The 59,844-nt window shown below is 39.8% G+C and overlaps 1 protein-coding gene across 3 annotated transcripts; it reads right to left on the bottom strand.

Annotated features, from left to right (window-relative positions):
• Positions 1 to 9,790: 9,790 nt before the first annotated feature.
• LOC126278458 (DNA mismatch repair protein Mlh1-like) lies at positions 9,791 to 58,075 on the bottom strand. 3 transcript variants are annotated; one of them, XM_049978588.1, is made up of 11 exons: positions 57,850 to 58,075; positions 53,190 to 53,453; positions 52,642 to 52,941; positions 48,898 to 49,031; positions 43,063 to 43,280; positions 42,644 to 42,954; positions 36,730 to 36,903; positions 36,586 to 36,649; positions 35,934 to 36,123; positions 30,867 to 31,036; positions 9,791 to 10,889 (listed from the first exon to the last, which is right to left on the bottom strand). In XM_049978588.1, exons 1-11 carry the CDS (start codon positions 57,960 to 57,962, stop codon positions 10,731 to 10,733), a joined length of 2,097 nt encoding a protein of 698 aa, XP_049834545.1. In that variant the 5' UTR covers positions 57,963 to 58,075; the 3' UTR covers positions 9,791 to 10,730. The 3 variants fall into 3 exon arrangements, with proteins under 3 accessions (XP_049834545.1, XP_049834546.1, XP_049834547.1); XM_049978589.1 differs by lacking the exon at positions 57,850 to 58,075 and adding an exon at positions 57,459 to 57,534; XM_049978590.1 differs by lacking the exon at positions 30,867 to 31,036 and having other exon boundaries at positions 57,850 to 58,054.
• Positions 58,076 to 59,844: the final 1,769 nt, after the last annotated feature.

Here is a 59,844-nt window from a genome sequence, read left to right as displayed (position 1 = left end):
ATAGATTTTGCCTACTTGTCTAAGGTTCAAAGGGGGGGGGGGGGGGCAATATTGTGGTCGAAGCTTTCAGTGAGCTCGAGACATTGAAAGATCCCTTAAAAATCTGATTTGTTAGATGCTGGATGAAAAGTAAGAAAAATGATTTCTATAATTAACAGCGAAGAGATCATACAGCTGTTAGTGTAGCAGTAGGAGATCAGTGGCCCACTGCCACAAAAAAAGGTACATATGTTGTTCTTTAAAAAGTCTCTGACAGAAAAGTGGGGAATTTGCTGCCTCATTCTGCCTTACCAAAATTTCTGGTATGTGAACATGTTCACACAGCCTTCTAAATCCTTTTACCCATTCTCTCTCTCTCTCTCTCTCTCTCTCTCTCTCTCTCTCTCTCTCTCTCTCGCTAAGCCTTCATACTCAGCATCTCACTGCCACTGTTTCTCTCCCACTTATTTACAATATATCCCACTGCCACCACTCTCACTTACACTGTTTCCTTTTGTCTTTCTTCCTACCACCCCAGTTTGTATCATACCTTGGGAGCTTAAAAATTCTGGGGGGTCCAACTTATTTTTGCTCCTATATCCATGTGTTAAAATTTCAGTCCAAAATGCACCCTCTCATATACGTAAGTTCACTGTTTTGGGAGAGTGCAGACATGCCCAGACACCAAGTCAATGTATGGTCTCGCCTCAGTTGTATTTTTCATTTCCACAGCTTCTCTCTCTCTCTCTCTCTCTCTCTCTCTCTCTCTCTCTCTCTCTCTCTGCTATAGCAAGGTGTGCTGCTTAAATAAAACAAATTCTACAGGCCAGTGAAGTTTTAGCAGTTTATTTATATACTTCAAATTATTTATATACACTCCTGGAAATGGAAAAAAGAACACATTGACACCAGTGTGTCAGACCCACCATACTTGCTCCGGACACTATGAGAGCGCTGTACAAGCAATGATCACACGCACGGCACAGCGGACACACCAGGAACCGCGGTGTTCGCCGTTGAATGCCGCTAGCTGCGCAGCATTTGTGCACCGCCGCCGTCAGTGTCAGCCAGCGTGGACGTGAACCGTATGTGCAGTTGACGGACTTTGAGCAAGGGCGTATAGTGGGCATGCGGGAGGCCGGGTGGACGTACCGCCGAATTGCTCAACACGTGGGGCGTGAGGTCTCCACAGTACATCGATGTTGTCGCCAGTGGTCGGCGGAAGGTGCACGTGCCTGTCGACCTGGGACCGGACCACAGCGACGCACGGATGCACGCCAAGACCGTAGGATCCTACGCAGTGCCGTAGGGGACCACACCACCACTTCCCAGCAAATTAGGGACACTGTTGCTCCTGGGGTATCGGCGAGGACCATTCGCAACCGTCTCCATGAAGCTGGGCTACGGTCCCGTACGCCGTTAGGCCGTCTTCCGCTCACGCCCCAAAATCGAGCAGCCCGCCTCCAGTGGTGTCGCGACAGGCGTGCATGGAGGTCACGAATGGAGACGTGTCATCTTCAGCGATGAGAGTCGCTTCTGCCTTGGTGCCAATGATGGTCGTATGCGTGTTTGGCGCCGTGCAGGTGAGTGCCACAATCAGGACTGTGTACGACCGAGGCACACAGAGTCAACACCCGGCATCATGGTGTGGGGAGCGATCTCCTACACTGGCCGTACACCTCTGGTGATCGTCGAGGGGACACTGAATTGTGCACGGTACATCCAAACCGTCATCGAACCCATCGTTCTACCATTCCTAGACCGGCAAGGGAACTTGCTGTTCCAACAGGATAATGCACGTCCGCATGTATCCCGTGCCAACCAACGTGCTCTAGAAGGTGTAAGTCAACTACCCTGGCCAGCAACATCTCCGTCTCTGTCCCCCATTGAGCATGTTTGGGACTGGATGAAGCATCGTCTCACGCGGTCTGCACATCCAGCACGAACGCTGGTCCAACTGAGGCGCCAGGTGGAAATGGCATGGCAAGCAGTTCCACAGGACTACATCTAGCATCTCTACAATCGTCTCCATGGGAGAATAGCAGCCTGCATTGCTACGAAAGGTGGATATACACTGTACTAGTGCCGACATTGTGCATGCTCTGTTGCCTGTGTCTATGTGCCTGTGGTGCTGTCAGTGTGATCATGTGATGTATCTGACCCCAGGTATGTGTCAATAAAGTTTCCCCTTCCTGGGACAATGAAATCACAGTGTTCTTATTTCAATTTTCAGGAGTGTATTTTGACAAATATAAACAACAACGAAGTATGTGTAATATAAGGGTAACACAAAATTGTTTGCTTTACATTTTTCTGTGTACTTTGCTCATCGATTGCAATTCATCGAACATGCCTGAATTACAATTCATTTCTTAAGAGTTAAAATATTATTAGAAATATTTTACTGCAGTAAATCCAGTTTTACATAATTTCTGGCAGACATCTTAAGTTCTTTTCAGGCATGTTAAGCCCCATTTTTTGTCACGGCAGTACCATTTTGCACACATTTGTACAGCCGTGAAGTGACCCTTATATACTGACAACTCGTCAAAGTTTTAATGGTGATAAATGCTGACTAAAAACATTTTGGTGACATTAGAACCCTTGCCATGTGTTACATGATGTCAGTTAAAACTGAATTTATGCCTCTGATGATATTATGTGCATAAATGCGGTAACTTTGAACCTCAGTAACAGATAACGATACCCAAAAAAGTTTCTAAGTGCCCACAGATCATTATCTTAATAACATTTGGTAAAAATTGTGAACAATCTGCTATAAACATAAGTTAAAGATGTGGACATCCCCACATTTGGTACTTTTCATAAAAATCATGGTTTTTCAGGATTTTCTCAGGAAGTGCCCAGGAACAAACAGTGCTTTTATAAACCGCCTAAGGTCCATCCTAAACCACACTTGATGCAAAAGAACCAACCAATTTGCCAGGGCTAGGGTATGTGTGTAATGTTTAAATTTTGATGTTGTGCTATAAGATAGCTGCAGTAATCCTGTTCTTCTGATAGGTATAAAATATTCACTAGGCCAAGGGGTATCTAGAAAAAATTGTCCCCTTATCTCTGTGGTCAATAAAACCATAGATATGAACTGCTGAAAAATCACATTTTCATGTGCATCTTTTTGGATTGTATTGGTATCAAGCACTGTTGTGCACAGAATGATAAATAACAATAGATTAACTAAAGTAATAGCACTGTTCTTGCTAATTTTCCTGCAGTAAACTTAGTAAATGATAGTCATAACATTATCATCGTGGAAAAAAAATTATGTAGTAGTGTGATTTTCCAGATACATCTGCAGTCCTGGCACACATTGAAATCTCTGCACCACAGCATGATGCTACAAGAGTCAAAACAAAATGGTATAGCTCATTGATGAAGTGACGTATTTTGCAGTATTTTATTTTCTGCATCTGAAGGAGAACAATACCAGAACAATATGTGGTGACTTATCAGAAATGTATGGTGTCAATGCAGCATCATATGACAGTGTTCGAGTAAGAGGCAGAAGGCGTAAAATGGAAATGAATATGATACAGATCCAAGAACATTGGTCTAGTTTTGATCAGTGGAAATGAATACATATCAGAGAATTGAGGAGCGAGAATGGAGGTCAGTTCTTAAGAACGAAAACTCCTTGGAACTGGTGCTGTTTGTGTCACATTTGTACTGTTTATTCATATTAGTGAGTGGAAGTGGGGGACAGTAGTTCTATTTTTTCAGTTTTGTATAGGAGTTAATTTTTATTGTTTCTGTTAATCTTACTTTCTGGAACATTACAAAAAAAAAAAAAGGCACTTCAGTTTCACAGAACCTTTTCAGTCTCCACACACTTCCAAGGTTCTATGGGGCACAGATAAAGAAATGGTGCCTTAGACTATTGCTTCCTGCCCATAAAACAGAAAGCACCAAAGAAATAAAAAAATATTTATTCTACGGAAAGAGACCTCAGGATTCCTACATGTATTTGCCAAGACATTTACTCCACAAAACTGAGAGTAAATTTTGTATGAACTGCAAATTTAACATTCATAATATTTGAAGTAAAAATAATTTTCATACAGACTATGCTTTCCTATTCAAGATTCAGAAGGGAGTTTATACTGTGATCCAAAAGCCTTTTACATTGCCAGCAGATATCGTGCAGGAAACTGGAAATTTTTCACACATTCTAAAGTAAAGCAAGGGAAAAGAAAGGATTAGCTTATTAATAGCTCATATAATTTACCACAAAACTTTGAGTCAAGCTCGCAAAATTCTAGTTAACCGGCTACAACTTAAGAACTATATACACTTCATCTATTTGCAGTTGCCTAAAATACTTAATTTGGAGCATTAGATACGAAAACAACTGCCGAGTAGTGTAAGAGGAAAAGCAGTGCCTCACTCCCTCAAGTAGTTTCTTTTCTCCTAAAATATAAATCTACAGATAAAATATTTGCCCCCCCCCCCCCTTTCTCCTACATAAGTTCACAGATAAAATAGTCACCCCCCAAAATCCCTATTAACACACTGGTCAACTTTAAGTGCTGTAAATGGCGTAGAACCGTACCAGGCAGCCATGTGGCACTCCAGCACTGATCTACATCTACGGGACTACTCTGCTGTTCACAATAGAGTGCCTCGCAGAGGGTTCAATGAACCACCCTCAAGCTGTCTCTCTACCATTCCACTCTCGGGCGCGTGGGAAAAACGAGCACTTAAATTATTCTGTGTGAGCCTTGATTTCTCTTATGATATTGTGATGATCATTCCTCACTATGTATGTGGATGCCAACAGAATGTTTTTGTAATCGGGGGAGAAAATTGGTGATTGAAATTTCATGAAAAGATCCCATTGCAACGAAAAATGCCTTTGTTTTAATGATAGCCACTCCAATTCATGTCTTATGGCACTTTTTACCCTACTTCGCGATAATACAAAGTGAGCTGACCTTTGTACCTTGATTTCATCCATCAGTCCCATCTGATGCAGATCCCACACCACACAGCAATACTCCAGAATAGGGCAGACAAGTGTGGTGTAAGCAACCTCTTTAGCAGACCTGTTGTACGTTCTAAGTGTTCTGCCAATAAATCGCAATCTTTGGTTGGCTCTACCCACAGCATTAGCTATGTAATCATTCCAATTTAGGATATTTGTAATTTTAATCCTTAAGTATTTAGTTCAGATTTGTGTGACTTATCGCATAATCGAAATTTAGCAGATTTCTTTTAGTAATCATGTGAATAACTTCACACTTTTCTTTATTCAGGATCAATTCTACATCTACGTGATTACTCTGCTTTCCACAATAAAGTGCCAGGAAGAGGGTTCAATGAACCACTCTTCGCACCATACAGTCATCTTATCTAAATCATTTTGAAATTCGTTTTGGTCATCTGATGACTTTACAAAACAGTAAATCACAGCACCATCTGCAAACAAGCTAAGATGACTACTGAGATTGTCTCCTATGTTGTTAATATAGATCAGAAATAATGGAGGGCCTGTAACACTTCCTTGGGGAACGCCAGATATTATTTCTGTTTTACTCAATGACTTTCCATCTATTACTACAAACTGTGACCTTTCTGACAGGAAATCATGAATCCAGTCGCACAACTGAGGCGGTATTCCATAGGCACGCAGTCTGGTTAGAAGACGCTTGTGAGGAACAGTGTCGAAAGCCTTCTGGAAATATAAAAATATGGAATCAATTTGACATCCCCCACAATATCACTCATTATTTCATGAGTATAGAGGGCTAGTTGTGTTTCGCAAGAATGATATTTTCTGAATAAGTGCTGACTATGTGTCAATAAATCGTTCTCTTCGAGATGCTTCATAATGTTCGAATACAATATATGTTCCAAAACCCTTCTGCAAATCGACGTTAGTGATATGGGCCTGTACTTCAACGGATTACTCCTATTTCCTTTTTTGGGTATTGGTGTGACTTGAGCAATTTTCCAGTCATTAGGTACAAATCTTTCTGTGAGCAAGCAGCTGTATATAACTGCTAACTATGGAGCTATTGTATCACCATACTCTGAGAGGAACCTGACCTGTATACAATCTGGACTGGAAGCCTTGTTTTTATTAAGTGATTTTATTAAGCTGCTTTGTGACACTGAGGATATCTATTTTAATGCTTCTCACCTTGGCAGTTGTTCTTGATTGGAATTCAGGAATATTTACTTAGTCTTTTTTGGGGAAGGAGTTTCGGAAAATCGTGTTTAATAACTCTGCTTTAGTGGCCCTGTCATTAGTGCAGTCAAGAGGTGTGTGGGGGCAAGTTGTTTGTATGAAATCGGCACAATCACATGGGCTGGCATGGCAGAATGGAGCTACTGTATTTTGACATGTTCACAGCAAGACTGTGCTTGTGGTTGTTCAGCTTGTTGGTGTATTAACATGATTTGTCAAACATGCCCACAGGGAATGGTTTATCACTTGGGTCCACATAACAGTGTGAAAGAACAGTAGTCATACAAAGATCCTATCTGACAAGAACTCTACACTAGGGGCCAAGCCTTCAGTGACAACTGGGTTCAAACCCAACAAGTAATTGATGCTGTCACTAAAAGCAGGTCCATCTCTACCAGTTAAAAAAAAAATTTAAAAAACCTATTTCTCACAGCCGCACAAAGTTGCAAATCTTCAATGGGTCAAGCATGTTGATTCAAAATTCTATTAAAAGTCTACTAATGAAAGAATTTATTATTAATCAAGACATAACAGCATGCTATCAGCTCTCTACGTGCCCAGTAGATAAACATACACTGACCTCACTGACTGTTTCATGAACTGTTATTCTACCGGGTTCTTCACAATATCCTTATTACTGTTGATCACAAAGTAACATTACAAAAACTCACATATTATAGTGTTAATAACACTGCTTTTGTGAGATGTAAAGTCTTCTTTGCATAACAATGAGAATTACTGCAACAGGTTTTACTACTGCAACAAAACTGTTCACGGAATGGAAGATCATGAAATATTGTGTTACATTGGAGTACTACTTGAAACTTCTGTTTCATTCTTGCTGAAAAATACACAAAATCTCGTGTCAACTAGATCTAGACAAAAATTGTAATTAAATTCATTTGCAGTTGTCTTAGAGGACAATTATTTGAGTGCAATGCAACTACAGTTAATAAAGAGTTGCAGACAGGCACAACAAAAATACTTTGCACATATGAGCTTTTGGCCAAAAGGCTTTCCTCTGAAATGGAAAAAACAAAAACATTCCTGCGAGCACAATAACACACACGACAAGTCTCTGGCTACTGAGACCAGACTGCAAGCAAGTGCGCCTGATGGGAGGCAAACGGTGGGTGGCGGGCTGAGGAGGAGGCTGGGGTAAGGAGAGGGAGGACAGCAGAGTAGGGTTTGGGGAGGGTGTGGTGCTGCTTGTGGAAGCATGCACTGATGTGATGGGGACAGGGTCGGGCTGCTAGGTGCAGTCGGGAGGATTGGGTGTGTGGGGGGCAGAAAAAGAGAATTAAAAAACTAGTGGGTGCATTGGTGGAATAGAAGGCTGTGTAGTGCTGGAATGGGAGCAGGGAAGGAGAGGAACCACGGAATGCTGAAGCCAGAGGGTTTACAGGAAGGATACATTGTAGGGAAATTTCCCACCCATGTAACTCAGAAAAGCTGGTGTTGGTAAGAGGCATCAGATTGCACAGGCTATCAAGCAGTCACTGATATAAAGCACATTGTGTTAAGCTTCTTGTTTAGCAGCTAGGTGATCCAACTGGCTCTTTGCCACAATTTGTTGGGGCCATTTGAGGTAACAGATAACTTGTTGGTTGTAGCTTAATTTCAGATCACACAACCGCTTTCATAGATAGTAATCCTGATCTTGATGGGATAGGATATGCATGTGACCCCCCCCCCCCCTGCCCCTCCCCTCCCCAATAGGAGAAGCTGATGGTGGGAGGATGTATGGGATAGGTCTTGCACCCAAGTTAATTGCAGGGATATGAGCCACCAGGCAACCAGTCGTGCCCTGAAATGAGAAATCGTTTTCATTATCCTTCCCACTCCTTCCACAGTGGTACTCTGTTGCCCCCAAATCTAAGCTATATCTTTGTTCATCCCCACCCCCAACCTTTGCCTCATGGCTCCTATCCTGCAACAGACCTACATGCAAGATCTTTCTCATACATCCTCCCATCACAACCTACTCCTTTATAGTCACAAGCATCAACCTATACCATCAGACACTGGGCTACCTGATAAAGCAGTCATGTGATCCATAAACCAAACTGCAAAAACTGTGCTGCTTCCTATGAGGACAAACAATCAGCAATCTGCCTGTTCACATAAGTGAGAACCGAAAAACTGTGGCCAAGAGACACATGAACCACCTTGCACCTTGTTGCTGAACATGCTGCCCTACACGCCTTTCACTTCATTGACTGCCAGTACCATCTGGATCCTAGCAAACAAAATCAGCTTTTACAAGATATGCAGCTGGGAACTCTCTCAGCAATATATCCTATGCTCCCGTAACTCCCCTGGCCTCAAGCTTTGCTAGGCCCTGACCTTCAACCACATGTCGTCCCCCCCCCTCCCCTCACTACTTTTCTCATTTCTGTTCCCCTCTCCTCCCCTGCCCTCCCAACTGCACCTAGCAGCCCTATCCTGCTTCCACCATGTTGCTGCAGGCTGCCTCAAACAGCACTACAACCCCCCCGTCCTCCTCCTCCTCGTCACCATCTACACAGACTGACTGCTTCTCCGGTCAGGTGCAGTTGCCTCAGCAGCCAGAGACAGTGGTGGTGTACTTGGGCAAATGTGTAATCCATTTTAGAAGAAAGTCTTTTGCCCAAAAGTCAAATGTATAGCAGTCTCTTTGTTGTGCCCACCTCTGACTCAATGTCTTCTCTATATGGCAAGAGGCAACCTATCCTTTCATAATTTTATCATCATTCCATTCTGGCTTTTCCATTGTCTGAACATGACAAAGTACTTATTCACATTGACTTCTTGCCATTTGTGACCAATAATGAAGTTTGCACTTATTTCTCCACTTTAATGTTGCAATACACATGATTGATCATCACAGTAGCTTTGTATTCCAGTCCAAATCTTGGAAAGAAATCCACCTGACTGGTACAAAAGTAACAGGTCTCATTATCTGAGACACAAAATCGAGAACCAATATGACCGAAAATGTATCCTATGAGCCAATATTCACACAAATTTGGTTTCTGGGACATGGAGTTGCAAGTATGTCAGTGACCTCAAAACAGTGCACAAAATAAATCAAAACAATGAAATTCTTTTGGGTGTGCAACCACATCATGATATGATAAACCTAGTGATATGTTGGCTATTGCTGCTGGCAGCCTTCGTCAGAGTGAGTGCATGGTACCCAAAATGGCAACAGTTTAATCATGTAAACAATGAGAATTTTATTGCAATGGCCTCTGGCCACAAAAGCCTATATTTGAAGTTGAACCTCCTAACAACTTGCTGAATTTCACTTCACAAGCAGTCATACATGTTGAATTACCACAGCTGGTAAATAGTAACTGGCAGACTGTATTGATTTTTGAAAAGCAAGGAAGGCATATATGTCCACAGAATGCAATATTCATTGACCATTATTTACAAGCATAAACGTACAAAGTAGGCGTTAAGATTCTTGTGACACAATCGACATTAACATGAAATGCATACTCGTAGTTAATGCAGCACGTTAGTGGCTTGTTTCACATTGTTGAATGTTTTCCTGTTGAAGCTGAAGGAAGAGAAGTAGGTCTTTTTTAAATTTTTATGATTACAAATGTAGGTGACTCGAAGGCTAAAACAGCCAAGTCTTATTTGAGCAATGCAACATTTATTCAAGTATACACTTTATTTACACATTATTGCCACAGAGCAAGAAGATAAGATTTTGTAATAATGAACCACTCAAAACAATAAAAAGATAAAATCTGATTCAGGTACTTAACAGGCCATTACATGCAGGGCAAACACACTGCATGGACATTATGAAATTAATGATAAAAAAGGAATAGTGTTTTTAAACAATGTGTTTAACAAATAAACAGATTCTGGAGTTGACCTTATCTGGTAAGTCATGATAGTGGTTTATCACATTTTTAATGCTGCTCTTAATTCCATTACTGAGCCTTTTACAAAATGAAATTGGTAAAGACAAAAAGTACACACAAACACTAATTTCTTCAAATTAATGAAAGAAAAAGTGAATCACAATGAAAATGGAATTGTATCAATTTAACAGAAAATGCCTTGCCCAGTATGTTCCTCAGAATCTATTTCCAATTCAGTATTGTGAGCTGTAAACATGACAGGTTGATGCTCACTATGTGTCAATGATATTTTACAAGATGGAAATGATGTATAGTAACAAGAGCATATTTTTAGACAATAATGATAAGACAGAAAAGACAAAAATAATGACTGCGAAGTATAAATAATAGAAAATATGAAGTAACTGGGAAGCAAATAACAGCAAAAACTTATACAACTATTAGTACAACATGTATGCGCTTACGAGTACTCAGTGTTACAGAAAGTCTAAGGAACAAAAGAAAACACAAGAAGTATACAGTTTAAACGGACAGGCACTGAACTGCAAGTTAAAATGATCGGTATGAACAAATGGTTTTGTTTTTTCTTTCTTTTTTCAGAAGCATTGTCTTTAAAAATTGTCTGTTTGGAATATTTCAATCTTTAAAAGAGGAATTTTTTATACTACCAATTATAAAATTCAGCATCGTTCAAATATGCTATAAAGACCTGTCAAACACGTTAGGTTATTTATAACATTTTTTGAACATAGCTCTTCTGGTGGATAAAAATCTTCTCGCATATTTCGATAAAGAACATGCTGTATTGTCCACTTTAGTTGAGCACTTTTGGAATCATCCTGCAAAACAAGATAATGTATCTATTAAATTTGGAATACAATTAACAACACATATATACACACATTAATAATGTTACTTGCTGTCAAAAAAAATTCAAAACATTCATACAAAACGGATTTTTGTGGTATCAGTGCATGGAACAGTACATACTCTGTAATATTTTTTTGCAAAACACAGTTTGCTCTTTGTTCAGGATAAGTTGTAGTCATCACCATCACCCTGTACAATTTCCCACAAGCAATTTCTGCTTGGAAAACATGCTTCTCCATCTGCTCTGGCTTTCCCACCCTTCTCTGTCACTGCTCTGCCCCTGTCTTCTCCTGTTTAATGCTGTCTTCCACTCCTTTGAGCCACTTGTCCCTTGGTCTCCTGCCCCTCATCTTCATTTTGTGCATATTTCTATGCATCATTATCTAATCCTTTTTCTTCACATGACAATATCATATTTTTTTCCCCTTTATCTTCTCTTGTAGGAGTTCCTCTTGTCCTATCTCTACAACACTTTCATTTCTCATTTTTTCAATTTTTGTTACACCTATTCGGCTTCTCAAAAACATTTCTCTGGTTCACACCTTATTCTTTCCCCATTCCTTTCTGCAGCACACAACAGAAACAGCACACAGATTGTGTAAATGACAGGTATACCTCTGTGATATGTTGTAAACAATTGTATTGTAGAGAAGTATAGAGAAGTAGAGATGAACAAGCTGGTAGAGTAAAATTGTGGTCTGTTATATGCCATGAAACAACTTAACATTTAATCCTCACCTGCGCAGTGGATCACCACAAGTTCTGCCTTACATGCTACTAAACTCCACTACAAATAGCAAGGCAAACAGAGAATTTCCAGTAATCACACAAACAGCAAGTCTCTGTTATGTTCTAGTAGCTCTAGTCATGTATTGTTCATTTTGAGTTCACCTCTGCAGTTACAGACTGTGTGTAAAAAGACTGCAGCATCAAAATGAATTGGTCCAAATTCAATGAATTAGCAAACACACATTTGTGCTTCAGTCTTGCACAAGCAACCAGGTGGGATTATGCCAGGTGGTTTGCTCGGTGACTTTTAGCCAGCCATGTTTTCTTTTATACAGTTGGTCATATACTTTGAGAAATAAGTTCTCTGCAAGTAAACAAACATCTGAGGTGTTGGTTCAAAACACTGCTTTTGACATTTAAGATGAAAATAGCTTTAATGAAATTATTTTAGGTTAATCAAGATCGTTCGGTGCATCGTCTTGTTCAAAATGCGGAGATGTCTTTTTTTAATTTTTTTTATTTTTAATTCCCCCCCCCCCCCCCCCCCCAGCGAGTTGAAGAAAACAGTAGTGCTAGTACCAGACAAGTCACCAGTGAGCTTAGTATCTCTCACACAACAGTGTGGAAAGTTTGAAATGAAAATCGATGCAACAAAATTTCAGAACTCTACTCATGATTACCCAGTACATTTTTTGTTTAGCCACTGTTTTGCCTCATTAACATTGCAGACTGGTGCAGTGACATTTAATAATATGGCAGTTTTAATTCCAAAAACAATATCTTCTGGGCTGTTGAAAACACTTAAGCTTCATATGAATGCGGATGACGAGAAAAATTTAAAGTCAAATATGGCAGACATTGCCAGGTAGGACTTGATAGGGCCATTACCAGAACTGCTCGATGAAGCTCATTTCAAGTTTTTCAAAACATTTTGCTACAGCAAGACAGTGTTCCATCAGATGGTGTCATCTTATAATAAATTACCTAAATGAAGCCCAGAAGAAATATTGAATAGGGAATTTGCTCCATTTCCCTGGTCTGCAAAATCACTGGACCTAAATCCGCTTGACTTCTTTTCTTCTGCGCTTCCATGAAGATAAACAAGATCTACTTACTTCTGCTGAATTACTCAATGTTAAAAAGGTGTTTTGCCTGCACGCTTGAGGTGATGACACTACGATGCAATGCATATATTCAAACAGATGGACCTAACTTTGAACAGCTTTATAAAACTGTACTTCTTATTCTTAACACTGACATATTTGTCATTGTTTTTCTTTTTTGTACTCTACAAGAAAAAACTATGTTTTGGTGTTTGTGTGCATAGTGTGTGTTTTTATTTTCTTAATTAGATGTACAGTTTATGAGATGAACAGATGTCAGACTTTTCAAAATTCCAGTTTTGTGAACTTTAGCAAATTTAATCCTTCCCCTGAGTGTAATGAAAAAAAAAAACCACCTTCATAAATGATACGCAAAAATTAATTACATTTAAAATTTGATCTACACTTAATCCTCACAAGTACAATGGTTTCATAATAAGAAGGCCAAAGAAATAAAAGGATTTACCTGTTAATTTTACAAAATTAAAATTCACAAATTCTGGGTAAACTTTAAACAAATGTGTAATTATAATTTGTAAGTGCAAGAACAAAGTGTCTTTATTATTCAAGAGCAATTTAAGTGAGAAAAAGAAATGAGCTTCGAACTGTTAAATCTGACTGATCTGGCAGGATAAGAGGGCATAAGGAATTCAACATCTCATGGCATGCATGCACTGCAGCTTAGGTGGTTTTTGCAGGCCAAGTTGACTTCCACTTTGATAGACGAGTAGGTCTTCTATCAAACTGTCTCTATTTCCCCTAACCATGTGTGGTACATTATAAACAGTTATCATTTACACCCTGTAAAATACATGTTATATTGCCTTCTTACTTTTCAAGGGGGACTTTTTCTTCCATATCATTCATCTTACAACACTCAAAGCTGTCAGTTTGCCTCACACATTCTCTTAGATCTGTCATTTCTTTCATTTTCCTGTATTATGCTCTGGAAACTTGGAGCTTTCCACCATTTTCTGCTGCTGTTTACGAAAGATCTATCCTTTTCCCTTTGTTGTGACCACCAGCTCCCACTTCTTTGCATTAAATTTTAAGCCAAGCTCTTTCACAACTTCTTCTCAAACACATAATAGCTTCTGTGTTTCCTCTTTGTTGCTCCAATACACCCTGAAATCATTAGCAAATTGTCATCATCCTGTCTCCTGTCGCTCTTACCATTTGTGTCATTATATTGTCTTTCACCACTGCAAAAAGTAACAAAGATAGTGCACTTTCTTGTTTCACACCATTTCTCTGAGTCACAGTACTCATAAAGTTGTTATTTCGTCCAACTGTAACACAATTTACACTTCCCTGGTACAATTCTTTTATCCTTGGCACAGACTGCTTCTCCAATTCTTTCTTTTTTAGTCTCTCTTGAGCTCTATGGCTCTATGGCTCTTTCATACGCATGTAGCTGTCTCACTACATATTTGAAATCTACTGTGGACATTCCTGGCCGGAAGCCATACAGTTCTCTCAGCTGCTTTTCCACCAATCACCGCATTTGTCTCTCCAGAAACTTCTTATACATTTTTGCACAGTGCACAGTTGGACACAAGGGTAAAGCTGCTATATATTTACCATTTCCCCTCTTGAAGGACAACTACAATTCCTTTCTTCCAGCCTTCTGGAGTTCTCTTTTCCTTTCATGCAGCTGTCTTAACTCTACACAGCCACTTCTTTTGCTGTTCTGATCATTTCCACACACATTTCATCTAACCCTAGTGCCTTTCTTTTTCTTCAGTGCCTCATGCACTTCTACAGGCATTAGATCTTTTTTTTTTTTCATTTTCACTTCACCTCCTTCCCCCTATATAACTATCTTCCGCCACTGCTCTGTCTGTCTCCTGCAAATCCTAAAATATGTTCTCCACAGCTCTTTAAAGTCCTTGTCCCCCTTATACTTCATTCCCATATTTAACAATCATTTTTACCTTCTCTACCACTCCTCTTCCCCTATTTCTATGATTCTTTTCCATCATCGTGGTCCAGTTTTATATCCAGAAAAAGTATAGTTTTTTTTCCCATAACAGAGAAAAATGGCATATACTAAGCATTCTACCTTAATGGCAACACAATTACTGTGTTGTAAACAATATTCTTTTGTTATGAATATAATAGAGGGAAACATTCCATGTGGGAAAAATATATCTAAAAACAAAGATGATGTAACTTACCAAACGAAAGTGTTGGTATGTTGATAGACACACAAACAAACACAAACACACACACAAAATTCAAGCTTTCGCAACCAACGGTTGCTTCATCAGGAAAGAGGGAAGGAGAGGGAAAGCCAAAGGATGTGAGTTTTAAGGGAGAGAGTAAGGAATCATTCCAATCCCGGGAGCGGAAAGACATGGAATGACTCCTTACCCTCTCCCTTAAAACCCACATCCTTTCGTCTTTCCCTCTCCTTCCCTCTTTCCTGATGAAGCAACCGTTGGTTGCAAAAGCTTGAATTTGTGTGTGTGTGTGTGTGTGTGTGTGTGTGTGTGTGTGTGTGTGTGTGTGTGTGTGTATGTGTGTGTGTGTGTGTGTGTCTATCAACATACCAATGCTTTCGTTTGGTAAGTTATATCATCTTTGTTTTTAGATATATTCTTTTGTTATATTTTTCCAGGTGCATATCACACAAATGCTATCACAAACGGCTTTGATTTTCAAGAAAATTATTATCAGTTTATCTGTTAGAAGGGAGGGAAAGCAGGGAATACTAAAATGCTACAAAACTAAATTACAAACATACACCAACTTTTTAAAAAGCTGTCATTAATATTATACAGTAAAAACTTATGAGAAATACATACCACAGTATGGGTTTATGTTAAAATACTCCCACCTACACAGAAAGTAAGGTCAATATTATATGAAGGTGGATTCATAAGTCCGATAAATTCCAGCAACATATCAGGAAATTTTGTTATATGGCACAGCTACAGGTTCGCATATCAACAATGTTAGGAAAAGGATAGAGTGCTTCTCACCATAAAGATAACACATTGAGCTGCAGACAGGCACAATGAAAAGACTGCTTTTAGCTTCAGCTAAACACACACACACACACACACACACACACACACAAGCAAGCACACCTTGCACACACATGATCACCATCTCTGGCAGCTTGGACTTAGGTCACTGCCACATTCAGAGTGAATCTGGAGTGGGGCAGGGAAGGGGGAGGGATAGCAAGGTATGGATGGGACGGGTGAGACAAGAGCGCTCTCTAGCTAAGCTTGTAAGGATCTGCCAGGCACAGTGTCAGGAGGCTGTGGGGCAGGAAAGGGGGGGGGGGGGGGGTTCTGGGAAGTGGCAACGGGGGCGGGGTGGGAGGGGTACAGGAGCAGCACAAAAGGAGACGAGCAGTGAAGGGGAAAGACACGTGGGTGCATTGGCAAAGGGTGGCACACAGTGAGGGTGAGGGGACATGAATAGCAATGAGGTGATAGGAGAGAAGAGGCGGAAAATGGTGCGTGGAAGGTGCAGGGACCATAGGATACAGTAGGTTGAGGTGGGGACAGTTTTGGGAGTGGAGAATGTGTTGTGGGATAACTCCCATCTTCGCAGCTCAGAAAAGCTGATGGAAAAGAGGAGGATCCAGATAGCCAGATTTGTAAAGAAGCCATTGAAATCAAGTATGTTATGTTCAGTTTTAAGTTGTGCCACAGAGTGGTCTGTTATGCTCTTGGCCACAGTTTGGCTTTGCCAGACAGAGTTGTTCTCTCTCTGCCACCCTCCCCCTCCCCGAACTTGCTATTCCTCCCCCTTCCCTGCCCCACTCCAGATTCCCTTTGAATGTGAAAGTGACCCAAGTCCAAGTTGCCAGAGATGGTGGCCATGAGTGTGTGACTTGCTTGCTTGCTTGCTTGTGTGTGTGTGTGTGTGTGTGTGTGTGTGTGTGTGTTTTCTTGTCTGTAGGAGGCTTTGGCCAAAAGCTAAATATGTAACGGTGTTTTCGTCGTGCCTGTCTGCAATTCAGTGTGTTATATTTATGGTAGGTAGCAAGCTATCCTTTTCTTATTATTCCTGTAACTATTTTGTAGAAGCTTTTACATATATGAAATATGCAGCTGTTTGTCACCAGATATCATAACAGAATGATACAAAAATACTATGATGCAGTTAAAATCACCTTTGTCTATTCAAAAGAATGAAATCTGTAGTCCACAAACAAACAGAGTTGAGAGATCTTCATGGAGTCTCTGCATTAAAACTGAAGACTGAATGTTACAGATATATGGATTTAAATGAATTCAAATGAGCACTGCAGGTTATAGATTTTCCAGAAGTCAGATTGAGGTTTCTTTCAGAAGAAATAAATGAGTAAATTCATGGTATTGTGATATGTTACAGTCTTGTTCAAGTTTTTAAAATTGGTGAAAAGGCATCTCATAAGAATCGTTACATGATGTTCTGGATACCGTTCTTCATCTAAGGAAGCTAGGTGCATGGTGTCAATGTTTGCTGACTTAACACCAAAAGTGCACGAATAAGGCCATTTTAAAATCATGTTTAGAAATCTTGATGCACAAGGTGGAGGATTCGTCATGATGCAAGTGAAATGTAGATCCACGTTTATATTACTAAGACAAAACTGCAGAGATGATTAAGGGCTGAATAGGTTAAAGGTGCACTGAAAAAAGCAGAAGCAGCAACAGCTATGTTGGTGGTGGAAAGAGAGATAATGATTATCTTTTGAGATTTCAAGGGATGATTTTAATTAGCAACTTTGAAAATTATACAAAATACCTTACTATTATTATGCAATGACATTGGACTGTTCACATAATGCAGTGAAATACAAGTGGTCAAGACTCCTGTGCAAAAGACTCCTCTTGTCCAAGAAGACGTGTGTGCTTGCATGGAGGTTTTGTGATGAGAAGACTGCATTGCTGAGTTTATTTCTAAACTGCTGACTGTGCACATTTCTTTGATAATGTGCAATGGTGTACCCTTGGAGAACAAGAAGCAAAGAATAGAAAGGTTAAGGTGTGATCCTCATCCAACTACCGAGAAGACACAAGTCTGCCAATGTGAGACATACAATCACAGCTGAATATTTTGAGCCATGAAGTCAATTTCCAATGATGCAAGTTTCAGTTGCTCTCTGAATGCCACAGCTGTGCATTCCCTCAAAAATGACAAAAAGGCTGTGGAGCAGCAGCCTCTGAAACATGAATAAGTAAGCATAAAGAGACAGGGCAATAAAATGATGATGCAGTGTTATAATGGAAAATGAGTGTGGCTTCTCACTATCACAGTTTGAGACTAGTTGGCCATAGTTGCAGTTACCATATTCATAAATGAAGTGAAGTGTTGATGCAGTGTGCCCTTTAAGGACATCCTGTCACTGTGAGGGACTTCAGTTACCATATCCACTAACACATCCACTGTTCTCATATTTCATTAGGCTACTTTCCACTAATTAATCACTAACCTAATGTCTAACGCAAAAGGGCATGGAAACAAATGTAGGCATAACTCCTAATGTTTTCATGTGTGCTGTCGTCTATGGTAAAATATGTATTTAGATGAGGAAATCTATAAATACTGTTCAGTGCCAGGCAATAACATCAAACCTTTCAATCAATCAAATTATATAAGTAACTTAAAATAGAAACTTCCACATGGGAAAAATATATTAAAAACAAAGATTCCAAGACTTACCAAGCGGGAAAGTGGCGGTAGATAGGCACAATAAATAAAACACACAAACAGAATTTCGAGCTTTCGCAACCGGCAGCTGCTTCGTCAGGAAAGAGGGAAGGAAAAGGAAAGATGAAAGGATGTGGGTTTTAAGGGAGAGGGTAAGGAGTCATTCCAATCCCGGGAGGAGAAAGACTTACCTTAGGGGGGAAAAAGGATAGGTATATACTAGCGCGCGCACAAGATACATATACAGACACAAGCAGACATATTTAAAGGCAAAGAGTTTGGGCAGAGATGTCAGTCGAGGCGGAAGTGCAGAGGTAAAGATGATGTTGAATGACAGGTGAGGTACGAGTGGCGGCAACTTGAAATTAGCGAAGATTGAGGCCTGGTGGATAACGAGAAGAGGTGATATATTGAAGGGCAAATTCCCATCTCCGGAGTTCGGATAGGTTGGTGTTGGTGGGAAGTATCCAGATAACCCGGATGGTGTAACACTGTGCCAAGATGTGCTGGCCGTGCACCAAGGCATGTTTAGCCACAGGGTGATCCTCATTACCAACAAACACTGTCTGCCTGTGTCCATTCATGCGAATGGACAGTTTGTTGCTGGTCATTCCCACATAGAAAGCGTCACAGTGTAGGCAGGTCAGTTGGTAAATCACGTGGTTGCTTTCATACGTGGCTCTTCCTTTCATCGTGTACACCTTCCGGGTTACAGTACTGGAGTAGGTGGTGATGGGAGAGTGCATAGGACAGGTTTTACACCGGGAGCGGTTACAAGGGTAGGAGCCAGAGGGTAGGGAAGGTGGTTTGGGGATTTCATAGGGATGAACCAAGCGGTTACGAAAGTTAGGTGGACAGCGGAAAGACACTCTTGGTGGAGTGGGGAGGATTTCATGAAGGATGGATCTCATTTCGGGGTAGGATTTTAGGAAGTCGCATCCCTGCTGGAGAGCCACATTCAGAGTCCGATCCAGTTCCGGGAAGTATCCTGTCACAAGTGGGGCACTTTTAGGGTTCTACTGTGAGAGGTTCTGGGTTTGAGGGGATGAGGAAGTAGCTCTGGTTATTTGCTTCTGTACTAGGTCGGGAGGGTAGTTGTGGGATGCGAAAGCTGTTTTCAGGTTGTTGGTGTAATGGTTCAGGGATTCAGGACTGGAGCAGATTCATTTGCCACGAAGGCCTAGGCTGTAGGGAAGGGACCGTTTGATATGGAATGGGTGGCAGCTGTCATACTGGAGGTACTGTTGCTTGTTGGTGGGTTTGATGTGGACGGATGTGTGAAGCTGGCCATTGGACAGATGGAGATCAACGTCAAGGAAAGTGGCATGGGATTTGGAGTAGGACCAGGTGAATCTGATGGAACCAAAGGAGTTGAGGTTGGAGAGGAAATTCAGGAGTTGTTCTTCACTGTGAGTCCAGATCATGAAGATGTCATCAATAAATCTGTATCAAACTTTGGGTTGGCAGGCTTGGGTAACCAAGAAGGCTTCCTCTAAGCGACCCATAAATAGGTTGGTGTACGAGGGGGCCATCCTGGTACCCATGGCTGTTCCCTTTAATTGTTGGTATGTCTGGCCTTCAAAAGTGAAGAAGTTGTGGGTCAGGATGAAGCTGGCTAAGGTGACGAGGAAAGAGGTTTTAGGTAGGGTGGCAGGTGATCGGCGTGAAAGGAAGTGCTCCATTGCAGCGAGGCCCTGGACGTGCGGGATATTTGTGTATAGGGAAGTGGCATCAATGGTTACAAGGATGGTTTCCGGGGGTAACAGACTGGGTAAGGATTCCAGGCTTTCGAGAAAGTGGTTGGTGTCTTTGATGAAGGATGGGAAACTGCATGTAATGGGTTGAAGGTGTTGATCTACGTAGGCAGAGATACGTTCTGTGGGGGGTTGGTAAACAGCTACAATGGGGCGGCCGGGATGTTTGGGTTTGTGAATTTTAGGAAGTAGGTAGAAGGTAGGAGTGTGAGTGTTGGTGGGTCAGGAGTTTGATGCAGCCAGGTGAAAGGTTTTGTAGGTGGCCTAAGGTTCTGAGGATTCCTTGACGCTCCGCCTGGAAATCAGGAATGGGATTACCTTGGCAAACTTTGTATATAGAGTTGTCTGAAAGCTGACTCAGTCCCTCAGCCACATACTCTCGATGATCAAGTACTATGGTCGTGGAACCCTTGTCAGCCGGAAGAATGATGATGGATCGGTCAGCTTTCAGATCATGGATAGCCTGGGCTTCGGCTGTGGTGATGTTGGGAGTAGGATTAAGGTTTATCAAGAAAGATTGAGAGGCAAGGCTGGAAGTGAGAAATTCCTGGAAGGTTTGGAGAGGGTGATTTTGAGGAAGAGGAGGTGGGTCCTACTGTGATGGAGGATGGAACTGTTCCAGGCAGGGTTCAATTTGGATAGTGTCTTGAGGAGTTGGATCATTAGGAGTGGGATCAGGATTATTTTTCTTCATGGCAAAGTGATATTTCCAGCAGAGACTACGAGTGTAGGACAGTAAATCTTTGACAAGGGCAGTTTGGTTGAACCTGGGAGTGGGGCTGAAGGTGAGGCCTTTGGATAGGACAGAGGTTTTGGATTGGGAGAGAGGTTTGGAGGAAAGGTTAACTACTGAATTGGGGTGTTGTGGTTCCAGATTGTGTTGACTAGAATTTTGAGGTGTTGGGGGGAGTGGAGCTGGAAGTGGGAGATTGAGTAGATGGGAGAGACTGGGTCTGTGTGCAATGACAGGAGGTTGAGGTTTGTTGGAAAGGTTGTGGAGGGTGAGTGAGTTGCCTTTCCGGAGGTGGGAAACCAGGAGATTGGATAGTTTTTTGAGGTGGAGGGTGGCATGCTGTTCTAGTTTGCGGTTGGCCTGTAGGAGGATGCTATGGACAGCCGGTGTGGATGTGGGAGAGGAAAGATTGAGGACTTTGATTTGGGATAGGATTGTACAGTTTGGAACTAGTATAAGGACTGATAGAAAGAAGGATTGCAGCCAGAGGTGGGAACTTTAAGTGTGAGGCCTTTGGGGGTAATGCCAAATGTAAGACAAGCCTGAGTAAATAAAATATGGGAGCGTAATCTGGCTAGGGTGAAGGCATGTTTGCAGAGGGAATGTAAATAAAATTTAATGGGGTCGTTGTAGGGTAATATGAGGTTAAAGTGAAAATAAATAGAAATATATATAGGGAGAGATATAGGTGTGAAAAAAGTCGAAAAATTGTTGGTTTCAGATGAGCTATGTTGATCCTGTGCTGAACTTAGGTTGGTGAACAACAATGGGTGCAAAGGTTAGGTAGTTGTGTTGTCTCCAAAACACGTTAAAGGGTGGGGAAATTCAGGAAAATTTCGAAAAAAATTTTACGAAAAGAGTCTCGAAAAAAAAAATTTTACGAAAAGAGTCTCGAAAAAATTTTTCGAGAAAAAAATGCATGTAAATGTACTCAAAGGGCTGGTTATGTACTGGCAAGTTATGAAAAGGGGGCTAACAATTGTTTGATGAAGAAATAATAACGTTTAAACCTGTGGGAAGCTGCTAAAAAATGATCGGTTATGTGGGAAAAACGGGAATGGAAATAAAACGAAAGTTGTTGGAAATAGCTGAGATGGTTGTTTAATGGGCGAAAGGAACTGAAGCTGTGAAATAGTATTCACGAGTTTACACAAAATGTTTGTAAACTTGGAACAGTGGATTTTATAGCAGCGGTTATGTTGAAAGCGTTAAAAATTTTTAGGTTATGTATGGATGGGTATATATATATGTGTGTGTGTGTGTGTGTGTGTGTGTGTGTGTGTGTGCGCATATGAGTATATACCTATCCTTTTTCCCCCCTAAGGTAAGTCTTTCCGCTCCCGGGATTGGAATGACTCCTTACCCTCTCCCTTAAAACCCACATCCTTTCATCTTTCCTTTTCCTTCCTTCTTTCCTGACGAAGCAGCCACCGGTTGCGAAAGCTCGAAATTCTGTGTGTGTGTTTGTGTGTTTTATTTATTGTGCCTATCTACCGGCGCTTTCCCGCTTGGCAAGTCTTGGAATCTTTGTTTTTAATATATATAAGTAACTTGCTTGATTCAGTCAAACAATGGGAGAATCCAGGATGGAATAATGACAATATTATCAAGAGGATAGATTACTACTCATCATATGGTGGAGATGCTGAGTAACAAATAGGCACAACAAAAAGACTTTAGAACAAGTAAGCTTTTGGTCCAAAAGGCCTTCATGGGACACTGCCACCACACACACACACACACACACACACACACACACACACACACACACACGACCACAGTCTCTGGCTGTGTTTTTTGGTTTTCCATCCTACATGCTTGTTATGATATATTGATTACCTTCTTTCTGAAAATATCACTACAATTTTTTTCCTACTTTTACTCTCTAGGTAAGTTTCAGAATAAGTAAACCTTTTGATATAACCATTTCCTTACATATATGTCCAGCAATTTTTCCACCTTTCTTTAAATTTTCAGGTCTGTTAAATTTACTATCTTTACCCATTTATTCTTCATTTGTATTGCCCAATTCTGACATGGAAATACACCAACATTCTCGTGCTTAGTAACCTGAGAAATGTACATACCTTGATCATTTGCATTACGTATATCACAAAGCTACGTATTTCCATTGTGAGACAAGTGTTTAAAATGTGCAGTAAAATTTTTCCCACTTTTTTTTATGGTGCCCCTTACAACTCCTATTTGCAACAGCTAATGAAGAAAAAGTGAATTTTCCTGGTAGCATTTCAGCAGTGGACAGTATATACGTTAAAAGATTTTGTTATAGAAAATGCAGTTCTCAGTTTTTCATCTTAGAACTGTTTTTGTTGATACTAACTGCAAATTTGTAATGGCAGATATTAGTTTATATGGAAAAGTGTGAAAGTGATATAATATGAAAACCAGATATCAGCAAGTTGGTTAAAAGTAGACAGTTTTATCTCCCTCATGGAATGTGGGAAAAGATATAGTGTTTCCACATGTAACTGTAGAAGATAAGATTTCAAACAGACAACTCATAAGATGAAAGTATATTAAAAAAGGAATGCTTATGCAAACAACAGAAAAAGCTCTTCTCAGTTACAGACTCTCATAAGCACGGAGTGTTTCTGGAAACTCCTTGCACTCCCTAAATCAAGTTTTTCAAATACTTTCACACTTAAAGCTTTCGGCCAATGGCCTTTGTCAACAATAGACATACATACGCACACACACACACTCTCACACAAACTCAACTCACACACATGACTGCAGTCTCAGTAACCTGAGACTGCAATCATGTGTGTGAGTTGAGTTTGTGTGTGTGTGTGTGTGTGTGTGTGTGTGTGTGTGTCTATTGCTGACAAAGGCCATTGGCCAAAATCTTTAAGTGTGAAAATCTTTTTGTTGTGCCTATCTGCGACTCAGCTTCTCCACTATATGGTGAGTAGCAACTTTCCTTCTCATAATATTGTTACATTCCATCCTGGATTTTCCATTGTTTGATTTTCAAAGATTTTATATATAAAGTGCTGTTAACTGGAAGAAGTGATAGACTGTTTAAAAATACTGGGTATTGCCTTCATAATCTGGTCAGGGATGTTTAAATTAAAGAAAAAGATTTTTGGGCTTTAAAAAAACCACCAAAATAAAATTTGACTCTTTAATGGTTCTGCTGTAATAGAATATTTGGCCGACTATTTTAGTAGTACAACTGGCTAGGAACCATAGCAAGTAAAACAAGTAACTAAACAAGACTAACATGGATTCTACCAAAATATGTTTACTCTTCATGTTGAGTGCTGTAATTACATTACTCCAAAAATATCTATTTAGAATTGTAAAAGTGGCAAAGAATGAGGCAAAATGTAAATAAAATGTTCTCGAACGCACCCGGCTGTTATGACAGATCTGCTGAATCAGGCAGTCGAGCTGCAGTTCTATACCTACCTCCATGAAATCCTGCTGTCCTATATTTTCACTACAGCCAAAATTTCACCCTTTTTGGGTATAATAAATTAACTTCAAAAATTCAGTACATTGGAGAAGTAATTTGTAAAACAGACACAAAGGATACAAGAACCAGAAAGGTCAGTATACGAACTCTGCAAAGACACTAACAACCACTCAATGACAATGAACAAAAAAGTAGTGCATAAATCCAAGGCACCTATTCAACTGAATGCACAGTGATATAGTTGTCAAAAATGAACAAATGGAGAAAGAACAAGAAAGAGATAGGGAGAGGGGGAGGGAGGGAGGGAGGGAGGGAGGGAGGGAGAGGGGGGGGGAGAGAGAGAGAGAGAGAGAGAGAGAGAGAGAGAGAGAGAGAGAGAGAGAGAGAGAGAGAGCCGAAATGGGACCCAAGAAAAGAACCAAGAGTGAAGGACATTGTTATCAAATAATTCCACTGTACAGCAATGACAGTAACTGACAATATCAGATGCATGTAAAGAATGAACTGGCCGTTTGCTAGGTGGCAGTATTTATCCCAGCTAAAAGGAACACTATCAGCTGGCACATTCAAGTGGCGAGACGAGTGGTGCACTCGCTGTGTGAGTGCAGTGCAGTGGCAATACTATGGCCTCTAACAGCCATCTAGGTGCATTTCCTCTACCAGACATTCATCTTCTGCAGAGCCTGACACCAGATCCCTCCCCCCAGAATCAGGCATGTTAGAGTAGGAACACCCTGGGGAGGAATGACGGTATGGTCGAAGATCCAGGCCTTACGAGTGCAGGCTGCAGGAAGGTAGGGTGTCTGACAGCATCCATCGGGATATCACTGGCAATGGGAATGCCACAAAGTTCCCCTGATCCACTTGAAACAGAAGGTACTGGTGGTGCAACAATGGAGAGTCCTAGGAAGCCACCAGGGACGCCAGCCACAACACTACACTGTCATCAAGAAGACGTGGAGGAGATTGTGGGAGATGCAGTACTTGCATTCAAGGTCAGAGCAGATTGTGGTGGCAGCACTCAAGGCCTTCTGTGTTTGGATCAAAGTAAAACACCGCCTGTGGGTCTCCTATAGTATTTCTGGCATCCAAACCACAGTACTCCCATAGGAGCGGGATCATGCAGCTGTGGCAGGCAGGTAATGCTGGGAGGGACAGGAGTGGAGCTCTGAAGAGGGTGGTGTCTGAAGATGAAGCAGGGTCCAACAGCTGCCAGGTGTGAGGGAGCTTGGCAGGTCTATACTGTCAATTGGTGTGATTCGATAAGTGCTCAAAAACAGGGCAGAATGACATAGTGGCATAGGATTAAACAGCTTTTTGTATAAGCTGCTTAAAAGATTGAATGAGATGTTCCACTTCACCATCTGAGGAAGGATGAAACTGAGGGCTGTTAATAAGTTTTGTAGGTAATTGGCCTCACAGAATTCTTTGAAAGAGGATTCTCTGAATTGCGGTCCATTGTTGGAGAGCAACATGCAAGGCAACCCATCAGTGTCTGAAACCAGGGCATCAATTGTGGTGGACAGCATACAGATAACATATGTGTACTTTGAGTAAGTATCCAAGATGAGCAACCACATTGATCTCAAAAACAGGCTTGAAAACTCAAGAAGGATGCAATCCCAGGGTGGATAGGGGGTAGGCAAGGGGGGTGAGAGATTGTGGGGTGCTGCCTGGTGCCAGGCACATGCTGTGCAGCCTCAGACCATCCTTTTGATGTCACCACTGATGCTCAGTCAGTACACCTGTCGGTGAGCTAACTCTTCATGCAAGACCCCCCCCCCCCCCAATGTTCCCAGTGCAGCAAACTCAACACATGCTGACTCAATTCTCTGGACTCACCACCCAATGTGTGTCTCACAGTCCAAAAGAATGGCACCATCTACAACTGAGAGCCTATGAGAAATATTCTTCTGGCAGGCGAGGTAAGTTGGCCAGCCATGGGTCACTTAGCGGAAGGCTTGCTGCAAGGTGGGAGCAACACAAATGACTGTAATTAGGAAACCACCGAACATATCTCGACACTTCATATCAATGTGGAAGCAGAAGATATCTCGGTGGTCAAAATCAGAGTCCAGGCCAGTGGGTAGATGCAAACACTTCAGCATTGGAATGCTGTGCAGTGGGCTTGTACGGAATAGTATAACTGTATGCACTCGGGAACAATGCCCAGCACTGGAGGCACTGGGCTGTCTGCTACATGAGGCTGGAATGTGGCATGAATAATGCCACCAACTGTTGTGTCATCCATAATTAAGAGAGAATATAACAGTATTATGAAAAGGAAAGTTGCTACTCACCATATAGCGGAGATGCTGAGTCGCAGATAGTTACAACAAAAAGACTGTCACAAATAAGGTTTCAGTCAACAAGGCCTTTGTCATAAATACATTAAAAAAAACGACACACACACACACACACACACACACACACACACACACACACACAACTACAGTCTCTGGCAACTGAAGCCACACTACGAGCAGCTGCACCAGGCTGTGATGGAAGTAAGGATGAGGCTGGGGCGGGGAGGGGGAGAGATAGTAGTGTAGGGGTGGAGGACAGTAAAGTGCAGCTGGGGAACATGCAAGGATGAGGTGGAGAGAGGGTAGGGTAGCAATGTGCAGTTGGGAGGTTAGATGGAGGGCATGGGAGAGGTGGGAGAGGGGGGGGGGTGTTTGTGGAAAAAGAGAGAAGTAGAGAGACTGGATGTGATGTTAGAATGAGGGCTGTGTAGTGCTGGATTGGGAACAGGGAAGGGGGCTCGAAGGGTGAGAACAATGACTAGAAAAGGTTGAGGTCAGGAGGGTTATGGGAATGTAGGATATACAGCAGGGAAAGTTCCTGCTTGCGCAATTCAGAAAAGCTGGTGTTGGTGGGAAGGGTCCAAATGGAACAGGCTGTGAAGCAGTCATTGAAATGAAGGATGTCGTGGTGGACAGCATGCTCTGCAACAGGGTGGTCCACTTGTTTCTTGGCCACAGTTTGTCGGTGGCCATTCATGTGGACAGACAGCCTGTCAGTTTACATGGCCACAAAGAATGCAGCACAGTGGTTGCACCTTAGCTTGCATATCACATGATTTATTACACAGGTAGCCAAGTCTCTGAATTGGTGATGTTTAGACTGGAGGAGGTGGTGGTGGGAGGATGTATGGGTCAGGTCTTGCATCTAGGTCTATTACAGGGCTATGAGCCATGAGGGAAGGGTTGGAAGCAGGGGTTGTGTAGGGATGGTTGAGTATGTTGTGTAGGTTTGGTGCATGAGGGAACACCATTGTGGGAGAGGTGGGAAGGATAGTGGGCAGAACATTTCCCATTTCAGGGCACGGCAAGAGGTAGTAATTCAGTTGCCCCAGTCCTGTGTGGTACTGAGTTATGAGGGGAATGCTCCACTGTGGCCAGATGGTGAGACATTGGGAGATGGTGGGAGACTGGAAAGATACAGCACGGGAGACTTTTTTTGTACAAGATTGGGAAGATAATTACCGTCTGTGAAGACTTCAGTGAAACCCTGGTATGTTTCGAGAGTGACCGCTCGTCACTACAGATGTAACAATCATGGGTGGCTAGGCTGTATGGAAGGGACTTCTTGGTATTGAATGGGCGGCAGCTGTCGAAGTGGAGGTATTGCTGGTGGTTAGTAGGTTTGATATGGACAGAGGTATCGATGTATCCATCTTCTGGAGGAATGTGGATAGGGGGTCCTCATCCTCGATCTAGACTGCAAAGATGTCATCAGTGTCTGAACCAAATGAGGGACTTAGGATTATGAGTGTCTAGGAAGGATTCCTGTAGATGGCCCATGAATAGGTTGGCATAGGATGGTGCTATGTGGGTGTCGATAGCCGTACCCCGGATTTGTTTGTAAGTAATTCCTTCAAAGGAGAGGTAATTGTGGGTGAAGGTATAGTTCGTAATGGCGAGTATGAAGGAGGTTGTTGGTTTGAAATCTGTTGGGTCTTGGGAAAGATAGTGTTCAACAGCAATGAGGCCTTGGGAATTAGGGATGTTAGTGTAAAGGGAGGTGGCATCATTAATGATGAACAAGGCACCATGAGGTAAAGGGACAGGAACTGTGGAGAGTTGTTGGAGGATATAGTTGGTATTTTCTATATAGGTAGGTAGGTTCCAGGTAATAGGCTGAAGGTGTTGGTCTATGAGAGCATTGATCTTTGAGCAATAGTTCTTCAAACAAGTTTGTGATGATGTCTTCTGGACAGAGAACAGGATAAGTTTCCACCTGCAATTTGGCATTGATTGTAGCCTTGAAATCGCCACACAATCAGGCAGAACTGTTGGACTTCCTGATGATGACTGGTGGAGTGGCATATGTGCTAGATTTCACTAAGTCTATAACATCAGCAGCCTGGAGACAATCTGGCATCTGCTTCACAGCAGCACATACGGCAACAAAAATTGGTCTGGCACAGTAAAAACAAAAGGTGGTGTCTGGCCAAAGGGTGATGTGCACCTGAAAGTCTGAGCCACACTCAAATCCAGCTGATATATAGATGAAGATGCTGTGTAGAGATCATCCACTTCCTGGAAAGGGATTATGGTTGATTAGACCTTGACTTCATCAGAAATAGAAAACCCACACAATGTAAGGCATCAAGGACAAAAATGTTTGTAGCAGATAGGTGGTTGACAACAAATGATGTAATGAGCCACATAACGCATTTGTGTGCTGCAGAGATCAAGAACTGCTCATGTAGATAAATACAAATGTCCCCTTAGGCCACCAAATCTCATTAGGGTGGAACTATTAATATGAGCTCAGTTGTGAATTCAGTGCCTGATTTATCACAGAAATGGCGGTGCCAGTGTCCACCTGGAAACAGACATCAAGGTGATAAAAGTGGAACATGAGAAATAATTTCTGGCATGAAAGGATCACCCAGAGGGACTACCAACTGCAGTGCATGTACAGAGTACTGGTGCACTCGTGGCGCGAGATGGAGGTGAGTTGCAGAGCTTCAACACACTGATAGGAGATGCCCCTCTTTGCTTCAGTGTGTTCAGGACCCCCAGTGTTTGGGAGTGAGTGGTAAAACACTGCAGGCATGAAGGGGCAGCTCATATGACTATTGACAAGGGGTGACAGCAGACTTGCACACCACAGAGACTTCACAAATGCTGAATCACAACAGTGCTGTAACGTGGTGGTCGTCCGACATATGCAGTGTGAGGGTGGAATGTGCGGTAGTGCATTAACTGCTGCATCTTGTGGCCTCACCATGAGTTGTTCATTAGCAGCCTGCACAATTTTCAACAAGTGGGCAATGTGCAAGATGTCTTTGAATAATGAGTAATGCAGTTTCAATGCAACTGTTAGGACCCCCAAGTCAGGTGCCACCAGACCACTTCACAAATCAAGAAGTCGGTGTACAAAGCCTTCCAGCCTTTACTAGCACAAGTAGTATCGCATTTGCAGCTGAGACCTTGCTAGTCAGTGAACCAGGAGTAGTACGATTAAACAGGCTGTTTACAGTATTGGTGAAACTCGAGCCTGGAAGCAACCTCGTATTATCTCTAGCAACAATAATTAGTCACCAGAATATGTATATATTGAAAGAAGAAAGCGATGGAGTCAGGCCGAGGTGCCAATTTTTGGACAGAAGAAAAGTCTGAGATGCTGTCCATGACAGAAATAACAATCACTGCAATGAATCATCCGTGACTTGAAACACTGTGAAATGTTGTTTAAGTCACGCCCCGTAGCATCATTGAAAGGTGGAAATGAAGTATGGGGACATCGACAGCAGGGGGTTCTTAGGCCTGGAGCAATGTGGTGTCATGAGGTTGGAGTTTGTACACCTGAAGCTGAGGTGACTTTTGTAACAAATCTATCTGCTGTTGCTGCTGTTCCATTAGCTGCTGTTGTTGCTCCACTAGACAAACCAATTTGGTGTCCATGCTAACAAACACTTTCCTTTTTTCTTTTCACCATTGCTATATCTGCATTTAGACAGATATCAATGTACACATTGGAACCCAGGAGAGAAACAAGTGAAGCCACAAAATGAAGGAGCCACTTGCAGAAGAGAACAATACCAAGCAGTACTCAAGTTAAACACAAATGACTGCGACAACAGACAAGATACAGACTAACATAAGCTCAAACAACCTATGCAACCATGTGGCACAAAGAGAGACCTTCGCCCCAACAATGTCAGCAGGCCACGAACAAAGAGAGACCCAATCCAATGGTAACCGGAAAGGAGAACCAAGTCCCAAGCAAGGTTGTTACTGAACAGTCAGCAGCACAGCGATGATAGTACCAGGCAATATCAGAAGCAAGTACAGAACGGACTGACTGTGTGGCTGTACTTATATCGGCTGCAAGGAACACTATTTACTGACATATTAAAGTAGTGAGACGGATGGCATGCTCTCAATGTGATCAAAGTGCTGCAGTGATACTATACCCTCTAATATCCATCTACATCCACTTCCTGTGGTAGCATTTAGCTTTCACAGAGCCAAATACCAGAATTAGCAGTTAAATAGTAATGCAGTTATCATACTCACTCGAAATGGATGGAACTGGTTCCCTGTTGCTAAATAAAAGTCAGATGCATAGAAGTCAGCCAGCTCTCGGGCTATGGTGTGGAGACACGGCTTCTCTTCAGTCCAAACAACAGCAGTGGCAAGTTGGACAAAAAACTTTGGTATGTACCCAATGTTAGGCTTTAGTTCTCCTGAAAAAATTAAGTTTTTCATAGCACTAATACAGCTGATATATATATATAAACCAAGATCTTTGTTTTTAATATATTTTTCCCATGTGGAAGTTTCTTTATATATATAAGGATAGGTATATACTCGCGCGCGCGCGCACACACACACACACACACACACACACACACACACACACACACACACACACACACATCCATCCATGTGTATGTATGTATGGATGGATGGATGGATGGATGGGTATGTGTGTGTGTGTGTGTGTGTGTGTGTGTGTGTGTGTGTGTGTGTGTGTGTGTGGGCGCGCGTGCGCGAGTATATACCTGTCCTTTTTTTCCCCCTAAGGTAAGTCTTTCCGCTCCCGGGATTGGAATGACTCCTTACCCTCTCCCTTAAAACCCACATCCTTTCATCTTTCCTTTTCCTTCCCTCTTTCCTAACGAAGCAGCCGCCGGTTGCGAAAGCTCGAAATTCTGTGTGTGTGTGTGTGTGTGTGTGTGTGTGTGTGTGTGTGTGTGTGTGTGTGTGTGTTTTATTTATTGTGCCTATCTACCGGCACTTTCCCGATATATAAATAAAATAGAAAGAAACTTCCACATGGGAGAAATATATTAAAAACAAAGATTCCAAGACTTACCAAGCGGGAAAGCGCCGGCAGACAGGCACATGAACAAAACACACAAACACACACACAGAATTACGAGCTTTCGCAACTGGCAGTCCATACATACACATGGATGGATGTGTGTGTGTGTGTGTGTGTGTGTGTGTGTGTGTGTGTCTCTTTCCTGACGAAGCAACTGCCAGTTGCGAAAGCTCGTAATTCTGTGTGTGTGTTTGTGTGTTTTGTTCATGTGCCTGTCTGCCGGCACTTTCCCGCTTGGTAAGTCTTGGAATCTTTGTTAGGTGGCATTTGTAATGTGAATCTTCTCACACATGAATCATTCAGCATACAAGAAAATTTTTGATTAAGGATACTTCGAATAAGAAACACTATTTGTGAAGAAACAATATAAAGGAAGGGAAAAAATTTAGGATATTTTACATAAGTTTGGAGATAGGAAAGGTAGAGGCACGAAGAGGCAGTTCTTACACTGTGCTTAATAACGAAAGCAAATCTTCAGAACTATTGTAACACCACATGATCTGATGACCTGAAACAAGTGTTTGATGATGTCAAATGGGCAAAATGTTCAAAATTTTCATAAAATCAGATGTAACATACAGGGAAAGATGGATAATAGACAATATGTACAAGAACAAAGTGGGAGCAATAAGAATAGAACACCACAAATTATGTTTCTGGATTAAAAAGGATGTAAATCAAAGATGCAGTATTCCTCCCATACTGTTCAACCTGTACATCTAAGTAGCAATGCTGAAAATAAAAGAAAGGTTCAGGTGTAAAATTAAAATTGAAGTCAAAAGGACGTCAGTAATACGACACACTAATGACACTGATATCCTCGGTGAAAGTGAGAAAGAATTATAGGAGGTGTTGAATGGAAAGGAAAGGAAAGGAAAGGATAGTGAACCCAGAATATGGAAAGTTTAAATAAACAAGGATCATCACATTTCGTTGTGGGATTGTTTGGTCAGCAGAAAAGCGTTACAGAAGTGTTCAACAAACTCTAGTGGCACATGCTGCATTTGAGATAATGTTCATCACAGAGAGTTTAGTGTTGGGATTTCAAGAGCTTACATTCCAAGAACAGTCAACAACATACTTCTTCTGCTCACATACATCTTGCAAAATGATTAAGATTAGAAAATTAGAGAAATTTGTCATACAGAGCTTTACCATCAATCATTTCTCGCATGCACCAAATGTGAATGGAAAAGGAATTGGGGGAGGGAACCTAATTGTACCAAAAATACCATCTGCCAGGCACTGTAAGGTTGACTGTGAAGTATAGATGCCGATTTACTGTAAATGAAGTGAAGAAATTCTGCCACCTTGGCAGCAAACTAACACATGATGGATAGGGTATAGGAAGCAAACAAACACAGGCAGAGAGGATATTCTCACTAAAAGAAGTCTTCTAGTAACAAACACAGGCCTTGAAGAAATTTCTGGTAATGTACAGTATGGAAAATATTCATGGAGTGTGGGAAACCCACAAAGAAAGAGAATCGAATTGCTTGAGGTGTGCTGATATAGCTAAACTGGAGATTAAGTGCACTGATACATAAGAAATCAGGAGTTCCTTCACAGAAACAGCAAGGAACAAAGTATGCAGAAAACACTGACCAGTAAGCAAAATGAATAGGATGATTGGACATGTGTTAAATTATCAGAGAATAGCTTCTACCATATGAAAAGAAGCCATAATGGAGGAAAACTTTAAGGGAAGACAGAGATTCCAATACATCCAACAAATAATTGAGGAAATTGGATGCAAGTGCTACTCTGAGAAGAAAAGGCTGGCATAAGAGAAGAAGTTGTGTCATTCTGCATCGAACGGTCAGAAGAATCATATAAACAAATAAACAAGTGAAACAGAAAATATTAAGCAACACCAGAAAGAGAAGCAAATTCTATGCATGTGAGTGTCTATAAGTGGTTTTTTAGGCAGGTGGACAGAGGTACGGAGGGAAAACAGGGCAGGAAGAGGGGGGAGACCCATTTCTGTTCAAGTAGGTATTTAGAGATATTTCACAGGAACTCAGACCTCAACTCTTATCACATACTTCCCACAACTAGTTAATTCAGTCACTACTTTATTTTAAATGAAAATCATTACCCTACATATTTTACTTACATCTTTTCCATTTATTTGATTCTTTATATTTGCGTTTCTGTTTTTAGTGAAGCATCACTTTAGTTGCCTCCTACACAACAGTAGGAATATTTTCTTCACTTCTTCCTTTTATACTAGTGATACGCACACCATGGATGGTACTATATTACAATATGGTAATATAAACTGCTCATAACAAGTTTTGCACTGTCTGTATATTTGTCAATACGTGTGGACTCTGATTCAATGGAAGCAAGATATGAAACAATAAGCCTCATGAAACCAAAAACAATTTTATTCTGAAATAAACCCAAAAGAATAACCAAAATAAAATCTGTCTGTGTGAAACAAGATGTCTGCGAAATTGAAATCTGCTGATGGGTAACATTCAATACTAGATTGCTTCAAACTATGCATTGTAATGTACTTGGATGTTCCTTGGCATGCTGCTCACAAGATGACAGACGTTGCTGTTCAAACTTGACCAACTTTTCGACAGTAAGCCTCCTGAGATCATTCAGTATGTGAAGAGATTCCTGAGATAACGCACTTAAATAATTACAACTGGTCTCAAGCCTACTGAACCAGGTTTATGTCAGAAGATACTGCAGACATTCCATTTGAATGCCTCCTACAGGAAGGTGTTCACAAAGTGGGCTCTGGGTCATCATGAATTATTGTCTCTAAATTGTGAATCCTTCACCTGTCTTCTTTGGTACTGGGATTAACACTTCTCCTTGAATTATCTTACATACCCAATGGAGCAATTTCATCATCCATAGTTCTCCCAAGGATACCAATAATTCTGAGGGACTGTCATCACTCCATGTGTATTCTAATACATTCTGAAAAGTCTCTTAATACCTTAATTATATTAGCAATTTTTTTTCATGAATGAAATATAGTTTATCTGTGCCAAGAGCAAAGAATTCTACTTGTTTTACCTAACAAGGGGGAAAAATCTCTCAACAACTTTCTTTGGTTAATTATGAATCAGATGTGATTTTCGAAGTGTGCCAATTTCAGGCACCTTAATGAGTTTTTCTTCTCAGAGCAGAACAGTATCATTTAATAATTTAATAATTATTATTCTCAGATACTTCAAACACTTTCACATGCTGATAGCATCACATATGAGAATAAATGAATACATTTCACCCCTTTACTAGCATAACACACTGACAGAAAAAATATCAACACCGAGGAGACACTGGTAGGCATGTTTCTACAAATGAAAAAGAATGTCAATTCAAATTTCACATCAGTTGCGTCAGAATGACGCTAGTAGCCCCACTATGAGGACACAAATCGGGCTTGCTTTAAATAATGCTGGAACTGTTGTGAGTGTTAGTTAACTTTGAGATTGGATGTGGTGAGCTGATATTAGTCAAGAAATAGGGTAACAAAGATGTCATTATCAACACCTCACTCAGGTCATGTAATAGGGTTATGAGAAGCTGGATGTTCCATCTGTGATATGGCAGAAAGCCTTGGTAGGAATATAGCCACTGTACGTGATTGCTGGCAGAGGTGGTCACGAGAATGTATGGTCACAAGAAGAACAAGAGGATTGACTGACCTGTTCACCATGGGGCACTGGTGCATAGCACTGCATCTGCAGCAGCAACGTAAGCAGCAGTTGGCAGCACAGTGACAACGAACTGTTACAAAGTGGTTACTTCAAGGACAGCTCAGAGTCAGATGCCTGTAGAAGTGATAGCTCACTGGAGGACAGAGTGGACATCTGTTGGTGTTTTCTGATGAAAGATGGTTTTGCCTCAGTGCCAGTGATGGCCTTTGCGTTGGTTAGGAGGAGGCCAGTTGAAGGCTTGCAACCAACCTGTCTGCATGCTAGATGACTGTACCTACACTTGAAGTTATGCTATATGGTGTGATTTTTTCACATTTGCAATGACTTTTCTCACACTTACATTAACCCGTCATCTTGCCATGTTAATCACTTAAATAAGTTAAGTAGACAAATGTATTTCCAAAATTTCATTACTCTTCATTAATTATTTTTAGGTGTTGTAATTTTTTTCCATGAGTGTATTTAGAATTACAGATCTTTTATCGCAGGTTGTTGCATATCATACATTAATATGTGACTATGCCCATAAATGAGTTGAATATCAACTAAAACATTAAAAAAGTTGATTACCTAAAACTCTTGGTAACCTCAAAATGAAACCATCATCAATTTTAATTGAATAATAATCATAGAGCAGGGGTGCTTTCACATTTAAAAGATTCTTCAGTTCAATGGCTTTCTGTTCTTGGATTTCTCCAGCATAAGTATTTTCATTATTCAAGCCAAGCTTTAGGACATCCAGCAGTGGAAGTGGATTCTCCTGCAAATTTTTAACAATATAATTAATTTAGTTTTCTTGATTTCACTGAAGGAGTAACCCATTTCATTGTGTTTGTGTTCAATATTTTGATGACAGTAATATCACTAAAACTGAGCGACTGCACAGTTATGGCAAAATCAAGAAAAGTAATTTGAAATAAGTTTCCAATTAAAGCAGTTGTTGAAACATTGCACAAAAATGTTATCAATAACCTGAATAAACATAGATTTTTTTTTCTTAAATGGTCATATTGGCACACACAGTGAAGGAGGGGACTGTGGCCTTACACAAAAGAATTAATGCATCATTTGTTTGCACGGATTACGGTAAAGAGCATCTAATATACACATACCAAGTTAGATGAGCTGGGAATCAAACTGATTGCATGTTAATAACAAGTCAAGTTCAGAAAGGCTGTAGAACCTTTCATATACAGCTAAGGAACATAAGAACTGTACTTACTGACAGATCCCAACATGCCATGTTTCCAAACTCTTGTAAGATCTTTTGGTACAACAGTTCCCTACTGAAAGAAAATCAAACAGTCAAATCAAATTTATTACATTGAGATTGTATATTCATAAAAAAAATAGAAGAAAAGCTTACGTTAATAAATAGGTGTCACAAAGCATCAGAGAGAGTTCATGTTGTATTAATGCATAACGTTCATTGATGCAACCAACAAATGTAGCCTGATTCAAAACTGTCTTGTACTCTTCATTCACACTCTCTCTTACTGTTTTACATAATTGCAATAAACTTGTGAGACGGAATATGCGCCTGAAATAAACAATACAAATCAATGCATCTTTTTAATTATTTTTAGTTTTAAGAAATACTTCAGTGAACTTTGAGCAGTGTTTATAGGAATAATTTACATAGTAAACAGCAAGAAATACCTCTTTTCTTATTGTACTTTTTTATTTATTTAATTTACACACTGCAGTAGGAGAAAACAGAATGTAGTATTTTCTGCAGTTTAGCTATTAACTGTTCTCTCAGTTGACCATGCCTTATGGAAACAATGGCTCTGATTTTATGGTTGCTTCAGGTCAGCACTACCTAAAAATAGTAGTCATTATTAGGGGCACAAAATAATTCTATGTCCTGTAACACTTACTTGTAATATAATACTTGATCACCCATTATGTGTTTGCTATGATGAAAAACCTTTTGTGCAACTGCCTCCAGCAGATTCAGAATGTCAGTGGCACAATGTTGTAGCCTGAGCTGAACTCAAATTGAGTATGGAGCATCGTCGATTCAAAAGCTCGATATGAAGTGAGATGGTCATTTTCTCTAAGAACTTCCCTGCATAGCCTGTAAAGACACAGTGTGGCACATGCAGTCCTTCCCGAAGTATTACAATGGGATCACTTTATGTGTCAAAACTCTTCTGTCTTAACAGTAGGGTGGAAAAGTTCAACAAAAGAATCTTTTGCATTCTCTACCAGTATTGGAAAATGTTTCTTAATGAACTAAGTGAAACATCCTAGCTGAACACATTACCAAAAACAGCTCCCAAGAGCAGAGGGGGGTACTTGGACAGGAACTAAATGCTGACAGGATGTGGCAGTTGCTTCAGCATAATGTTCTGCTACTCTCAGGGCTAACCTATCAGGGTGTTCCACAACAGTGCATACAAACCATGGACCTTGCCGTTGGTGTCTCAGCGATACAGATAGCCGTTCCATATGTGCAACCACAAAAGAGGGGTATCTGTTGAGAGGCCAGACAAACATGTGGTTCCTGAAGAGGGGCAGCAGCCTTTTCAGTAGTTGCAGGGACAACAGTCTGGATGATTGACTGATCTGGCCTTGTAACACTACCTAAAATGGCCTTGCTGTGCTGGTACTGTGAACGGCTGAAAGCAAGGGGAAACTACAGCCGTAATTTTTCCCAACGGCATGCAGCTTTACAGTATGATTAAATGATGATGGCATCCTCTTGGGTAAAATATTCCAGAGGTAAAATAGTCCCCCCATTCGGATCACCAGGCGGGGACTACTCAAGAGGACGTCGTCATCAGGGGAAAGAAAACTAGCGTTCTACAGATTGGAGCATGGAATGTAAGATCCCTTAATTGGGCAGGTAGTTTAGAAAATTTAAAAAGGGAAATGGATAGGTTATAGTTGGATATAGTGGGAATTAGTGAAGTTCGGTGGCAGGGGGAACAAGACTTTTGGTCAGGTGAGTACAGGGTTATAAATATAAAATCAAATATGGATAATGCAGGAGTACATTTAATAATGAATAAAAAGAATAGGAGTGTGGGTAAGATACTACAAACAGCATAGTGAACGCATTGTTGTGGCCAAGATAGAAATGAAGCCCACGCCTACTACAGTACTACAAGTTTATATGCCAACCAGCTCTGCAGATGATGAAGAAATTGATGAAATGTATGATGAGATAAAAGAAATTATTCAGGTAGTGAAGGGAGACGAAAATTTAATAGTCATTGGTGACTGGAATTCAATAGTAGGAAAAGGAAGGGAAGGAAACATAGTAGGTCAATATGGGTAATGAAAGAGGTAGCGGTAGCATTTTGCACAGGCCATAACTTAATCATAGCTAACACTTGGTTCAAGAATCATGAAAGAAGGTTGTATACATGGAAGAACCCTGGAGATACTAGAAGGTTTCAGATAGATTATATAATGGTAAGACAGAGATTTAGAAACCAGGTTTTAAATTGTAAGACATTTCCAGGGGCAGATGTGGACTCTGATCACAATCTATTGGTTATGAACTGTAGATTAAAACTGAAGAAACTGCAAAAAAGTGGGAATTTAAGGAGATAGGACATGGATAAACTGAAAGAACCAGAGGTTGTACAGAATTTCAGGCAGCACATAAGGGAACAATTGTCATGAATGGGGGAAAGAAATACAGTAGAAGAAGAACGGGTAGCTCTGACGCATAAAGTAGGGAAGGGAGCAGAGGATGAAGTAGGTAAAAATACGAGGGCTAGTAGAAATCTTTGGGTAACAGAAGAGATACTGAATTTAATTGATTAAAGGAGAAAATACAAAAATGCAGTAAATGAAGCAGGCAAAAAGGAATACAAACGTCTCAAAAACGAGACTGACAGGAAGTGCAAAATGGCTAAGCAGGGATGGCTAGAGGACAAATGTATGGATGTAGAGACTTGAATGGAAAAACTGATAGAAGCCGACCTAGGGCAAGATCAGTATGGATTCCGTAGAAACATTGGAACAAGTGAGGCAATACTGACCCTACGACTTATCTTAGATTAAGGAAAGGCAAACTTATGTTCCTAGCATTTGTAGACTTAGAGAAAGCTTTTGACAATGTTGACTGGAATAATCTCTTTCAAATTCTGAAGGTGGCAGGGGTAAAATACAGGGATTGAAAGGCTATTTACAATTTGTACAGAAACCAGATGGCAGTTATAAGAGTCGAGGGACATGAAAGGGAAGCAGTGGTTGGGAAGGTTGTGAGACAGGGTTGGAGCCTCTTCCCGACGTTATTCAATCTGTGTATTGAGCAAGCAGTAAAAGAAACAAATGAAAGATTTGGTGTAGGTATTAAAATCCATGGAGAAGAAATAACAACTTTGAGGTTCACCAAGGACATTGTAATTCTGTGTAGCCATGCATGGAAGTGAAACATGGACGATCAATAGTTTGGACAAGAAGAGACTAGAAGCTTTCAAAATGTGGTGCTATAGAAGAATGCTGAAGATTAGATGAGTAGATCACATAACTAATGAGGAGGTATTGAACAAAATTGGGGAGAAGAGGAGTTTGTGGCACAACTTGACAAGAAGAAAGGACCGGTTGGTAGGACATGTTCTGAGGCATCAAGGGATTACCAATTTAGTATTGGAGGGCAGCGTGGAGTGTAAAAATTGTAGAGGGAGACCAAGAGATGAATACACTAAGCAAATTCAGAAGGACATAGGTTGCAGTAGGTACTGGGAGATGAAGAAGTTTGCACAGGATAGAGTAGCATGGAGAGCTGCATCAAACCAGTCTCAGGACTGACGACCACAACAACAACAACAACAACAACTATGCATTACTCATCATACTGTTATTTGCAATAAATGTCTATGTTAGCATGAATTAGTTAGTTTGTAGGTGCTCTGTGGGAATTTTAATTAAGTTTGTTTGTGTTTGTTTGTTTGTGTGCGCGTGTGTGTGTGTGTGTGTGTGTGTGTGTGTGTGTGTGTGTGTGTGTGTGTGTGTGTGAGACTGCTGTGAGCTAGAAAACAGGAGACTTGATAAGGTTCTGGTTCTTCCATGGACAGCAGAGAAATCACTAACAAGGAGGCTAAAATTTATGCCATTCAGGTATAGCTTGAGACTAAAAATTAGAGTCAGGACAATCATAAAGGAAATAGAAATGAGATGTAGGAAAAGGTAATAGGTAACTGGGAAAAAAATGATACTCCTTAGAGCTTCTATGTGTAAAAGGAGATAAAGGGTGTTGTAATGGTTTCACTTCAGGTGTTGTTTTAACATTTTTACTTTATTTAATTTTGAACTATTGGCCAACTGTGCAAATTAAATTAAATAAACATGTGTAAACAACAGCTGAGATGGACCCATTACAATGCCTCTCACAAACATATAGCCACATGAAAAAAATTATTTAGAGAGATAATACCTGTTACCTGAAGAATGAGCCTCATCCTTCTGTACAAGAAAGTATAGTGCAGCAGACTATTAGGAAGAATATTTCAGTCAGAATGGTAATGAAGCCAAAGAGGAAAGAGGAGTCTTGTTGCTGGGCAACAGATATGGGAGGAGAAAAGGAAGGGTGGAAGGGCAAATTCCTTGGTTGCATGTGTGGAGGAGCACCTTTTTTGGGTTAACCTTTTCCTTCATCAACAGTACCGAAACAGTTTAAGGTAACTTGTTACAAATAATATGGGGCAACACTCACTAAAACACAACAGGACAGAAAAAGAAAGGTATTAATGATGAAGTTTAACATTGTAACAACGAAGAAAAATCACTCTTTGAATGCATGAGCTATATTATCTTTTCTATAACCAGTTACAAATCAGTAATGATTATCTTCACAACAGGTTAGTGTATTCAAAAAGAATATAAATATTAGTGGAAGTAGTGCTCTATGCTTATAAATCATTAGCAATAACATTTACGTACAATGCTGATATTTCTGCTTTATTGTTGGCGCCGGCCGGTGTGGCCGAGCAGTTCTAGACGCTTCAGTCTGGAACCGCGCGACTGCTACGGTCGCAGGTTTGAATCCTGCCTTGGGCATGGATGTCTGAGATGTCCTAAGGTTAGCTAGGTTTAAGTAGTTCTAAGTTCTAGGGGACTGATGACCTCAGATGTTAAATCCCATAGTGCTCACAGCCATTTGAACCTTTTTTTTTATTGTTGGCATACACACTGGCTTGAAAAATATGAGACTAGAAGGAATATTTTGTATTACAGAACACTTTTTTATCATATTCCAGCCATCCTATACCCTTTTTTGTGGCTAACCAGCACTTATTAACCTCCATTTACATATGACAGTGGTGAGTATGTGTAGAATCTTGTATGAGTAAATGTTAATAAGTCAAAACGTCTTAATTTATTTGATTTCAATACAATCTTCGGCTGTAGAAAAATTGTGAATAAGTAGTAATAAACACTACAAAGCTAAAATCCACCCTACTTGAATCATGTAAACATTTCATCATTTCAGTATCTATTTTCCAAGGCTCTGCAGTTAACTGTCTGCAAACAACTTGCCAAAAAGCAACAGTGGATGCACTGTTCCCAAATTTATCATTTCAACCTGATAACTGAAGGAAGTCATCATACTGCTTTAAATTACTGCAAATCTTCATAGCAGCATAAACTCTGACAAAGGGGAAAACTATGTCATTTCAGCAATCTTTACTACTTTCTTCTGAAAAATTTGCACATGAAAGTTTGCAATATGTGAGCAGTAGTCATCTGAATCTGCACAGTCACATACCATTTGCAGTGAATTACAATTGGTACACTGTTTTTTTCTTTTTTTTCTTTTAATTGAAACCTCTATTAGTTACACACACACGCACATACACGCGCGCACACACACACACACACACACACACACACACACACACACACACACACACACACACACACAAGGTAAAATTAAGAAACTTCAAAGTGGCAATCCAATGGGATGTTCTCAGCTGAGAGACAATCTTAAATCTTAAACATACAAAATTTCCTTGGAAGAAAAATTGCAGAAGGCAAATGAAACTAGAAGCAAAATTTTAAAATCAGTCAGTACAAGAATGGAGCCATTAATAGCAATTTATGTCTTTAAGGACAACTTCCACTCAGGAAGTACAACATAGTATGTAAAATGTCTTGCTTGTGTTTGGTTCTGCATTAAATAAATTAATTCACAATCCAGCTTTAAATCTGCTTACAATAGCCCATATTGTAAATTTTAAATAGAGGCTATACAAAAACTTTTACATCACCAACATATATTACCAAGTTATTAACACAGCAGAAGCAGACGGGTCCAGTACCTTTTCACAGGCTTTCCTGATGCTTTAGTGATTTTATTCTGTTGTACTGATAATGCATCTCCATTCTGCAGAGGTGCATTGTTGTCAGATGTATCACTGTCCTTTTCTTTCACACTTGAGATCCCATCACACTTCTCTGGAAGTTTTGTCTTTGAGATCTCTTTGTCACTGGTATTTAAATTTGTCTCAGTCGGACCAAAGAATTTTTCCAATTTCTGCTCCTTGCTATCTGTTCGAACTTTCTTATGGTCATATATCTTACTGTCTGCATCAGTCACTTTTTTGACAACTGGGGATAGTACTTGCTGAACCTGCATAAAAAGAGATTTAGAGTGTTGTATATGACCACTTATATGTAGAAAGTAGAGAAGACAACTTATATAGAGAAAGAAATAAGGAAGACTGCATGTCATACTCACCACATAACTGCGAGTGTCTTTGCACTGAAGCAGTTCTTTCTCTGCATGGATACGCAATGCTTTGATGATGACGTCTTCGTAAAGAAAGCACACTAAATTCTTGGAAGGATGAACATTGACATCCACAAATGATGGATCAATGTCTAATCGTAAATAAACAAATGGGCCACCATCTGTCAAAAATTTGTTATACATATCTTCAATTTCCTTTTTTATGCCTGTAAACATATATAGTAGTTTACATTAGTGAATTTGGTAATATCTGTTGTGAGTAAGCATAATTATTGCCTCAAAAATTATGGATGAGAAAACTGAGCTACTAAAAGAGAAAATTAAAAATCCCAATACACTCTGCAACTGTAAAATAAATTATCATCTAATGTTGGATGGCACACATCATCTTTCTATAACTAACTGTCACTGCACAGGTACAGATCATTTTCTATTTTCTAAACAATTTTCTTCAAGGTTTTATAAAGTTCTCCTTAGCTAAAGGAGAGAGTCTGTGAATACAAAGTTATTTTTCAAAAACAAAATTTAAGAAAGCTAAACAGCCTCTGAATTGATGTCTTCCTATTTTAATAGTGAATTACAAAGAAATTTTCAGTAAGTTTCACAGCGTCATTGAGATTTAACGAGATTAAGTTATTCTGTGCCTTCTTAATTTATTTGGCCAGAACAGCATCATTTGTATCATGTTGTAGATGAGAGAACTAGAGTTCTTTTTGCATATAGCTACAAAATGTGGTACACAATATACCTTTCACTAGATTCCTTTTTAGTGAATAACTGCTGCAAATAATGATCTTTACAGGTAATATGAGAATATGATGTTGCCAGAACAGCCTGGCATGTTGTAACATCTCCTGTGTAAGGCAATCAAGATTTGGTGGTTTATGTAACTATACTATTTGTTTCAAAGACTGCATCAGAAAAACTGTCCTGGCTTAAGATGATATGGGAGCCCAGGGCCTGGCCCCAGTATCGCTCCTTTTCATCCATGTACCAGGACACAGAGATAGAGACTAATAAAAACAACTGCCACTGAATGCAGTTGAGTCCCACTATGTTAACACCACATTCTGCAACAATCTAGCAGTGGTATGTGTTCCAGAAACTGTGAGATTACACCTAAGACAAACTGCAAGTAGTATGAGCCAGCCAGATTGCATCAGAAGTTGCCATTTTGAGATGTGCCACATTTTTACAGCACAACTTTGCCATGTAAACATGGCAGCCTTTGAAGAAAGGACTATTCAAGGTGATACATGATGGTTAAAAATAGTGGCATTACCTACGTCAGACACATTTGCCAAATGGAATACTGCAAATCATAGCAACTGGCAGATTCCAAAATAGAGTACCTTTCACTAGTCTGCTTGTGTACATCTTATCACAATGTTAGCTCATCAGACAAAATGTTAGTCATCACCTTAGAAGAACAGATTGTCATTTGGGAGCTTTGTAAACGGTATAGAACTGGTACAGGGCAGTCATGTAACACTTCAATATTGACATAAGATGCGACAGTATAGTGGTGTGTTACTGCCAGTCAGTTGTATGCAATAAGTTGGGCCAATGTGGTGATGATGTCACAGTATGTGTTTGGAATTGTCTGTGTCAACACTGTGAATGAAGTTGCCTGGTTTTTTGGCCCATCAATACTGAGCTCCAATGTGTCTACAAGGAACGGTGTAACACTCACAGCCATTTAACACAGCATAAGAACAATAGTCACAAAAAGATCCTATGTGACTAGGACGAAAGATGAGTGTCTTGTCTTTTCAAGGACAGTAAGTTTCAAGTCCATCAGAAGTTGATGCTGTCAATGAAGACAGGTCCATCCCTCAACCAGTTTCCATGCAACATTACAATGGAAAAATGGAGTCTGGTACCTCATAGTAGGCCACTGTGAACAGTGGCACATCGAGCTCCACAGCAAGTGGCACATCTCCAAATTGCTAATTAACCTAGATATTGGAGGGTAGCTGACTGGAGATTTGTAGTGTGCTCTAACAATCTATGATTTTGCCTCTTTTCAAATGATGCAAGGTGTCAAGTGCACCAATGGCCCAATAAAGCATTTAGCCCCCAGTTTCATAATGTTTGCTGTGGAGACCCAAGGTCATGTTCACAGGGCTACACACATGTTATTGGTTTGATGAACCCTCAAGGCAACTTATTGCCTTAACAAGTCTGCTAAATCAATCAATCAATCAATCAATCAATCAATCTCAATTCCACTGAAAATTTCAGACACTAATTGTAATGATGGGTGAAATGTAGCAATCAACAGCACCACAATTTGGTAACTGTGTGGGTCTAATCATCTCTAGATAGCTTCATCTGGAAACGGGGTATCTGAAGAAATTTGTGGTCATTCTTCTTCACCGAACTGTTACATGGTATTAAAGTCACATATCCTCAGGTTGACTAATTTTTTGTTTTGTGTGCTTAAATGATATTCTTATTTGCATTTGCTATATGGGTTCTGCTTGTTTCCATTACTGAATTAAGAATGGTACTAATGATTTTTGCTGTTATCTGTCACCTAAACTGACAAGACCAGACCTCTTTGAGGATGTCCATTGTGGCAACAATGATTACCAAAGTACAATGGACAACTAAAACAAATAGATAGATATGCATGTTCAGTAAATTAGATCTAAAAAAAAACAGTAGTCATTTGTCAATGAGGAACCTGAATCAGTCAGGACAGGACGAGAGCAAGAAGAGGAAGATTGGTTTAAGTTTAAAAAACTAGCTGACCACACACTGGATCAAGCGTACCCAGTAAACAGTTCATATTGAGACAGACCCTCCATGGTACTGTAAATAAACTTCTAAAGAAACAGACACTACTGCATAATAGGTGTAAAACATAGCACAGAACTACAGATGGAGAGATGGTGGATGAAGCATATTTGGCTGTCAAGAGAGTATTGCATGAAGTCTTCATTGACTACTGCAGCAGAATATTGCCAAACGATCTTTCACACAACCCAAAGAAATTCTGGTAGTATGTAAAGGCTGTTAGTGGCACCAAAGGAAATTGCCAGTGGTTAATCCTTGGACCACTGAAAAGATGAGTGAAACAAGTGTTCCTGTCAGTAGTGTTAAGAAACAGCTGAAAGCGTTAAAATCGAACAAAGCTGCAGGCCCAGTGGAATCCCTGTCAGATTCTATACTGAATTTGTGTCGAGTCAGCCCCTCTTCTCCCTATATTCTATTCCCAATCCCTCAAACAAAAGACAGTGCCCAGTAGTTGGAAGAAAGCAAGGGTCAAACCCATATACAAGAAGTGTAGTAGAAGTGATCCACAAAATTACCATGCAATATCCTTTACATCAATTTGTTGTAGAATCTTAAAACATACTCTGAGCTCAAACATAGTGAGGTGTCTCATCCTTGCCAACCAGGATACTGAAACACTGATTGTCCAAAACTGACCCAAATCACACTTTTCTCAAAAAACATACTGAAAGCTTCGGATCAAAGCTACATCACCCAGAATCACTTCTGCATCATAGGATACAGAAACAACCACCCACAAATGTATCTCTGCTCACTACCACATCACAAAGAATAGATTAACAGCAGTGTAGAAACACCACCATTAGACACAGCACAGAAAGAGATTGTCATGGCTGATAATTTACAGGACACATTAGTAAGCACCAATGACCAAGTACAGATCTGTAGAAATTCCACATGAGGTGATGCAACCCATTTGCCAACAGATCACCAATCAGGCATTTGGTGGAGGCATTATTGTATGATAGATGTTTGCACGGAATCCCTTATACATCTGTTATCTCGTATGTGCAAATGGGTTTCTAGTTCCATCAGTAATACAACACCCTAATTTTTTGAATAATCCAAATTCCATGTATAAAACACATCTCAGTGTTTGTGAAGTCACATCTCCTGAACTATGTGTTGTACAATTATATAGTTTTGTATTGACATTCAGTGGTGTATGTGGATACCATACACAAAATGTGTTGCAATAGAGCTAGCAGTTAGAAAATAATAAATTAATGTCATGCCACATGGCAAAGTTTTATTATATGAACAGTGAAAATGCAACAAATGATAAACTTTGCTTTTTTTTCATTATTTGTGGGGTAGGTGTCAGTGAGAACAGGTTTCATAAAGCTTTGAAATTATGTGTAAAGTTTGTTGGAAGTCACTAAGTGCTCTCATTCTCATATACTGGATGAACACACAGCTGAATCCTATGATGCTTATGTGGTGTATATCTAACACAGACCATTCAACTGACCACAACTGGCATGGCACTGAAAAGATGAAAAGTCACTGCATTCACAAACTTTTTGTTTTTCAAACACACTCTTACATACATTATCCTTCCAAACCGGGCTTCGCCACATGATGTGCAATATTAGTAACTGGAGTTATATATTTTTGATATTTATATGCAGAGAATAAAGCCATTTCAAAGTATCTCTGATAACATACCGTACCTGGATGCAATTCACAATGAATAGTACTCAGGTAAACTGTTAATCACAGTACAGAGGGGATATTGAGTTGCAGACAGATAATGAAAACACTGCTAAACCTCTGGCTGCAGACAGCAACTGACGTGAGAGCAATCTTGTGTCGGTGGTGGGGATAAGGAGGAGCCTGGCACAGGGAAGGGGATGGATAGCAGGGTAGGGTGGATAAAGATGTAATGCTACCTGTGGGTGCATGCAGTGACATTGTGGGGACAGAGCATGGCTGCTGGGTGCTGTCAAGGGATTTGAGAGGGGGAGAAGGGAGGAGGGAGGAGGGAGGGGGAGGGAAGGGGAAAAGGGAGGGGGAAGAGGGAGGAAGAGAAGGAGACTGGAAAAGGAGAGAAGCAGGAGTCAAAACAAGACTAGTGGGCGTGTTGGTGCAATAGAAGACTGTTTCTGCAGGAATTGAAGTAGGGAAGGGTACAGGTATGTGGAGGACCGGGACAAGTGAAAGTTGAGGGCAAGGGTGTTACGGAAACATACGATATATTGCAGGGAGAGTTCCCACCTGAGCAGACCAGAAAATCTGGTATTGGTCATAAGGACTGAGACGGTGCAGGCTGTGAAGCACTCATTAAAGTGAAGCACAGTGTGTTGGGCACCATGTTCAGCAACATGGTGGTCCAGTGGCCATTCGTGTGGACAGATGGTTTGTTAGCTGTTATGCCCACTTAGAAATAAGCACAGTGATTGCAGCTTAGTTTCTAATCATATGGTAGCTTTCAGATAGTCCTACCTGTAATGGGACAGCAGATGCCTGTGACCAGACTGGAGTAGGAGATGGTGATAGGATGCACGGGACATGCCTTGCATCGAGGAGTATTGCAGAGGTATGAAGTGGGAAGAATAGTGGGTAACATATTCCTCATTTCAGGGCAAAACGAGAGGCAGTCGAAACACTGGCGGAAAGTGACATACGCACAAAATGGACATAGATAGGGGAGGTGAAGATGGACAGAGCGAGGGGGCAGGTGAGGTGATGCACAGAGATGGGGGAGAAGGTGATTGGCAGAGAGGTGTGGCAATGGAGTTTTGGATGTATATTACATTCCCATACATATTTTGCAATTGTGAAGCATTGATTGGTTCACTAATTAATCATAAACACAAACACAATGAAACTAAGCTCATAAGTGTACTGCACTACAAAATATTTTTATATTTTTGTGAACTTGACCTAGGATTTTTAATCCATACATTTTTATAAAATAATTGTTCTCTAATAACTTAACTGAAATGAGTGCAAGATTATTTGACGCAAGGATATATAAAATCATGCACAATGAAATAATTAAAAACTAAATGATATTACCTTCATGTTCTACAAGACGGTTATTAACAAAGAACATAAAAGTCATTTTATTGCTTGAATATCCTGGATCTGTCATATAGCCTTTCATTTTGTACTTGTGCAGGTCACTTTTGAACTCTACTTCACGGATGTGGCTGCAAATGTAAAATGCAATTTGTATTTTATGCTGTGCTTAAACTCAGGTTTTGTATATAAAAAATGACAAAGCTGTTACAAGATCTCTATGGCGACAACACTATGACAATATTGTGCAACACTTACAGAGAACAACAGTTACCTCCTGACTGCTTACATATATAGTGCATTTTTGCATAAATTAATTCTCACACCCCATTATAATCACAGGTGCAGTGATACTATGAGGTCCAAGCCTGTTAGGGTTTAGGGATCTGCAAAAGTCTTGTGGAAAACCGACTGTCTCACAAAATAAAAACAAGCTTCCAAAAATGTATACACACAGCAGACATTAATGACACTCAAATATATGCTGTTTCAAGACAGCCACTAGTACCATATGAGTCATGAATTAGCAAGAGGGACGAAAATACACCATATGACTGATCACCATCTGAAAGAATGCCTTGGAATGAGATCTTAATCATAATGAAGATCTGTTTTGACAGGCCTTTTGAATATTTTTAACTGAAAGATGAGAACAGTACTTTGGAAAAACTCTGTTTTACTTAAAATTAGCCATTTAGTTTCACAAATGAAGAACTTAGACACTATGGTGTGTACTGCCATTTAATAAAATTCACGCAATTCCAAATTTTAATATTCAACATTTGCACTCCCCCTCCACACATTTCTAAATACCTTAGTTTCTAAAATGGTAATTATGCAACACATAGGATAATGAAGCATTATTCAGATAGCACACTAATCCTACTCATCTGACAGTTCGGACTTGCTCCCTTTTATAAACAGAAGGTATTCATACAACAACGTTACTGACAATATTAGATAAGCTATGGGATCTGACAGTCGCTGTCCTGATGACACCACATACCCAGATACTATTAATTTATATCAAACAACGGAAAATCGGAGGGGGGGGGGGAGGGGGGGGGGGGGGAAGGAATGTAAGAATATCATGAAAAGGATAGTTACTACTCACCATACAGCGAAGACGCCAAGTTGCAGATGGGCACAACAAAAAGACTATCACAAAATGAGACTTCAGCCAACATGGCATTTGTCAAAAATAGACAATAGGAACCACACACACACACACACACACACACACACACACACACACACACACACACACACGCACACACGCACACACACACACAACTACAGTCTCTGGCAGTTGAAGCTAGATTCTGGCCAGTGTGTGTGTGTGTGTGTGTGTGTGTGTGTGTGTGTGTGTGTGTGTGTGTGTGTTCCCAATGTCTATTTCTGACAAAGGTCCAGTTAGCTGAAGGCTTTTTTTTCGAAGAAGCCCCCCCCCCCCCCTTAAATCTGCGACTCAGCATCTGCACTGTGTGGCGAGTAGCAACAATCCTTTTCATAATATTATTAAATTACAGTAATCACATTAATCCACTACATGTTCGTGTCAACTGAAGGGAAGTTTTGATGAAGTTTGGCAAGTAGGAGAGAGCTACTGGCAGCAGTAACACTGTTAGAGCATGTCAAACGAATAGTGCCTGGATTGATCAGCCATTAACAATCCTGCCCTCGATAGGCATGGTTCAGGGTTTGAATCCCAGACCAGTGTATACTTTTAATCTGCCAGAAAGCTTTAACATAGTGTACGCTTGGCTGTAGATTGAAATATTCACTCATGATAAATTTATATTGTCCATAACCATAATATTCACAAAGTACTACATAAACATTTCAAGACTAGGTAAAATTAGAGAACATAAAAAAAAATCCATTTTGTAGCTACACAGACATCCAAATGCATCCATCCACAGCAACAAACACTGTTCATGATTTAACTGTTCAGACTGACAATGAGAGGGGAGGGGCACAACAGGTTGGAAAAACTGGGAAGGGGTAATGTTGATGGAGCAAGGAGAAGGTGAAGAGGTAAAGTAATGCAGGAGGGGGAAGTGGGCAGATAATGGCAATGGGACTAACAAATGTCTCTGTCCGATCCTGATGACTTTGATGATGATGATAAACATTTGTTGAATTCACGGAGGAATTCATTTATTGTTTTATCCTATAAACCTTTCCAGATTGTGGGATACAGAGCAGTAATTATTTCAGCAGATACATGAATTTTAGCTTTACCCATAGATTGGGAATTTTACTATCCAATTCTTTAACAGAAACGCTGACTAAAAATGAGAGTTGATGTACTGCATCACACACCATGGTGCCTAAGTTCTTCATTTGTAAAACTAAATAGATAATTTTGAATCAGTCATGTAAGCAGTAAATGAATGTCAGTTTTGACTATGATGCATTGCAATAAATGTATTTAAAATTATTTTTCTGCATTTCGACTGTGTTATTTTTTGATGAACAAATTGCAAAACGTTCCTCTCAATGCAGAACAATTGAGCCCAGTAAACATTTTAAATGGAGGAGTTATATTTTACCACCAACAATACTTCAACAATCAGCAATTTAAGTAATAGTAATGTAGCTGCAAAATGAGGTTACAGTTTAGTGGGCAGGCAAAGAGTGGAAGGATGTACAACAACATATAGACTGAAACATCATTTATAGGACTATTTGATACTGAGTGACCAGTTCATAGTGGTGGTGGGTTTGTGGATGTCAAAGGAGGTCACAACATAGGACATATGCTTCTGAACTCACTGGATGTGAATGTCTGTTGTTGAGGGCTCTGACAATTTTACCACTATATTTGGGTAACTCGTGAGTAGGGGTGTCAAAGCTGCAAGGGACAGACTTTGTAACAGGGAACTGATGACAGTGCTCATTGCATGAGAGTTGATTACTGGCATCTGGGAGTCCACCTCAGAGATGGAGACCAAAATCTAAGAAAGTAGCACATTGAACCCAACAGGCTCAGGTGGAGTGGGTTTGAGAGATGTCCAGATTAAAAAGATGTCACTGATTTTAAACAGAACAAGAATGATAATGTATGGAATCCTATTATAGAAAAACTACATGCCCTGTACAATCAATTTTGTTCTGCAATATTATCATGTGAAGATGATTGTTGTAATATCAAAGAGGATGCTCCCAACAATTCACAAACTTGTAGAAGATATGATATGCTCTAGTAGCACATGTGCAGTGAAAACTGGTACACAACATAGTGCCAGCATGGATCCAACAGGAGAACTCAACACACGTTTGCCAGGATACATCTAAAGATGGCCAGAAGGCATTGTATTGAGATACTGTAGCAGCAAGTTATTACATACAGCAGATCACTCAACATTTTATCGAACATACTGTTTCAAAGTTTGTGCTTTGCAGCAAGTATTACAATGCCTTATAAGTGGAGATGTTCAATACCTGAGTAATCAAAGTTACTGCTACAAATTACCTGCCATGGAGAAGAAAAATGGCATCCAGCAATAGATACTACAATGCTATTGCATACAGTATAGTTAAAGGAAAACGTTGGCAGAGATCTGACACAAAAATGTTACTGGCCCTTGTTCTTCCCACTCCCATATTTGAAACTAGGGAGGTCAAACACCAAAATAAACAGTGAGCATATATTTCATTTATTCAAGCAGTCAAAACACCTTACTCTGAATTCGTGTAAAGACTGAGGGTACAGGCCTATTGAGAATATATCTTTACCTGGCAATTGAAAGTCCAAACAGAGCTTTTATGTTATCCCTAATATCAGTTCCTGGAGCTGTTTTCACAGCAACATCGCCATCATCCAATCTTTTTAGTGTGATTCCTATTCCTGAGTAATGTACGGCATAACGAGTGACCACTCTGACAATCTTCTGATATTCAGCTGAATGAGTACCAGCAAACATTTTAAGTCTGTTTCGATCATTGTAAAACAAGTCATCAATAGTAACTTGAGTTCCATTAGGCATACCAAGTGGTAATGGTGGTGACTTTAGCACACCGCTTTCATATACTGCTCTGAAACACATCAAGAATCAGAAAATGCATTAACTATGTCAGTGACATAAGTGGAGAAACAGTGATCAGATATGTGTGTTGTTCAAACAGATTAACTGTGCAAAATGTTTTTCTCATTGCTAACTTTACTTACATACATATAAGATGCAGAAAGACCCAATAAATTCTTTGCACTTAATATATTATCAGTCACACATCTAAATGACAGAATGAAGAATTAAATAAAAATAGCTGACAATATTTCTTACTTGTGCCCATAAGGTAAATCTTTTGTTTTTGATATTATAGATACACGAGCAACTTGGCTCATACTAGCTAAAGCTTCTCCTCTGAACCCATGCGTAGCAATACTCTGAAGATCATCGAATTTTTTCAGTTTGCTTGTAGCAAATCGTTTGCATACCAAGTCTAAATCATTCTTTTGTATTCCACAACCATCATCAATAACAAGAATTCGCTTCAAACCACCTTCTCTCACATGTATTTTTATTGTTTGTGCTCCTGCATCAACACTACAACAAGAAAACATTCATAAATTGACAGTAAAAATAACAGCTTTATAATTAGGAAATATTCAATTTTAGGAAGGAGGTGCATTAATTGTGTGGCAGTTACATTAGATTAGCACCTATTCTGTAGATCGAGAATATGACATTTTGCAATGATGAGGAAAGTGTCTGTTTAATATAAGTTTTCATATACAATATAATTTTTTTATTATTTCATACCTAAAATTCATCTACTGAAAAGAAGAAGCTGTCATTTAGAAATTCTTTTAATTTGCTTTTAAATGTTACATGGCTATCTGCTAGACTTTTAATGCTATTTGGCAAATGACCAAAGATTTTTTGTGGCAGCATAATTCACCCCTTTCTGTGCCAAAGTAATATTTAACCCAGAATAGTGAAGATAATCCTTCCTTCTAGTGTTGTAGCCACATATTTCACTATTATTTTTGAACTGGGATGGGCCATTAATAACAATTCCATAAGTGAATACATGTACTGTGAATGTCTCGAGTTCCTTAAATAAATGTTTCGAAGGCACTCTTGGGTGGGCTCCAGCTATTATTCTGATTACATACATGCAATGAATACCTATTCTCTTAGTGATTTATTAGCCCAAAATATGGTGCCATATCAAAGCAGTGAATGAAAATAGGCACAGCAGGCTAATTTACTGGAATATTTATCACCAAAATTTGCAATAACCCTAATAACATAAGTAGCTGAAGCTAACGGATCCAATTTATCATCAATGCACACACCCAGAAATTTTGAATATTCTCACTTAGCAACAGACTTCTATTCAAAGTCTATATTTATCAATGGTGTTATGCTATTTACTATACAGAATTGTGTATACTGTGTTTTCTCAGAATTTCCATTTGCAAAGAGCCATTTAATAATTTTCTGAAGTAACTGTTTACAATTTCCTCAGCTAATTCTTGTACGAAAGGTGTGATAACTACACTTGTATCATTAGCAAAAAGAACTAGCTTTGCATCTTCATAAATACAGAGTGGAAAGTCATTAATATACATTGAAGAGCTAAAGAAACCGACACATCTACCTAATATCGTGTAGTGCCCCCGTGAGCACACATAAGTGCCGCAGCACAACCTGGCATGGACTCAACTAATATCAGGAGTAGTACTGGCATGAACTGACACCATGAATCCTGGAAGGCTATCAATAAATCCGTAAGAGTACGAAGAGGTGGAGATCTCTTTTGAACAGCATGTTGAAAGGCATCCCAGATATGCTCAATAATGTTCATGTCTGGGGAGTTTGGTGCCAAGCGGAAGTGTTTAAACTTAGAAGAGTGTTCCTGGAGCCACTCTGTGCCAATTCTGGATGTGTGTGGTGTCACATTGTCCTGCTGGAATTGCCCCAGTCCATCAGAATGTATAATGGACATGAATGGATGCAGGTGATCAGACAGGATGCTTATGTATGTGTCAACTGTCAGTGTCGTATCTAGACGTACGAGAGGGCCCATATCACTTCAATTGCACATGCCTCATGTCATTAAAGAGGCTCCACCTTCTAGATCAGTCTACTGCTGACATGCAGGGTTCATGGATTCATAAGGTTGTCTCCATACCTATACACATCCATCCAGTGGATAGAATCTGAAATGCGACTCGTCCAACCAGGCAACATGTTTCCAGTCATCAATAGTCCAATGTCAGAGTTCACAGGCTGAGGCGAGGTGTAAAGCTTTGTGTTGTGCAGTCATCAAGGGTACACAAGTGGGTCTTCAGCTCCAAAAGCCCATATCAATGATGTTTCGTTGAATGATCTGGACACTGACAGTTGTTGATGGTGCAGCACTGAAATCTGCAGCAATTCGCAGAAGGGTTGCACTTCTATCATGTTGAACGATTCTCTTCAATCGTCATCGGTCCCGTTCCTGCAGGCTCTTTCTCCAGCCGCAGCAATGTCTGAGATCTGATGATTTGCCAGATTCCTTATATGCATGGTACAGTCCTGAAATGGTCGTACGGGAAAATCCCCACTTCATCACTACCTCGAAGATGCTGTGTCCCATCGCTCGTGCACTGAGTATAACATCACGTTCAAACTCACTTAAATCTTGATAATCTGCCATTGTAGCAGCAGTAACTGATCTAACAGCGGCACCAGATACTTGTTGTCTTATATAGGCATTGCTGGCCACAGCACCGTATTCTGCCTGTTAACATATCTCTGTATTTGAATAAGCATGCCTATACCTGTTTCTATGGCACTTCAGTGTGTATTAAGAACAATAAGAGGCCCAAGACTGAACCCTGTGGGACATCATTTTTCATATCTCCCCACTTAGAGGAATCTGCTGATTTTAGCAAATTATCTGTACTGTTAATTTCAACCTGTTGCATCATTCTAGTTAAATATGAATCGATCCATTTGTGCACTGTCCCACTCATAACACAACAGTTAAGCTAATCTACAAGAATTTCATGATTCACACAGTCAAAAGCCTTTCAGAGACCACACATATCTCAATAGGTGATGTTTGGTTATTCAGAGCATTTAATATTTGATCAGTGAATTCATATACAGCATTTCCTCTTGAAAAGCCTTTCTGAAAACCAAATTGACATTCTGTTAGTACTTCATTTTTGGGAATATCTGAAGCTCCTCTTGAATATGTTACTTTTTCAAGAATTTTGGATAAAGCTGTGTCAGAAATGAGACTGGCCCGTAGTTGTTAGCATCAGACCTACCCCTTCTTTAGACAGTGGTTTAACAATAGCATATTTCAGTCTATCTAGAAAAATGCCCCGCTTCAGTGAGCTGCGACATATATCCAGCTGAAATCTTATTTATCTGTCAGGAACATGCTTTTCATACTTGTTGGAAATGCCATCAATTACATGTGGGCTTTTACTTTTGATTGAATTTATTACATCCCTAATTTCATTTTTATCAAATTGCTTAGATAGTGCCTCATCCACATACAACCTTGCATTTTCTAATGAACAGCTGGCTCTTATTTTCTCTAGCACATTTAAAAAACGATTATGCAAAATATTTTCTACTTCTGACATTTGGTTAGCAAACTTTTCATGAGTGTCATAGAAAAATAGTTTTCCTGTGCTCTTGGTTGCCCTGTTTCCTTTTTAACAATATCCAAATTGTTTTAACTTTATCATCAGAGGTGCTACCTCAGACATAATGGACATACTTCTGGACTTTTTAATAACTTTTCTAGATACAGTGCAGTAGTTGTTATAATGTTTGATTATTTCTCAATCATTACTTCTTCTAGCTATACGATACATACACCTTTTCTATGAACAATATTTCAATCTTTTGCGTAAGCAACGGCTTTTTAGATGGCCTCTTACAATATCTTTCAGTGTTTTCGCAGGGAAACTGTTTTCAAATACATTCACAAAGGTATAATGAACTAGGTTAAATTTTAAATTAGCATCAGGTTCCCTGTACAGCTCATCCCAGTCTAACTGTTGTAAGCTTTCCCGAAAACCTGCAATTGTTAAATCATTAATTGAACACACTAATTTAGAGGACTGTTCTGCATTACTGTATGGAGCTATGTCACATACTGTAACTGTGCATCATGATAAGACAGACCATTTTAACAGGAAAAGTTGTTATCTGACTAAATTTATCTTGGTCTATAAAAACATTATGTATCAGTGTGCTGCTTTTCTCTACCACGTGAGTAGGAAAATCAATAACTGACGTCAAATTTTAAGCAGCAAGTAAAACTTTGGGGTCAAGCTTTCCATTGGGCTCTTTCAGAAAACCTACACTGAAATCCCCAAAAACAATAATTTTGTTCCCTCTGTCTAACAGATAGCACAACAAGGAATCCAAGTTTTTCAAATATAGCTGGATATTTTCCAATGGGGGGTCTTATACACAGCTACAACTGTAAAAGTATAATTATTTAGTTTAAGGCTACATGCAAATGCTTGAATACATTGCTCTACAGAAATTTTTTTGGTTTGTAAAATTTTGACACTATGATAAATTTAAACATACATATTGCAATTCAGTCTCTCTCTGGAGAGTTTACCGTTTCCACCTCAGTTTCAAAATCTTCTAAACTTACTATTTAAACATAAATCTTCACATATAGATAGTTTTTTTCCAATGAAGTTACACAGTGTAATAACTATATAAGTCAAGTAAATGAGAAAACCAATAAAACGTAAACAGACTGCTTAATGTTGTGTGGCATCCACGATTTAAAAATTTCAATGGCATTATTGTATCAGTTGCGCTCTTTTCCATTAATGACAGTCATAACTCCAAACGTTATGTAGTGTCAACATTAATTGCTGTCGCAGAAAAATGCGATCAGTAACGACACAGAAACTAACTGATTAGACAGTGTTCGTCCTAATGCACGTATTATTTATTTTGTCAATACCTGTTTTCCAACAATTCCTTGACAGCTGAAACAGGTCGTTGTACCACTTCACCTGCGGCAATTTTAAGTACAACTTCTGGATCAAGACATTTTATTTTTCTATCTTGATCCATTACAACACATGTGAGCTCTTTCCGCGCTTATTTTGAATGAGTCAAAACATTAGCGTAGTTTGTTGTCAAAGTTCGCACCTTATATCTTTCTTCTTGTACTCCCTGCACAATGTGCACTTGCACAGTGAAGTCAAAAGCACTGGTCAGAAGTGGTGTGCGCTTCTGACTTTTCATGCCTGATAATCATTTCAAGTCAAGCGGTTCCATCGAAACGAATGCAATAAGTCATTCGTACCGTTGAAAGTGAGTAATGTAGGTTCTACTGCGTACAAAAGCGGCGATAAGGTGAATAAGTGATGTACTGTATTGTACTCTATTTATTGATCCAATTTTAGTATACAGCACAGGTTGTACAAGTATTACTAGATAGGTCAAAATAACATAGAATACAGTATAATCATAAAATAAAGGTATGTCAACTTTCTTACACCTTACGTTCAGGTGTTTGATATACATTCAAAGAGACATTACTTCTTTTACTTCTTTCGGAATTCTTGTGCAGAATAGTATTAATGCTTTCTTAGGAAAACCTTTAGTTTGGTCTTAAATACTAACTCTAGAATAATTTTTATTTTTCTTGGGGTGTTACAGCATTATGTGAATCCACAATTCATTACACTTTCCTGACAGGGCGATGTTATGGAAAACATTTGTTGTTTCTGGCACAATAGATGTAAATATGCTTATTTTAGATTATTTTAGCAGTGTTCATAACAAAGTTCCCAATAAATAAGTCTTTTTCAAGGATAAACGATCATGGCGTACTTCTACCACCAAACTCAGTAACTTAAGGTGTACAAGACTCCAATATCAAGTACCGGAAAAATTCAAAAACTGTAGCACATCTATCTCAAAATAAGGCAGCCAGTCTCTGTTTGGATTCCAAAAGAAACTATCTACAGAACATGTTATTATTCAATTCTCAAATCACATTATACAGAACTTAAATAACAAAATATTACCAGCTAGTATTCTCAGTGACTTGCCAAAAGCATTTAATTGAGCAATTCACAGACTTATCTTAGAGGTGCTAAAATATTATGGTATCATACATCTTCCTATGTAACAAAAATACAGAATATCGGATTAAGAAACCCAGGGAATGAACGCAAGGAAATAGCATCCAAAGAATAGCGAATCACCTTTATAGAAATACTACAGGGATCGATATCTCTTCCACTATTGTTCTATTTATATATAAATTATCAGCCATCATATATTCAAGAAGCCCAAATAGTTCTCTTTACCACCTACGCCATGTTTGTAATTAAGCATAATAACGAAATTTAAATACCTGAAAAGTAAATAAAATTTTGCTCCAAACTAATAACTGGTTCTCCTCAAATGTTCTGTCACTAGATAAAACAATATACCCATTCTTGGACTGCTGAAGGACTGTAAACACTATTAGAAATAACACATGAGGGTAAAACAATAAGTGAATCACAATATCTGTTCTAAATTATTATTATTATTATTATTAATGTATTGTTATTATTATTATTACTATTATTATTATTGTTATTATTTGCAGATAAGCTAATCAGGGCTAAACAAGGTACTTAAGATGAATATTAGCTTTCCTTTGTGCCCATATTTCTTTCACTCTCTTCCTATGGACTTGCTATCTCTCTTCAGTCTGTGTTGTTCCAGACTTTTTTCCTCTTGGTCAACTTGCCATATGTGAATTTTGGACCTGAAGATTTCGTCGTCGTGGACATCATCTGGAGTAGTTCCTGCCAATTTCAGATCAGTTTTAATATCGCCAACCGATTTCATCATGTCCATTTTGCCTCTGCCGCTATTGTCAAAAACTCGATTGTTTGATTTGTAGGTATGTTTCAATTCATAATTTTAATGTGTCTATAAAATCTTAACCTGT

Source organism: Schistocerca gregaria, chromosome 6 (genome assembly GCF_023897955.1).
Source record: "Schistocerca gregaria isolate iqSchGreg1 chromosome 6, iqSchGreg1.2, whole genome shotgun sequence".
Lineage (NCBI taxonomy): Eukaryota > Metazoa > Arthropoda > Insecta > Orthoptera > Acrididae > Schistocerca > Schistocerca gregaria.
The sequence above is the reverse complement of the archived record's forward strand: the minus strand, read 5'-3'. Positions and strand labels throughout refer to the sequence as shown.

What these genes read in the sequence shown, in the direction of transcription:
- LOC126278458 (XM_049978588.1), bottom strand. Translation starts at nt 57,962, where the DNA reads ATGGATCAAGATAGAAAAATAAAATGTCTTGATCCAGAAGTTGTACTT. An exon ending in CCGTCTTGTAGAACATGAAG is followed by an intron (nt 43,281 to 48,897) that starts GTAATATCATTT and finishes ATATGTTTACAG; the next exon opens with GCATAAAAAAGGAAATTGAA. An exon ending in TGGCATGTTGGGATCTGTCA is followed by an intron (nt 36,124 to 36,585) that starts GTAAGTACAGTT and finishes AAAAATTTGCAG; the next exon opens with GAGAATCCACTTCCACTGCT.